The 61,490-nt window shown below is 51.7% G+C and overlaps 3 long non-coding RNA genes across 6 annotated transcripts in view; 1 reads left to right on the top strand and 2 right to left on the bottom strand.

The window, feature by feature from the left end:
- Positions 1-3,481: 3,481 nt before the first annotated feature.
- On the bottom strand, positions 3,482-13,987 carry LOC129634091 (uncharacterized). 3 transcript variants are annotated; one of them, XR_008705413.1, is made up of 3 exons: positions 13,848-13,987; positions 12,678-13,714; positions 3,482-5,477 (listed from the first exon to the last, which is right to left on the bottom strand). It is a non-coding gene; the product is annotated as an uncharacterized LOC129634091 (long non-coding RNA). The 3 variants fall into 3 exon arrangements; XR_008705414.1 differs by having other exon boundaries at positions 12,827-13,714; XR_008705415.1 differs by having other exon boundaries at positions 13,087-13,714.
- On the top strand, positions 13,870-36,463 carry LOC129634092 (uncharacterized). The gene is made up of 4 exons (XR_008705416.1): positions 13,870-14,008; positions 14,567-14,692; positions 15,030-17,865; positions 36,418-36,463. It is a non-coding gene; the product is annotated as an uncharacterized LOC129634092 (long non-coding RNA).
- A 23,268-nt stretch (positions 36,464-59,731) lies between these two features.
- The window catches only part of LOC129634127 (uncharacterized), a 2,717-nt gene continuing 958 nt past the window's right edge, over positions 59,732-61,490 (bottom strand). The window contains exons 1-3 of one of the 2 annotated variants that reach the window (XR_008705436.1): positions 61,311-61,365; positions 60,977-61,160; positions 59,732-60,416 (exon numbers count right to left, since the gene is read on the bottom strand). This is a non-coding gene — a long non-coding RNA (uncharacterized LOC129634127). Of the gene's footprint in view, positions 60,417-60,976; positions 61,161-61,310; positions 61,366-61,490 lie in introns of those variants that run through there. The other variant, XR_008705435.1, reaches the window with a different exon arrangement.

Below are 61,490 nucleotides of genomic sequence, written 5' to 3'. Positions count from 1 at the left end.
TGGTCTTGGGAGCTGAGAGGTCACCTTTGTGTGACTGTTGAGGCTGGGAAGTCAGGGACACCCGCAGGGCTGTGAAGCCTGCTGGCAAGTCCTGTTGCCCTCCCCTTGTCAGGAACATCCAGTCTGTGCCCTGGCACACCAGGGTTCTGGGGCATGACAGAGGCTTCCCATTTATACATACAGAATCTGACTAGGAGGTCTCAGAGACAGGGAGGTGCATTAGAGCTGTCCCATCAGCAGACACGTCCTTTGCTCTCTGGCTCTGTCATGGTGCTTAAGACTGATTAGTGTTAAACCCTTTATAGAATCCAACACCCATCCATGTATCCATCCATCCATCCATCTATCCATGCGTATATCATCATCTATCCGTCCATTCATCACCCATGCATGTATCTATCCATTCATCTTTCCTTCTGCCCACCCATCCCCCCACCTATTCATCCACCCGTCCATCACCCTGTCTATCAATCCATCCATTCATCCACCTATCCATTCATCATCTACTTATGGATCTACCATCCACCCATCTGCCTGACATTTACTGAAGGCTTGCCATGTGCTGGGCATGAGGTTAGTATTGGTTATACCAGGTGAACAGAGGCATAGCATCACCCTCGGGTAGGGTTGCCAGCTGAAGTAATGGGAAACACAGGAGGCTCAGTTCAATTTGAATTTCAGATAAACAACGAATACTTTACTGTAAGTACGCATGCAATGTTTATGCGCATACATGCATATTTGATGTAAACATGCAATGTCTGATATAAGTATGTCCCCAGTACTGCGTGGGATATACTGATACTTATTTGTTGCCTATCTGAAATTCAGACTTAACCGGGTGGTCTGTGTGTGATCTAGCAGTCCCAGCCTGAGGAGCTCTTTGAGCTGGTGAGATCAGTGTTCCTGGTGGGATGGCGACTCCTCCTGCCCCTGAGAGTTGGGGCAAAGCTCCTTGAGGGGACGAATGCTTCCCTCTGCACAGAAGCCGTCAGCCATCAGTCCCGCCGCCCCTTGGCTGCACCTCGGTGCCTCCTCCCAACGGCGTCTCTGCCGGCAGCTCTGAGGTAAGCTCGGGTCTCGCATTATGCCATCCATGCGCCAGAGCACGGGTCCAGGGCACCCATTTCCACACGGGAGTCTCTGGGGGTGTCGGTGACTTCCTCGGATGGGCCCTCCAGTGGGCCTGATCCCCCCACCTCTCTCTCAGGCCGGGAGAATTTGGGTCCAGGAATTCCTGACTTCCTGCACCGAGTGCTCCGTGCTCCAGGAGGCCTGTGCTGCCCCCTGCCTGCCCACCCCCACCCCACCCCACCCCGCCCCACCGCCCCATTCCTTCCTGGCCCTGCTTTCTCTGCCCTTCATACTGCTGGCCAGCCCGGGCAGCAGGTGTTTACTGGGCTGGGCTTGGGTGTTTGCCCTCACCTCTTGCTACTTGGATTATAATCTCCTTTTGGGAGGAGCTCAGTCTTTTTGTTACTTTATGACCTGTTCGTGCCCTGCAGCCAAGAGCTACAGCTACTGGGCAGGACAGGCCTCTCCTCTCTGAAAATTGTTACACTCAGTCCAGTCTGACTCTTTGTGACCCCATGGACTGTAGCCTGCCAGCCTGCCCTGTCTGTGGGATTTCCCAGGCAAGAATACTGGAGTAGGTTGCCATTTCCTTCTCTGGGGAATCTTCTTGACCCAGGGGTGGAACTCACGTCCTGCATTGGCATGTGTCTTTACCACTGAGTCACCGGGGAAGCCCTCCTCCTTTATGGGCACTTTGAAAAATGATCTAATGAAATCCTTAAAAAAAATCTATGAATGTGGTAATATCATGATCTACATTTTAAAGTTGTAAATACCAAGGCTCAGGGAGAATAAGAAACTTCCTCAGGGTGACTCAGCTGGGGACTTCCAGACCAGGAGCACAAAAGCACAAATCCATAATTTTCAAAAATGCTTGTTATTAAAATATAAACTAATGCAAAAACTACAGAAAAGAAAGTTTGTGAAAGTCACTTGAAACCGTGTCAGTTAGAGGTAGCCATCATGCCATTGCTTAGTCCTATCCCAGACACCTTGCTTCACAAATTTATTGAGAGGAAGGTTGGAGATAGCTGAAAACCAGCTTGGGCTAAAGCTTTAGTGCTCTAAAATAGAATGCTGAACTTCATTTGGATTTAAGTGGAAGGACTTGCTGGCTTTCAGATAAATATTTTGACAAAAGAGACTGGTTCCTAGAAGCGCTGCGTTTTCCATCGTCATTTTTTAAATGGGGGGGGGGGTCATTATTAAAGAGATCACTTAAGCTCCATGGTAACAATAAAGGTAGGGGGTATTTGCAGTGCGTGTGCAGCAAACCACAGAAGACTTATGTCCAGAATATATAAAGATATAAAGAACGTCTGCACGTCAACAAGAGAAGGGTAGACAACTCCACAGGAAAACGGGCAAAAAGACCTGAACGGGCGTCCGTGTGTTCATGTACCCGCATGACTGACAGCGATTCAGGCGTATGGAGCCCCTGGGAGCACGATGGGAGGCGCCCCCAGGCGCACCCCTCCTTCCCCTGCGCTATCGGTGATGCCTAGGAAATGGACGCACAGGAAAGTTCCCCGAAGTCAGCGGAGCTCCGCGCCTTTCCATACACCCCGGACTCACCCCATAACCGCATGCACAGCAGGGGACCATCCCAGTCCCGCTCGCGGCGCCAGCGCACTCCTCCCCTCAGCGCCCGCTCGGGAAACAGGCGTTACTGGCTTGGGTTGTTTACGCTGCGCTGGACCCAGCACCAGGTGTGGCAGTCATTCGCCCCGGCTTGACCACCTGCCCCCATAGTTTTCCTGCTGCTCGGCACTCCAGGGGCTCCAGCTTTTGCATCGGATGCTGCCTGCTCTCCACAGTCCAGTGCGTGCGTGGTTTCTGCCCGCACCCTTCTGTCGGGTAAAGCTCAGCCATGCGTCTGTGTAGGTGCTCGTTCCCTAAGGGCCCCCCGCCTCCCCGCCCCGCCCCAGCTTTTACCGCCGCCGGTGACCGCGGGTCCCGCTTACTGCAAAGAGTCTGCACAGGTGCTCGGTCGTGTCTGACTCTTTCGAGACCCTGTGGACTGTAACCTGTCGGGCTCCTTTGTCCATGGAATTCTCCAGGCAAGAATACTGGCGTAGGCTGCCATTCCCTCCTGCAGGGGACCTCACCGATCCAGGGATCAAACCTGCATCTCTCGCATCTCTTCCTGCCTTGGCAGGCGGATTCTCTACCACTGAGCCGCAGGGGAAGCCCCTTACTATACATCCTTGCTCGTAATTGGACGTTTTTATCTTTATCACGTTGACCGTTCCTTGGGATTGGGATGTTCCACTGTGCTTTTAAATTGCATTTCCATGATGATTCATGCGATTGGGTCACTTCTGATGTGTTTACTGATCTCTTGCCTGTTCTCTTCTGTGAAGTGTCTCTTCTGGTCTTTTTGCTCATTTTTCTATGGAGTCATCTATTCTTCGCTTGTTGATTTGTAGGTGTTCTTTATATATTTATATATTCTGGACGTAAGTCTTTGGCAATTTGCTGCGAATATCCCCCACCTTTATAGGTGTGGTCATTATGCATATAGCTTTATTTATATTTTTATCTTATTTTTCTGGCCATGCTGTGCAGCACATGTGACCTAGTTCCCTGACCAGGGATCAAACCCACACCCCCTGTAGTGGAAGCATGGAGTCTTAACCACTGGACCACCAGGGAAGTCCTTGACTTTATTTTTAAACTCTGTAAATGAGTGTTGTTTTGCAGTCTATATTCATTTCAATCTGCCTACACATGTCATCCTTTTTGGTATCATTCTTTCCACATTTTTGTGTTGACATCTGACACCATTTTCCTTCTGCCTAAATAAATTTCCTTTAATATTCATTTCAGTGAAGATCTGACAAAGACGGATTGTTTTAGTCTGTGTTTCTCCGAAGTCCTGATTTCATCTTCATCTCGGAAGGATGTTTTTGAAGGGTACAGAATTTTATTTTATTTATTTTGTGGCTGGGAGGCATGTGGGATCTTAGTTCCCCGACCAGGGATCAATTGAACCCTTGCCCCCTGCATTGGCAGTGTGGAGGCTCAACCTGGTGACTGCCAGGGAAGTCCCAGGGTACGGGATTTTAGATTGGCTATTTTCTTGGTTTTCAGTAACTTAGTGATATATTCCTTTGTCATCTGGCTTCCATCAATGCTTCTTCTGGAGTCTCAGAGGCACTTTGGTGCTTGTGTGCATGTATTGGTTTTATGTTCCCTCCCCACCCCGAAGGGTATGAATGATGCATTGCAGGGACTCTGGATTCTGTTGTGTTCTCTTTAAGATTATTAACTTTTGGTTTGTTTTCTCCTGGGGTTGAGCACTCAGACGGCCTGCTGCCTCCTCTGTGGGAGTTGGCGGGAAGCTCTGTCCTGTCGCTGAGCTCCTTGGAGCGGGTCCTGTGTAAGCTCAGCTTGCAGACCAGCTGGAGGCTTGAGACGAGTTTATTAGGGAGTGGCCCAGGCTCCCTGTCTGTGGCTCCCTCTCTTTTCTGGGATGTGTCCTCACTTTCTAGCTGCTGTGGGCACTCTGTCCTCTGGTTCTTCCCGGCAGTAAGCCCTCATGTGCAGCGTGGCTCCAGCCACCTTGCTGGGCCCGGACGGGGCTGCCCTCTGAACCCGGACCCCCAGCTGTTCCCTCTCCCCCGGGTCGGTCCCCTATGGCGTCCACCTGGTTCTGGCTGCTCTCTGGTGCTGCTGGACAGTTGTCTCTGTGTCCAGAAGTTGCAGCTGTTACCTGTGTGAGAGTTGGTCCGATCAGAGCCGCCTGGGAGCAAACGGTCTGGCAGTTATAGGGCTGGAGGAAGGCGGATCCTGCGGCTGGAGCGGCCGTGACCTGGGGCAGGAGGGGCCTCCCTGGGTGGGGACTGGCCTCTTCAGAGGTTCTCCTGAGAGCTTACAGGTCAGCCTCCTCCCAAATACAGCGGCTCGATTCTGCAGATGCTTTGGAGTGGGGCTGGTGGGAGGCCGGTGATGGGTTTGAGGCCCCTGAAGTCTCTCGTTTGGCCCTTATGCTCCCAGGACTGTGCAGAGTGTGGCTGATTCCTCTTCTCCTCAGCTGCTGGGGCAAGCCCAGGCCTCGGCCGGGCGCCCAGACTGACAGGTGTCCCCCGGGAACGAGACAGTTGTGAACTATCTGCCCACATGGACCATTCTCCCGTCTTCAGAATTGCAGCCCATTTAGTCCTCAGGGCGCCCACAGCTCCCTGGCTCTGCTGTAGGATTTCTGTAACGAGTGTGCTTCTCTCAGCGGCTGGCTTCAGGACTGATGGCCTTCTGCATGGGACCCACCCTTTCCCCCTCAGAAGCAAACATCCAGGAATTATCTTTACTTTTTGTTATTTGCTTTCTGGTCTGCAGCTGATCATTTAGCTTCAAATCCAAAGTGGGACGATGTTCCTGATGCTGCCTCTAGGCTCGGCCTCCTTTGGGTTGTAAAGATAAAATGAGAGATTAGACAAAAAAAAAACAAAGCAAAACCTGTCAAAATCTCTGCTTTCCAGCTGGTCTTTGAACAAGCGCAAGAAAGTTTTAAAATGCGAGTGACTTTTGCCCTAGCAATCCCAATCCTGGGACTATTATCTCAAGGCAGGAGTTTAGAATGTGCCCAGAGATCAAGCTGCCCTGGTGTTTATGGCAGTACTACTTAAAATGCTCCCTTTCACGGGTCACAGCCTTGTCCTGGCAAAGGGGCTTGCGTAACACGAGCCATGGACCATGTGGTGCACGCAGGGCCACCCGAGGCGGGCGGGACCGAGTGAAGACTTCTGACAGAATGCGGTCTTCCGCAAGACTGATCGCAAACCCCTCCAGTACTTTTACCTGAGGACCCCATGAATAGTACGAAAGGCAAGAAGATGACCCTGGAAGATGAACCCCCCCAGGTCGAAAGAGGCCCAATATGCGAATGGGAAAGTGTGTGTGTGTGTTAGCTGCTCACTTGTGTCTGACTCATTGTGACCCCACGGTCTGTAGCTCACCAGGCTCCTCTGTCCATGGAATTCTCCAGGCCAGAATACTGGAGTGGGTTGCCATTTCCTTCTCCAGGGGATCTTCCCAACCCAGGGGTCGAACCCAGGTCTGCTGCATTGCAGGCGGATTCTTTACTGTCCGAGCCACCAGGGAGGAGAGGAGGGCAATCACTAATAGCTCCAGTAAGAATGGAGCAGCGGGGCCAAAGTGAAAACTGAACTCAGTTGTGGATGTGTCTGGTGGTGAAAGTAAAAGCCAATACTGTGAAAATTAATATTGTATAGGAACCTGGAATGTTAGGTCCATGAATCAAGGTAAATTGGACAAGGTCAAGCAGGAAATGGCAAGCATGAACATTGACATCTTAGGAATCAGTGAACTAAAATGGATGGGAATGGGTGAATTTAATTCAGATGACCATTATATCTACTACTGTGGGCAAGAATCCCTTCCTTAGAAGAAATGGAGAAGCCCTCATAGTCAACAAAAGGGTCTGAAATGCATTATTTGGGTGCAATCTCAAAAATGACAGAATGATCTCAGTTCATTTCCAAGCAAACCATTCAATATCACAGTAATCCAAGTCTGTGCCCCAACCACTGAGGCTGAAGAAGGTGAAGTTGACCAGGTCTAGGAAGACCTACAAGACCTTCTAGAACTAGCACCAAAAAAGATGTCCTTTTCATCATAGGAGATTGGAATGCAAAAATACGAAGTCAAGAGATAGCTGGAGTAACAGACAACTTTGGCCTGGGAGTACAAAATGAAGCAGGGCAAATGCTAACGGAGTTTTGCTAAAAGAACACACTGATCATAGCAAACACCCTCTTCCAACAACACAAAAGGCCGCGCTACACACGGACGTCACCGAGTGGGCAACACCAAAATCAGCTTGATTATATTCTTTGCAGCCGAAAATGAAGAAATTCTATACAGTCAGCAAAAACAAGACTGGGAGCTACTGTGGCTCAGATCATGAGCTCCTTATTGCAAAATTCAGGCTTAAATTGAAGAAAGTAGACAAAAACACTAGGCCATTCAGGTATGACCAAAATCAAATCCCTTATGATTATACAGTGAAAGTAAAAGTGAAGTTGCTTAGTCATGTCCAGCTCTTTGCGACCCCATGGACTATAACCTATCAGGATCTTCCGACCATGGGATTTCCCAGGCAAGAATACTGGAGTGGGTTGCCATTTCCTTCTCCAGGGGATCTTCCCAACCCAGGGATTGAACTCAGGTCTCCTGTATTGCAGGCAGATGCTTTACCATCTGAGCCACCAGAGAACAGTAGAAGTGACAAATAGATCCAAGGGATTAGATTTGGTAGTTGAAGTGCCTGAAGAACTATGGATGGAGGTTCATAACACTGAAGGTTGTGACCAAAACCACCCCAAAGAAAAACAAATGCAAGAAGCAAAGTGGTGTCTGAGGAGGCCTTACAAATAGCTGAGAAAAGAAGAAAAGGCAAGGGAAAAAGGGAAAGATAAAGCCAACTGAATGCAGAGTTCCAGAGAATAGCAAAGAGAGATAAGAAAGTCTTCTTAAATGAACACTGTAAAGAAGCAGAGGAAAACAACAGAATGGGAAAGACCAGAGATCTCTTCAAGAAAATTAGAGATACCAAGGGAACATTTCATGCAAAGATGGACACAATAAAGAACAGACTATGTAAGGACCTAATAGAGGCAGAAGAGATTAAGGAGAGGTGGCAAAAATACACAGAAGAACTATACAAAAACGGTCTTAGTGACCCAGGTAATCACAATGGTGTGATCACTCACCTAGAGCCAGACATTCTGGAGTGTGAAGTCAAGTGGGCCTTAGCAAGCATCACTACAAATAAAGCTAGTGCAGGTGATAGAATTGCAGCTGAGCTCTTTCAAATCCTAGAAGATGATGCTATTAAAGTGCTGCATTCAATATGCCAGCAAATTTGGAAAACTCAGCAGTGGCCACAGGACTGCAAAAGGTCAGTTTTCATTCCAAATCCAAAGAAGGGCACTGCCAGAGAATGCTCAGACTACCGCACAGTTGCACCCATCTCACACGCTAGGAGGGTTATGCTCAAAATCCTTCAAGCCAGGCTTCAGCAGTATGTGAACTTAGAACTTCCAAGTGTATAAGCTGGATTTAGAAAAGTCAGGGGAACCAGAGATCAAGTTGCCAACATTCATTGGATCATGGAGAAAGCAATGGAGTTACTAGAAAAACATTTACTTCTGCTTCATTGACTACACTAAAGCCTTTGTGTGGATCACAACAAGCTGTAGAAAATTCTTCAAGAGATAGGAATACCAGACCACCTCACCTATCTCCTGAGACACTTATATGGAGGTCAAGAAGCATCAGTTAAAAGTTTACATGGGACAACTGACTGGTTCAAAATTGGGAAAGGAGTACGTTAAGGCTGTATATTGTCACCCTGCTTATTTAACTTCTATGCAGAGTACATCATGAGAAATGCCAGGCTGGATGAAGCACAAGCTGGAATCAAGATTGCTGGGAGAAATATCAATAACCTCAGATATGCAGATGACACCACCCTTATGGCAGAAAGCGAAGAGGACCTAAAGAGCCTCTTGGTGAAGGTGAAAGAGGAGAGTGAAAAAGCTGACTTGAACTTCAACATTGAAAAAATTAAATGGCATCTGACCCCATCACTTCATGGCAAATAGAAGGGAAAAAGTGGAGCAGCGACAGATTTTATTTTCTTGCCTCTAAAATCCTGTGGACCATGACTGCAGCCATGAAGTTAAAAGACAGTTGCTCCTTGAAAGAAATGCTATGACAAACCTAGACAGTGTATTGAAAATCAGAGAGATCACTTTGCCAACAAAAGTCCGTCTAGTCAAAGCTGTGGTTTTCCCAGTGGTCATGTATGGATGTGAGAGTTGGGCCATAAAGAAGGCTGAACACCAAAGAATTGATGCTTTTGAACTGTGGTGCTTGAGAGGACTCTTTAGAGTCCCTTGGACTGCAAGGAGATCAAACCAGTCAATCCTAAAGGAAATCAGTCCTGAATATTCATTGGAAGGACTGATGCTAAAGCGGAAGCTCCAATTCTTTGGCAATCTGATGTGAAGAGCCAACTCATTGGAAAAGACCCTGATGCTGGGGAAGATTGAAGGCAGGAGGAAAAGAGGCAACAGAGGATGAGCCGGTTGGATGGCATCGCTGACTCAATGGACATGAGTTTGAGCAAGTCTGGGAGATGGTGAAGGAAGGGGAGCCTGGTGTGCTGCAGTCCAGGGAATTGCAGAGTTGGACAGGACTTAGATACTGAACAGCAGCAACTGAGAGTGTTGAAAGAAAAGCCCCAGAACAGTAAGTAACTTGTTGAAAAAGATTTTGGTTTATGCACAGTATGAAATGTGTAGTTGTTAAAAAAAAATGGTGGCAGACATAGTAGAAACACACTCAGGCTTTACTGTTGATAGAAGTTTGCAGGCTTCAAGGCCCGTGTGTGGTCTGAGACCGTCATGTACGCGTCCCCGCTGGAGAGAGGAGTCTGGCCAGGCCAGTGTGCCTGCTCTCCCAGCCATGGGCTCAGACATTCACTATCTCCACAGGGTACAGACATTCGCTGTCTTCTGGTTGCCTGTATTTTCTAATTTTCTAAACAACTCTTTTTTGATTCTGTGCTTTTGAAGTATGCTTTACATACAGTAAAATGTGTTGACCCAATGTGTCCAGTTTGATGACTTTTGACAAATACATGGCCCTGTGTAACCCTCACCCAGATCAAGGCAAGTTTCCACCCCCAGAGTCCCCTGTGCCTCCTCCCGGCCTCGCGTGACTGTGGGTGAACAGTGATTGGAGAAGCCGTGTTTGCAGCTCAGGGAGGCGTGTCCACATTATCCTTGTCTCCTGGGCCTGCAGCAGGAGGGACCCGCCCTGCACCCCCTGCCCCGCCTGCCTGAGGCTGCCCGCCCTCCAGCTCCCATGTCAGCCTGGGGTCACCTGGCCGAGGGACAGAAGGCCTATTGTACCACGGGCGTCCTCTGCCCTGTAGAGGGGGCGGGAGGGGGCGGGAGGCCGCGTTCCTGGGGTGGGGCGGCACGTCCTCTGAGTCAGCCAGAGTCAGCCCTGCCGGGACCCAGCTGGGGCTGCAGGGGCCTCGGGCAGGTGAGGGCGGGCTGACTCAGGAGAGGAGTTCGGTCTGGGGGCAAAGTGTGGAGCCGCCCTGGGGGCTGCAGTGGCCTCAGGGATGTTGTTGCGGCCAAGATCCCACAACCTCGTGGCTTAAATCCCAGCTGCTTTTCTCTAGGAAGACCTCTCCCCTCGGGGGGCAGGCCCACGTCTTCTCAGTGTGCACACAGGGGAGGGACCTTGAGCTTGGTGTCTGTTCCTCTTCTTGTAAGGACACCAGCCCTGCCGAGTCGGGGCCGCCCTCCTGACTTCACAGCTCCGTCTCCAAATACAGTCTCATGGGGGCTGGAACTCCACTGATGAAGCTGGGGGACCTGGTTAAGCCCACGACACTTGGGCACTGGGCCGGGGCCTACGGGGCGTGCAGCCATGCTCTTCTGTCCTGGAGGGGAGTCCTGGTGGGGGGGTCCTGGGCTCCTTCTCCCCTCCCTCCCCAGGTGCCATCCCCGGCTCTGCCAGCCCAATCCTCCCACACCCGGGGCTGCTCTCTGCCCAGCCCAGCCCCCCAGTTGCAGCAGCGCTGGGCTTGGGGGGGCGCCTGGTCCTCGGGGAGGAAGGGGCACAGGCAGGGGGTTTCCACCTGCCGCTGGAGACCCTGAGTGCGTACACCCACAGCAGGACTGCAGCTCAGGACCGCAGTCACAGTGAGGAGGAGGATGGCACCTGCTAAGCTCTGGGCTCTGATTTGTTTATTGAGGGCCCTCCCTGCCCTGGATTCCCTTCCCGATCTCCCAGTTAATCCGGTTGTGGAAAATGCCCCACAGCAGGCGTGGGAGGAGGGCGTGAAATTTGCGTGTGTGTGCATGTGTGTGTGTTGGGAAGGGGTGGTCTCAGCCACGCTCCCGGTGCGTCAGGCCCCCTCAGCAGGCCCCCTTATCTATGCCCAGGCCCTGCTGCAGGATGGGGGCACTTCACCCTCGCGGTCCTGTCTGGGCAAGTGCCTGGAACTAGCCACAGGGGCCTGCTGTGCGGAGGCACAGACATTGTTAGCTGGCGAAGCTTCAGACGGCACAAGAGGGGCCACAGCCTTGCCCATGCAGGTACCCCCAGAGCCTGTCTTCTCCATCCTGTCTGGATTCATGGTTTAGGCGGGCTCCTCCCCAGTCAACCCCAGGAAACCACAGAAAGCAGGAAGGATGGACGTAGGGGAAAGTAAACAAGCAAGACCCCAGGGAAGCCCCTGAGAAGGAGGTCAGCTCCATGGGGGTGGGGGCAGCGGGCGGCGGGAGCAAGGCCTTTGCGGGCACGTCCTTCAGGGGGACGCGTGGCCAGGCTGCGAGGGCGGGGAACTGTTATCACGTGGTTGGTTCTCCTGACACCACGCTTCCGAAGTCAACTCATTCAGACGACAGACAACAACTTGATCAGCCTCTTAGGAAATGTGGAGGGTTTTGGAAGGTCTGCGCCAGAAAGGGGACGAAGCCTGAACGTGTATATGTTTCTATCAGAAGTCACAACATCGCGGGTGGGCGCATCACTGCCCTCCCTGGGCTCTGGGGCCGGCGAGCAGCGGGGGCAGCCCTATGGAGCCAGGACACGACCTCAGGAAGCGGTGCCAGCTTCCCACAACGCCCCCGGAGTCAGGTACTATGGGCCAAGAGTGTGAAATGCGCCTAAGATTAAACTGGATCTAGTGGGGTTAGGTGGAGAAGGCAATGGCACCCCACTCCAGTGTTCTTGCCTGGAGAATCCCAGGGACGGGGGAGCCTGGTGGGCTGCAGTCTATGGGGTCGCACAGAGTCGGACACGACTGAAGCGACTTAGCAGCAGCAGCAGCAGCAGTGGGGTTAGGAGGAGAGTGTCAATAAGAAGCAAGCACAAAATCATGAGAGAAAGGCCGGAGCGGAGATGTTAGGTGTGACGGCTGAATCAGACCACAGAGAGGACAGAGAGCAGGATGGATGCGGCCGAGCCCACGGGCAGGTTGCAGGGCTGGGAAAGCATCAGAGAGGCAGAAACTGGTGAGCTGAGATCAGGAAATACACATGGAGGGCAGAGGGGAGATGCCGGCCCCGGGACCCAGGAGTCCAGGTGGGGTGGGGAGCATCTGAAAACGCAGGAGACGTTTTCGGGATCCGAGCTGGAAGGATTCAAGGGCTCAGATGCTGATGGGGGAGGTAAGGGAGTCCAGGCACGTTTCTGTTTCCAAATATTGGAGACAAAAAGAAAATTCTAGCAGTTTCCCCCAAAGAGAAGAAGGCTTCTAACCAAAGAGCACAAGTCAGGTTGATATCCGCGTCCTGACAGCAACTATGAGGCGCGGAGTGGAGCCGAGTCTGCAGAAGAAAAGCGCTGTGGGCCCAGGAACGCGCGTGAGGGCAGGACAGCGAACCCAGCCACAAAACGGAAGGAAGCTTGCTCCATGACTCGCCCCCCACCCCCGCCCCTGCCCCGGGAAACCTGTTTGCAGGGATCGGTCAGTGGGGATGGAAAGGAATCAGGGACGGTGTCCCCCCCACCCCTCAAGGCACCGAGAAGGAGGGACCCCACCCCGGGCTCACATGACCATCGTCTGAGAACACTTTGGGCTGGAGGAAGAGGAGCCGGCTGGTCACAGCCCTCAGGTGCAAACTGTTACCAACTTCCTGAGCTGGACCGCGTTGAGGATGGAATTCTGGGTGTCCGTGAACTTGGATGGGAAACGTCCCACCTTTTATTTTCGCAGTGTGTGCTCAGTCGCTCAGCCATGTCTGACTCTTTGCGTCCCCATGGGCTTTAGCCCTCCAGGCTCCTCTGTCCACGGGATTCTTCAGGCAAGAACACTGGAGTGGGTTGCCATTTTCTTCTCCAGGGGATCTTCCCGACCCAGGGATCAAATCTGGGTCTCTTACGTCTCCCACACTGGCAGGTGGGTTCTTCACCGGCAGCGCCACCTGGGAAGCCCCTCCCTTGCCTAAACTGAGTGCTCACCTGTGCTGGCAGGAAGAACCCCCTCCCCACCTGGAATCCAGGTCCAGGGTCTCAGAAGCACTGGTTGATGTTTCAGCACTGGTGGTCATGAGACCCGTCTTTGGGTCTCCATTAATACACCAGCGAGAAGCCTCATCCATCATTGCATAAGCAGCTACACCTGCTGCTGTTTTGGCAGCTGCATTTCAGTGTAAGTGGTTTGCTCTGCAGCATGAAGCCTTTTATTTTACGCGTTTACAAATCGTGTGCTGGGAAGGGACTCCGCAGGTTTCCCCAAAGGGGTGGAGGAGAAGGCTCACCCCACCCCCCACACCCCAGGGGTTGGTCGACTGCCCTGCAGGGCGCGGCTCTGTGCCTCAGTTTCCCCATCTGTAAAACGGGGGGAATGGAGGGCAGGTGAGTCGGCACTTCTCAAGTTCCGCACGCAACAGCACTCCTGGCCGCTTCGGGACCGCCGGGTGGGGAGGAAATCAGACGCTCTTAGGATTAAATGGTGTTCACAGCACGCCCCAGGATCCGTAGGACCCAGCTGCACGGTCCTTAGAGAGAAGCTGATGAAACACAATAGGCTCCAGATTAGCGGAGGCCTGTGCGCAGGGCCGCCATTGCAGACGATGAATCTGAAGACCTGGAGGGGGAGCGGGCAGACGTGAGACACATGAAGGACTAAGACTGGCCCGAGAGGAAAGAGGGAGCTTGAGTACAAACCAGCGCTAGGAAGCGGAGATGGCGGTCAGACTGCCAGCCCGCCGAAGACCTACCCGGCCCAGCCGGCTCTACAGGGGACTCGACCAAACTTTACAGGATCAGTTGATTCCTTTTCTGGATAAATTGTTTCAGAAAAGAGAAAGATGAAAGAAGCACAAGCAAGGTTGCCCAGCTCCTGTCACGAGGCCAGGATGAACCTTGACTCTAAAACCAGGTAAACGTATGAAACGATGCCCCGCGCAGCTCCCTGTGAGTGTAGGCTGAAAGCCCCGGTACTGCTGCTGCTGCTAAGTCACTTCAGTCGTGTCCAACTCTTGCTAGTAGCTCACTAGTAGGGCTGGGCTCCTGGCTGCCTCGTCCTGCCCACTGCAGCCTCTGGCCTTGGTCTTGGCCTGGGATCCTGGCCGGAAAGCCCCTCAGTGGACTTCAGACTCTGCAACTTCTCACGAGCTGAGTCAGGGGGGGCCCTGGTTGAAGCTGGGGTTGGGGAACAGGAGGGAGGGGGCTGGCTCCCCACTCCTTTCTTCTTCCAGATCTTGTAGGGGATGGGTCTCAATGATGCCGTAGTAAATGCGCTTAAAAAAAAAATGGCCTGTTTATTTTAGAATAGTTTTAAGAGTTACAGAAAAGGTGCAAAAATAGCACAGAATTCCTGTCTACCCTGTGCCGAATGTTCCCCTAATGTTAACATCTCACCTTAAAGAGACATTTGTCATGACCAGGGAACCAGTATCGATACCTCACTGTTAACTGAAGTCTCTGCTTTGTTCAGGCTTCCGAGGTTTATACGGCAGAGGACTCTGCCGTCCATGCGGACCCCACACTGCCCTGGCCACTCTGTGGGGAGACCGCTCTCACGCTTGCCCTGACCTGGACGCCCTTGAGGAAGACTTGGCAGGTATTTTGTAGAATGGCCCTCAAGTGGGGTTAGTCTGATGTCTTCCTCATGGTTACCCTGTGGTCACCGGCCTGGGGAGGAAGCGTATAGAGGGAACGAGCCATTTCCACCACTTCTCTTCATGGGGACTCAGTGTCACTGTGACGTGTGACCTGGGACGTTGGTCCCGATTATCAGGCTGAGGTGTGCTTCTCAGAGGTCTCCTTGGTTGAGTGCCTCTCTCCCCACTTCGAACACTGTCCTCTGGAAGGAGGCCACGCTGCAGCCACCCAAGGGCTGGGGGGTCACCTTCTGCCTCCTTGAGCTTCTACATAAACCATGTGGAATTCTTCTGCAGGTGTGACCCAGCTCAGGTTCAGCTGCTTGTCACTCAAGAATTCCAAACTGAGAGACAAGGGATTCTTGTCTCTCAAATTCCAAACTGGGGAAGAGGAAAGACAGCCGTGCTGGGGAAGCCGGCCAACACGGGGAGAAGGTGGACTCACAGCCCAGTGAACCAGCGACCCCTTTCCCAGCTTTGCTCGGAGATCACCCCGGGGAAAAGAGGCAGGGGCCGGTCTTCTAGCTTCGGAGACACTCGTGTCTCTCACCCAGCTGTACACAGCTGGCACTTGGCCTTGTGACTGGGATGTTGGCTGAGCCTTGCATCTCCGGTCAGCTGGTCCTTCTGGTTCCCATCGGCCTGAGGTCCACGTGCTTGTGGGCGGCACGCAGTTAACTGCTCCCACCTGGTAGGGTTTCAGCGTCTGCCAAACAGCTCAAAAGACACGGCTAAGGCAGTCATGCATCGTCCTTGAAGAACCAAAGGCCCTAGACTTTCTTTAGCGACTAAACTATTACTATTATTTTGTCTTGTTTGTCTTCCTTTCTTTTTGTATTTTCTCACGTCTCTGATTAAATTTAGCCTTTGGAACTCGGGGAAGGCCTAGGAGGCAACAGGAAGCACGCAGAGGACGTGGGGGGGACGCAGTTTCTGTCCCGGGAAGGCCACTTGCTTGCACAGGGCGATCTGTATCTTCTCTTCTATTGTTTATTTGATCATGGGTTCATATGGCTGTGTACTTTGGGTGTTTATTTTATGCTTCGGATCAGAACCCTGCACTATTTATTCTATTGCTCAAATTGTTCCAGTCTTGGTTACTGGGAGCCCTTCGGCTGTCTCTTGTGTCTGGGACGTGCTTGGAGCTTGCTGACGCTTTCCTGGCATGACAGGGAGCTGCAGGTTCTCTGGGATGTTCTCTGCCCCAGCCCTAGAATCAGCCATTTCTCTAGGGAGCCCTGGTTCCTCCTGCTGGAGAATCCTGTTAGAAACTGAGATCTGAGCCCTGGTGAGGGGCTGCTTGCTGCTGGGATGTTGCTGCGTCTCAGCCCTCTTGGCTGACACAGCAGGGAAAACACATGTGTGCTCACCGGTGTACACGCACACATATGTGCATGTGTCCACATGCGCCCGCCTGCATCTCTGATGACTACACTCATGTTCCTGTTGCTGCGTCTCCACCTCACGTCCACCAGCGCACAGCTGTTCTCAACGCCGCCTCCTACTCCTCTGAAAACCCCACCCAGATCCACCAGTGCACGGCTGTTCTCAACGCCGCCTCATGCTCGTCTGAAAATCCCCACCCAGATCCATCAGCGCACGGCTGTTCTCAACGCCGCCTCCTGCTCATCTGAAAACCCCACCCAGCAGTGGACACCGGCCCCCACCCACCTCCCACTCACGTCCTCATCACACTCCAGCACACGGAGACTCGCTTCCTCATCAGACTCCAGCACACGGGGACTCACCTCCTCATCAGACTCCAGCACACGGGGACTCACCTCCTCATCACACTCCAGCACATGGAGACGCACTTCCAGCTCACACTCCAGCACACGGAGACTCACTGCCTCATCACAGGCCAGCACATGGAGAGTGGCTTCAGGACTGAACCCTGTGGGAAACAACTATGCTCAGGCGCTGTCTTATCTTTACTTTGTCTTAGTTTTTGTTTTCGTTCAGTCGCTCAGTCGTGTCCAACTCTTTTGTGACCTCATGGACTGCAGCATGCCAGGCCTCCCTGTCCATCACCAATTCCCAGAGCTTGCTCAACTCATGTCCATCGAGTCGGTGATGCCATCCAACTGTCTCATCCTCTGTCGTCCCCTTCTCTTCCTGCCTTCAATCTTTCCCAGCATCAGGGTCTTTTCCAAGGAGTCAGTTCTTCACATCAGGTGACCAGAGTATTGGAACTTCAGCTTCAGCATCAGTCCTTTCAATTCTGGCTTGATTTCCTTTAGAATTGGTTTGATCTCCTTGCACTCCAAGGAAGTCTCAAGAGTTTTCTCTGACACCACAATTTGAAAGCATCAATTTTTGCCTGCTTTATGTTCCAGCTTTCACATCCATGCATGACTACTGGAAAAACCGTAGCTTTGGCTATATGGACCTTTGTTGACAAAATAATGTCTCTTTTTTAATATGCTATCTAGGTTTGTTGCAGTTTTTCTTCAAGGAGCAAGCGTCTTTTAATTTCATGGCTGCAGTCACCATCCACAGTGAATTTAAAGTTTCTATCTTTATCTTTTGTCTGTCCCCACCCTCAGAATAGGCCGTGAAACATGCTCTGTGCTTTGCCTGATCAACCTCCCTCTTGCTAAGCCACCACTCTGTTTACCTAAATATACCTTTGTGGTGGGCTTTCAGTGAATTTATCAAGTCAGGAATATTTCCTTTGGCTTTATTCCTAATTTGCTGAGAGATTTTTGAAAAAAGTCACAACTAAGTATTAAATCTTTATTTAAATCTTAAATGTCATAAATAGGTGTTAAGTCAGTGTTCTCTCTGCATAACCTGAGAGAATTATATGCTTTCTGTCCTGTAATCTAATCTTATGGGATTTGCATTAATCTGTTTCTGATATTGGACCTTCCTCAAAATCCCCAGAGACCTTAGATCTCTCAGGGTCCCAGAGGAAAGAGGTTTGCATTTAGATTAAGTACACTGCAGGAGAGCATAGTTGAGGGACAGTCTATAAAGGTGTGGCAGGGTGGGGACTCCCAAGGGCAAATGCTCCTACAGGTCGGCCAGGCCAGCGTGGTGGGGAGAGAGGATTCTGGAACCCGAGAGGAAAGTGTCGTCAAGAGAGGGACACCTGGAGAGGAGCCCGGAGCCTCCTGAAGTGCTGTCTTAGGTGGGGAGGCAGGTGGGGCTGCAGAATTCCCTGGGGTGGCAAGGGTGGGGTGGGGTGTGCGTCAACAGGCTCGCTGGGGTCCCTCGAAGGGGGATCTATAACCTCAGGGCAGTTCACGAGGTCCCAGTTTTCTGACTTACTGTGGGGTACCTGGGGAGGAAGCCCCTGCCTCCAGGAGGAGGCCTGATGGTCTGGGTGCCCTGCAGCTGTGGGCCTCTGGGTGCCCTATGGGTGGGTGGGGCCCCAGTTGGGAGCTGCAGAGGGCGGGGCTTGGGGCAGGGGAAGGACCATGCCTGCACAGGCCTGGACAGCCTGTCTCACTTTGCAGCCTGTGATCTGGTTGAGACATGGGTGCTACCCAGGACTGGACCACCCAGGGCTCCCACCAGAACCCGGGACCCACATGTGCTGGGTGCCTGAGGTGCTGGGCTGCCTTGCCACATTGCTGAGACCCTCCGGGGGAGCCCCAACACTGCTCCACATGCAGGGAAGATGGAGCCCCCATCCAGCCCTCCAAGAAGCCCCCTCCTTTCCTGGACTCAGCTCACCCCTCCCTGAAGGACCTTCGATTAAGCACAAACCAGAAAAGAAGATTCCAGAAACCAAATTATGATGTAATGGGACATTTTTCACATTTGGTTCTTCATACACCCTTCAAAGAACAGGACGGGAGCTTGCCCAGCCCTGCCCAATCACAAGGTCCTGATCCCCTCCCAGGAAGGAGCCACCTCGGTGGGCTCTCTGGTTTTGCATGGACATGATGACCTCACAGCTCACCCTCCAAGCCAGGACACTTTTGAGAGAGAAACAGAGCACCCCAGTGATGACTCAGGACACAGGGATGACCTGGGATCTCTGGTCGCCCTCTGCAGAGTAACCGGGTTCTGCTCTGGGCTAGTGGTAAAGAACCCGCCTGCCAATGCAGGAGACTCAAGTGACTGGGGTTCGAGTCCTGGGTCGGGAAGATCCCCTGGAGGAGGAGATGGCAACTCACCCCGGTGTTCTTGCCTGGAGAATCCATGGACAGATGTGCCTGGCAGGCTACTGTCCATGGGGTTGCAAAGAGTCGGACACAACTGAAGCAACTTAGCACAGCTCTGGGCTGACTGGCCACGGGCAGAGTGTCCCGAAGCTTCCATGGCAGTGATCGGGTATCTGGCTCAAGGTCTGCCGTGCAGGCAGGGCTGGGCAGGGAGGGTCACTCCACGTCAGTCCATGTGGCTTCGGCCTGGGCTGCTCGGCAGGCGGCTATAGGATCTGCTTCCGGTGGTTCACTCGCTGGTGAGCCAGGGCCTCTCTTCTGCCTTCCACTCGGGCTTCCGGGCAGCAGGGTGGCTGGACCAGGAGTGGGTGAGCCTGGGGGTTGCGGGGAGGGGCTTCCAGTCCTGGAGCATCACTTCTGCCATCACCAGGCCTGCCCAGGTCAGGGGAAGGCACAGATACTCTCCCTCCGGACAAGGTGCTGGGAGGACGGGGCAGGGAGGGGGGCACTCTGTGCAGCCACTTTTGGAAGACACAGTCACCCAGGATGGTGGGGGCTGGCCCAGCGCCTCACAGAAGTCACTGGGTCCCTGCGGGGCGGCTCCTCTCTGCTGTGTCCACAAGAGCTGGGAAGACCTTCCTCCCTAAAGATGGGCTTGAGGCTGCCTCCTGTGAGGCCGTTCCTTGAGGAACCATTCGGGGGTTTCTGCAGGGTGTCCACTGGGGCCCTCTCCCCGCTTTGGGTGCTGGCCCTGTGTGGTCGTGGTTCCCTTCGGTCTCAGCCTGCTGGGCCTGCCACAGATACCCGAGACTGGGGTGTAAACAGCAGAAGCGAACTTCTCACAGTCCCAGAGGCTGGAAGCCCAAGGTCAAAGTGCCGGCAAGGGGGGTTTCTCCTCCACCCGTCCCTCCACGTCCTCACATGGCCTCCCCTCCGAGCACGCGCCCCTGTTGTCCTCCCCTTCCTGTGAGGTCCCTGTCCTGTTGGGTTAGGGCCCAACCCCATGACTGCATTTAACCTTGATGACCTCCTGAAGACCTCGTCTCCAGGTCAGGTCCCCATGGGGTGAGGGCTCCCACGTGTGGATTCTGGGGACGCAGTTCCATCTAGGACGCCCACTTCTTCCCTCACCTCAGTCCCTCTGCTGGCTCCTAAGCTTCCGAGGGCCCAGGGCGTGGACCCTGGTGGCTTCTCTTTTCTCTGTCCATCTACACACCCTCCCTGGGTGGCCCCATCCCGCCTGTCTGTGAAGACTGCCTGCTGCTGACTACCCCCTCCTGGGTCCCTCTCCTGAGCTCAGCCAGGCCTCCAGCCTCCCATCTGCTCTCCCCATGCAAGTCAGAGGCCAGAAGAGAGCCTGCCACCCTCCTCTCCACCCAGTCCCCCACCCCTGCCGGCTTTCCCATCCCAGTAAATCACCCCAACACTCTGCTGCAGCCCCAGCCTCAGCCGTACTCTGGACTCTGCCCCTCTGTTGCCCCCCACACTCAGAGGGGCCTGTCCGCTCCCTGAATCTCTCTTACATCCAGACTCTTTCCTGCCGCCCCCTGCCCCCCACCCCACTCCGTGGTCCAGCGTGCTCCCTCTAGTTGGGCTCCTGCAGGTTCACCGTGAGGGTTTCTTTCTCTTACTCGAGATTTTTGCTGAAACCGAGGTTTCAACAGTCTATCACCTCTAGAAAATCCCCAGCCTGTTACCTCTCCCTAGCGTGGGTGTGTGTGCCTTCGGGGGCAGAAATCATACGTTGCTGTCTGGCCTGTCTGATGGATCCTAGGGGACCTTCTCAGACCACCCTCTGGGTCACTGTTCCCTCTTCATTTGCATTAGATTTGTTGTGAAGCCAATCAACCAAGTTTCAGATTTCAATGGCTATATATATGCTGCTGCTAAGTCGCTTCAGTCGTGTCCAACTCTGTGCGACCCCATAGACGGCAGCCCACCAGGCTCCCCTGTCCCTGGGATTCTCTAGGCAAGAGTACTGGAGTGGGTTGCCATTTCCTTCTCCAATGCATGAAAGTGAAAAGTGAAAGTGAAGTCACTCAGTCATGTCTGACTCTTAGCGACCCCATGGACTGCAGCCCACCAGGCTCCTTCGTCCATGGGATTTTCCAGGCAAGAGTACTGGAGTGGGGTGCCATTGCTTTCTCCGGGATATATATATTTAAAAATCTGTCTGAAAATTTTTGGTAGTCTCATGTACCTTGAGGAGAAGGCAATGGCAACCCACTCCAGTACTCTTGCCTGGAGAACCCCAGGGACGGGGGAACCTGGTTTGCAGCCCCATGGATGGGCTGCATCCATGGGGCTGCAAAGAGTCGGACATGAGACTGGAGCGACTTAACACGCACACACAGATCCAAGAATCAACGGGGTTCTACACAGCTGTTTTTCTTAGGTTTTAGCTTCTACCAATTTTATACATACACATAGTGTAAGAGGTCAACATGGTTTATAAGCATTTTATCTCCTTAATATTCCCCCCTCCCCAAATAACAGTCCATCACCACCGCAGCCTGGACTCCTGGCTCCCAGGTCCTGGGTACAATGCCATGCTCCTTGTTCTAAGGTCCTGAAACTCTCTAATGCCCTGTCTGGGGGAAGGATGTGTTAGAAGTGGCACAGGACTGGGCTCTCCCCAAATGCCGTAACCCGCCACGTCCACCAGGGCAGCGGAACCAGAGCGCACGGGCACCGTCCGCAGGGAGCCAGGCGTAAGGGCGGCCCTCTGCTGGTGGCAGGGAGGCCGCGCCGGCAGCTCGGGGACCGGCGCCCTCGGAGCGGGAGGAAGGGGGGAAGCAGGGGGTGTCCGGCGGGCCTGAGAACACCGAGCGCCGGGAGGACTTCCGCAGACGCTCAGGAGCAGCGCGCTCAGCAAGCGCCCAGCCGCGATCGCCGCCCAGAGGCCCTGAGCCGGCAGTGCGCGGGGTTCGGGCGCAGACAGTGGAATCCGCCGGCGCGCGAGCTCTCTGCGGAGCGAGGGCTGGGACCGCCCCAGACTGGGAAGCCGGGAGCCGGAGCCGGAAGTTAAGTCCGGAGGAGGAGCAGTCCCGGTATCAGCGCCCGGGCGGCTCGGGGGTCGTGAGCGGTACGTCTACGCCGCTGCGGGTTCCGAGCACCCGGCACCCGTTGTATGCCGAAGTGAGCGAAAGGAAGGACTTGTGGTCAGATCCTGACCCCGCGGAACAGTGGGCCAGCTGGAGCGTTGCAGCCCCGCGGACACGGACGGGCAGCCTGCCGCCCCCCAGACGGTGGACGCGACAGCACCCGGCCACGTCTGCCGCGCGCTCTGTGGGCTGGCGCTTGGCGATCATCCGGGAAGCTTGGGCTCCGGGACCCCGCGTGGTCCATGCTTGTTTGGGTCACTGACTTTCAAAGGCCGGACTGGGGCTCAGGAACTCCTCCCAGGTGGCCGACTCCCTCGGAAGCAAGCCGGGTCCACAGTGGGGACCTCGCCACGGTTCGGTCGATTGTCCCGGCAGCAAGACGGCTGTCCTCCCCGGGGTAAGCGCACCGAGAAACCAAGGGGTTTTCTTGGCAGACGGAGCAGACGCGCAGCCCAGCCTGCCGCAGTCGCTTTGTGACTTGTGACCCGGAGTCAACGCTTCACGGCCCCCCACGTTTATGATCACAGGAGTCCGCCTGATCTTACCCTGATCAAATACGCTGTATCGATGGAACGGAGTAACAGAAATATTACTGAGCTACAGAAAAGGGTGACCTCCTGACACGTGCTACAACATGACGAACCTTGCAAAGCACCCTGAGCGGAGGAGGTCCCTTACAGGAGGCACAGACTGTAGGGCTCCGCTTGTGCGGAAGGTCAGGACAGGCAGACCGGTAGAGACAGAGGGCGTATGTCCAGAGGCTGGACCTGCGGAAAGGCGTGCAGTTTCTTCCGGGCTGATGAAAATGTCCTAAGATTAGATTATGGTGATGGTTTGGTCGCACAACTTGGCAAATACACTAACCACCCCCCTCCCCCGAATTGTACGTTTTGATTGACTGAATTTTATGACATGTAAATTATATCTCAATCAAAGTATTTAGGAAAGAAAGAACAGGAGCTAACATACATATAAAGGAATTCCTGGAAAAACAAAACATCAAAAGCATCGGAAGAGAGCAGGTGTTAAAAATTAAAATCCAGCACGACTCACCTAGCATGAAAAGGTCTGAAACTTAAGTATTGAAAGGATTTCCATCCACAGGGAGACTGACCCAGCATGAGATGTATTTTTGTATCAAGAAAAAAATCCTGCAGACCGTGAGGCAAAATGCCTGAGGTCTATCAGGGGAAGAAAAATCAGATTGTCTGAGACTTTTCAAAAGCAATGGTATGCGGAGGAAGAAACTGCAGCGATCTGTTTCGGACAGTAAAGGGGGACAGCTGGGCTGTCACGTTTGTCCAAGTAACTTGCACACACAATGGCTGTTGACAGACCGCCTTCAACATGCAAGCATTTAGATATTGTCCCCAGGCCTCCTCGTTAGAACCCACGGAGGGACGTGTCAGATGATGGAACAGCCAGGAGACACAGACGTTTCCCAGGGGGACGGAGCCTGGAGTAGGGACTGTGTTAACTCTGTTCAGGGATACTTCCCAAAGACAGAGAAACGTTCCAAACTCACCCAGACGTTTCCATCACACTTGTGCAGGTGTTGAGGGCATTTCCACAAGCTTTAGACACAAACAACCCGGCATCTGCTAGTGAAGGAGCTGGCAGAGCCGCCAGAGGAGGCTGACCCAGAACAGAGGCGCCTGTGAGTGGGTCAGGGACACGGAGCGGCCAGGCGGCCCCTGGGACGGGACTCCTCTGCTCATGGCGGGGAGTGGATCGCCTGCAGGTGGGAGGTGCGGACCGGGGGCCGTCGGCATTCCCTGTGCCCAGCCTGTGGTCCTTAAACCGCCTCCCTCTGGAGCAGCCAGGGCCTCTCAGCGGGAGGAGGGGTGGACTCCAGCTCTGAAAATGCGGGAATCAGAGGCTGCAAGGAGCCATGTGGTCACCGCCCTGCTTCTGCCACTCAAGCAGGAGGGGCCCCTGTGCCCAGTTCACTGCTTCCCTGTGGCTTTTAGTTATTTCCAGGGTAACTGGGCTCAGTCAGCAGGGTCCACAGTGGGGGCACCATGAGCTTCCGGGGGTGCATCCTTTGTCCTGGATCCCCCGCTCTCTGGTCCACAAGCTGCTGTTCCTGACAGCCCTGTGGTCTCTCTCAGCTGGCCAGGCACCGGGCCGTCCGACTGTCTGTCCACCTCTGGGTCACCCTCCCCCAGGCAAAGGCTGGAATGTCCTGCCAGGGTCGCCCCAGTCTGAGGTCACAGGCCCCCCACCCCTAAGCTGTCAGTATTTCCCGTCTGTAGGATCCAAGCGTCTGCAAACCGCCCACGTGGTACTTTCCGTGTGGAGGATCTGGGGCTCCAAGGCCTTAAAATATCTAAGGAAATCCTGGAAGATGCCCATCCTGGCGATGGAGCTGCAGGCTGTGTGGGCAGATGGCGCCCCCAAGGCTGCTGGGCTGTGCAGGCGGATCAGATGTGGTGCAAGCGGCTGTGTGCCCTGCACAGCACAGGGCAACACGGCACAGGGCAACACAACACTTCAGCACAGGGCCGGGCAACACAACATAATACAACGCAACTCAGCACAGGGCCAGGCAACACAATACAATACAACGCAACTCAGCACAGGGCAACACAACACAGCGCAACACAACACAACACAGGGCAACTCAGCACAGGGCAACACAACACAGCGCAACACAACACAACACAGGGCAACTCAGCACAGGGCAACACAACACAGCACAACACAACACAACACAACACAACACAACACAACTCAGGGCAACACAGCATGTCAGCACAGGGCCGGGCAGCACAGCGTGGCACAGGGCAGCGTGGCACAGGCCCATTGTGCACAGAACCAGCTCAGGGGCCCGGGGGGGCCTAGGATGAGCCCCAGCCCCTTGCTCCCGGGGCCGGGGCTCGTGCTGCAGGGAGCTTCAGGCAGGGGCCGGGTGTGGGGCCTCTTTGGTCAGGGGTGGCCCACAGCCCCTGGGGGCGGGGTCGAGGAGGGAGGTGCCCCAAGCGCTGGGTGCCTTCCTGGCTGGGGCCCAGGCTGGGGGATGCTGGGCGCCTTCCTGGCTGGGCCCAGGCTGGGGGAGCCGAGGGCAGGAGAAACACCGCGTCCTGAGCTCCTGCCTGCTGCAGGCAGCAGAGGTCACTTCAGCCCCCAACCTGTGAGCCTCCCGAGCAGAAGCCGTAAACAGCCCACTCTGCAGAAGGGAGACTGCGGCCCGGGAGGCGATGAGGGCCCAGGCGGGGCTGGGCTGTGATGGAGGTGGTGGCGGGCCAGGGCTCTGGGCCGGACTGGCTGCACCTTGGGGAGGCCGGTCCTCGGGTCCTCTGGGTCGGGGGCACCGCACCCTGAACTGAGGGTCCGTGGGGCTCCAGACCCCCACCAGGCCCTCTCTTGCTGGGCATCGTGGCTGAGGTTCATCTGGCAGCCTAGGGTTGGGGGGTGGGCAGAAGGGACTCGGAACAGGCCCTGGGGGAGACTGGGATGGCGGGATGCTGGCTGGAGGGCCTGGGGCCATGCTGAGCCCCGCACTGAGCTGCTGTTTCCGCAGGCAGACGTGAGGCCACAGGGCAGAGGCTCGGCAGGACCACAGCGGGATCACTCAGGGTGCCTAGCTGGCCATGCCAGGGCTCCGTCCATCACTCTGGGAAGCCTGCTATTCCCTGAAGGGGCACGGGACCCCTCCCTGGAGCTTGGGGGCAGGAGCTCTGCAGAGAGAAGACCCAGTTCAGGACCTTATATAGTCCCTGCTCCAGCAGGGGATCTTGGGGCCTTTGTGGAGGTGCGGTCCACCCAGCTCTGGGGACTCCCCACACCCGGCCAGAGCTTCAGAAGTACGGCCACTGAGAGCAGGGTGCTGGCCAGGCCTCCAGCCAGGAGGTGGGGAGGCCACGGGCTGAGGCAGGACCACCGCAGCCCCGAGCAGATACACGGGAGGCAGGAGCACTGAGCTCTCTGATGCTGGCCCCTGCCCTCCCCAACCCCGGGCGGGTGCGAGGACCCCCCAAACCTGCCGCAAGCCCCTCCCCAGGCAGGGGCGCGGCTGCCCTCCTGTCCATTTGGGGCCCGGCGCGCCCTCTGGTGGCGAGATGGGGCATCACCGTCCCTGTCTTCTTTGGCAGGTGGTTCCAGATTGGGGGGCGGGGGTCCCCGAATCTGAGTTTGTCTATATGAGCGACACCAGCCCCGGGTGGCACATGGCTCTGCGAATCAGCTGACCACAACAGTAATTTTTTTCTTTTTGGCCGTGCCATGACGCTTGTAGGATCTTAGTTCCCTGACCAAGGATTGAACCCATACACCCTGCAGTGAGACCTCAGAGTCCTAACCACTGGACCACCAGGGAATTCCCAGGAATTTTTGATATTGTATCTTATGTGATTTTTGGAATTGCTGTAACAAAACTCGTACATACATATATATGAAAGTGAAAGTCGCTCAGTCGTGTCCAACTCTTTGAGAACCCATGGACTATACAGTCCATGGAATTCTCCAGGCCAGAATACTGGAGTGGGTAGCCTTTCCCTTCTCCAGGGGATGTTCCCAACCCAGGGATTGAACCCAGGTCTCCTGCATTGCAGGTAGATTCTTTATATCTACATATGGGGAAAAAAGTTGCTTATTGCTAACATGCTAAATATAAGTTAAATAAGCAGGGTGACAATATACAGCAGAGTACATCATGAGAAACGCTGGGCTGGAAGAAGCACAAGCTGGAATCAGGATTGCCGGGAGAAATATCAATAACCTCAGATATGCAGATGACACCACCCTTATGGCAGAAAGTGAAGAGGAACGAAAAAGCCTCTTGATTAAAGTGAAAGAGGAGAGTGAAAAAACTGGCTTAAAGCTCAACATTCAGAAAACTAAGATCATGGCATCTGGTCCCATCACTTCATAGAAAATAGATGGGGAAATAGTGGAAACAGTGTCAGACTTTATTTTTTGGGCTCCAAAATCACTGCAGATGGTGATTGCAGCCATGAAATTAAAAGACACTTCCTCCTTGGAAGGAAAGTTATGACCAACCTAGACAGCATATTGAAAAGCAGAGACATTACTTTGCAAACAAAGGTCTGTCTAGTCAAGGCTATGGTTTTTCCAGTGGTCATGTATGGATGTGAGAGTTGGACTGTGAAGAAAGCTGAGCGCCAAAGAAATAATACTTTTGAACTGTGGTGTTGGAGAAGACTCTTGAGAGTCCCTTGGACTGCAAGGAGATCCAACCAGTCCATTCTAAAGGAGATCAGTCCTGGGTGTTCTTTGGAAGGAATGATGCTAAAGCTGAAACTCCAATACTTTGGCCACCTCATGAGAAGAGTTGACTCGTTGGAAAAGACCCTGATGCTGGGAGGGATTGGGGGCAGGAGGAGAAGGGGACAACAGAGGATGAGATGGCTGGATGGCATCACTGACTCGATGGACGTGAGTCTGAGTGAACTCCGGGAGTTGGTGATGGACAGGGAGGCCTGGCGTGCTGCAATTCATGGGGTCGCAAAGAGTCGGACACGACTGAGCGACTGAACTGAACATGCTAAAAACCTAAAAAGTGGGAGTAAATTTGATGCTGTGCACTGTACCTTTTTAACAATAAGTAATAACCAGTCGTGGAAACAAGAATTAAGTGGGAAAAAGCCCCATTGGTTGCATCAAAAGATGCAGTTCCAACAAAAATTTACTTTCTCTGTCAGCTTTCTATTGAAATGTGTAATTTAAATTATTTACACCCAAATTTGTGCTTTTGATTGTGAGTTGATAACTGTAAAAATAGCCTAATTCAAACATAAAGATAATTAAGAGTCTTATGAAGTATAGAAAATGACATTTCAGTTTATGTACCTATTTTAGTGGGTGGCCCCTGTGGGACTTGCTGGTTTCAGGTCCATCCCTTCCTTATTTTTCACAAAGATGTGCACAAAATACGTTACATTAAGATAAAATTCTAAGAGCAAAGAGGAATGAAAATACAGGTAAATTAGAAAGAAATCGTGCCTATTAAAGATTTGTCTTTTATCATTGATTATGGAGGGTTTCAAGTCACAAGGCTTTGTGGAACATGTTGAAAAGGCTGAGCCAGCACATTTCTGAAATGTCAATGCACTGATATGTGTAACATCATGAACGAACCTCAGAAACGCGCTGAATAAACGAAGCTTTACCCATGAGCGATTCTCACAGGAGAGCACACTCTCCTTCTCTCTCGTCTTCTGTCAGAATTCCTGAGGGCTACCCACTGTCCTCAGGGAGCTGCTTTGGCTGCGTTCATGCTTTCTGGTAGGTAATGCCCTCATTACCCGCTCCAGTGTTCTTGCCTGGAGAATCCCAGGGCCGGGGGAGCCTGGTGGGCTGCAGTCCATGGGGTCGCGCAGAGTCGGACACGACTGAGCGACTTAGCAGCAGCAGTGCCTTCGTTATCAGATGTATCAAGAGTCGGTGACGGGAAGTTTCGTTTTCTCTCTAACTCAGGGGGCTGTGTGCATCCCGCCTGACACCAGCGACGCTGGCTGGCGTTACCCGAGTGCTCTCTGGGCACCTATGCTCAGCGCTGCACTGCACGCTGTCCTCAGGACGCAGAGGTGTGCAGCTGGTGCCACGGCCATCCTTCTGCAGGTGAGGACGTGGGCCTGCCCGGCCTGCAAGTGGCAGGACGGGTGGAGTGGACTCTGCTCTGTCAAGAAGTCGGAACTTTAAAAGCATCACCTGCTATTAATTCTGTGTTTATTGCATATGTTCAGGGGGCACTGTCCGTGTGATTTCTGACCTTAGGAACCGATTGAGATTTTCAGGGAGCTCTCACACGTGCTCTGTTTGGTGGCATTTGAAAGGAATGCACTTTCTTTCACTGTGGATGTGAAGTCCCGTGCATCTGTTAATTTATGGTGGTTAACCGCTGTATTGATGCTCCCTTCCCTCTACTCATGTTTTCCATCTCCCAGTTGCCTCTCGAGGTGTGTTGGTCTCCAACTGTGACTGTCATTTAGGCAAATTCTCCCTGGGTTTCCAGCAGCTTTTCTCCACACGTTTTGGAGCAAAAGGTTAATAACTGTGATGTGGTCTCCTGGATGTGTCAGTCTGGCCCAGTTGGAGGCTCTGCTGTGGTCTCTGCCAAGCCTGGCATCTCATTTCTAAATTTAATTTCCTACAAGACTGTGTGTGATTCTTGCTCCTTAAGGATTTTAGAAAACAAAAACAAGCATCCCCGCTTCTTTTCCCAGTAAAATAGCTCCGAGGACAGGGAGGCAGTGAGGCGCTGAGCGCTGCCTGCGCTGGGTTTGGGGGGAGGTTCTCTTGCTCCCAGACCCGCTGTCCTCCGGCCCTCCCGGGAGCTACTCGGCTGGTGGAGACAGGGCTCATGAAGAATTGGCTGGGACTCCTCTCATGGGAGCTGGGGCTTCTGATTTGATGACTTCGGTGCTCACTGCTGCCAAGCTCAGGCGGTGTGGCCCCAGGGCAGGGCGGCCGTGGGGAGTCCCTGGGAGGGCCTGCTGTGGGCTGGGCTCGGGAGCCTCACGGACGGGGCCGTGTTTGCCACCCGCGGCTCTGACATCACAGCGGGGAAAGAAATCAGCTGTGGCCGTGGTGGACAGCCTCATCTCCTCATCATTCAGGGGCCATGAGCACAGGCTCGAGATGCCAGGAACTCAGAAGTGACGTGCTGACCCCAATTGTGTCTGGGGATGGATGGTTCGTTTTAGTGTCAGCTTGACTGGGCCACAGAGGGCACAGCCATCGGGTCTAACAGCGCTCTGAGTGTGTCTCTGAGGGCATTTCTGGAGGGGATTAACATTTGAATCACTGAACTGAGTAAAGCAGATTGAACTCCCGAGTGGGGGAGGGCCTCACCCAGTTGGTTGAAGCCTGATTAGTGAAAATGGTCAAGTAAGAGGGAACTTCTCCAGCCTGACTGTCTCCCAGCTGGGACATTGGTCTCCTGCCTTTTGACTCGGCTGAAGCATACACCACCGGCTTCCCCGAGTCTCCAGATTGCCGGCAGCAGAGCGGGGGCCTTGTCAGACGTCATAATCGAAAAAGCCAGCTCCTATAATAAACCTCTCTCCCTCTCTGCATATAGATATACGGATACAGGTGTTGTTGTTCAGTTGTGACCCCATGGACTTCAGCACGCCAGACTCCTCTGTCCTCCACTATCTCCCAGAATTTGCTCAAATTCATGTCCATTGAGTCAGTGATTCCATCCAACCATCTCAGCCTGTCACCCACTTCTCCTCCTGCCCTCAATCTTTCCCAGCATCAGGGTCTTTTCCAAGGAGTCGGCTCTTTGTATCATGTGCCCAAAGTATTGGAGCTTCAGCTTCAGCATCAGTCCTTCCAATGAATATTCAGGGCTGATTTCCTTTAGGATTAACTGGTTGGATCTCCTTGCAGTCCAAGGGACTCTCAAGAGTCTTCTCCAACACCACAGTTCAAAAGCATCAATTCTTCAGCACTCAGCCTTCTTTATGGTCCAACTCTCACATCCATACATGACTACTGGAAAAAACATAGCTTTGAGTAGATGGACTTTTGCTGGCAAAGCGATGTCTCTGCTTTTCAATAGATTGTCTAGGTTTGAAATGGCTTATCTTCCAAGGATCAAGCGTCTTTTAATTTCTTGGCTGCAGTTACCATCTGCAGTGATTTTAGAGCCCAAGAAAATAAAATCTCACTGCTTCCACTTTTCCCCCTTCTATTTGCCATGAAATGATGGGGCTGGATGCCGTGATCTTAGTTTTTTGAATGTTGAGTTCATATAAGTCATCTTTTATAAGTCATAAATCATAGTTCATATAAGTCATCAATCATATAAGTCAGCTTTTTCACTCTCCTCTTTCACCTTCATCAAGAGGCTCTTCAGTTCCTCTTTGCTTTCTGACATTAGAGTGGTTGTTGTTGTTCAGTTGCTCAGTCGTGTCTGACTCTTTGCGACCCCATGGACTGCAGCAGCCCAGCCCTCCCTGCCCTTCACCATCTCCTGGAGTTTGCTCAAACGCATGTTCATTGAGTCGGTGATGCCATCCAACCATCTCATCCTCTGTCGCCTCCTTCTCCTCCTGCCTTCAATATTTCCCAGCACCAGGATCTTTTCCAATGAGTTGGCTCTTCACATCAGGTGGCCAGAGTATTGGAGCTTCAGCTTCAGCATTAGTCCTTCCAATGAACATTCAGGCTTGCTTTCCTTTAGGATTGACTTGTTTGATCTCCTTGCAACCCAAGAGACTCTCAAGAGTCTTCTCCAACATCACAGTTCGAAAGCATCAATTCTTCTTTATGGTCCAATTCTTGCATCCATGCCTGACTACTGGAAAAACCATAGCTTTGACTATATGGACCTTTGTCAGCAAATTAATGTCTCTGCTTTTTAATAAGCTGACTAGGTTTGTCATAGCTTTTCTTCCAAGGAGCAAGCGTCTTTTAATTTCATGGCTGCAGTCACCGTCTGCATATTTGAGGTTGTTGATATTTCTCTCGGCAATCTTGATGCCAGCTTATGGTTCATCCAGCTTGGCATTTCACATGACGTACTCTGCATATAAGTTAAATAAGCAGGTTGACAAACACAGCCTTGCCTTACTCCTTTCCAAATTTTGAACCAGTTGGTTTTCCCATGTCTGGTTCTAACTATTGCTTCTTGATCCCCAGATAGGTTTCTCAGGAGACAGGTAAGGTGGTCTGGTATTCTCATCTCTTTAAGAACTTTCCAGTTTGTTGTGATCCACAGAGTCAAAGGCTTTAGCGTAGTCAATGAAGCATAAGTAGATGTTTTTCTGAAATTCCCTTGCTTTTCTCTATGACCCAACGAATGTTGGCAATTTGGTTTGTGGTTCCTCTGCCTTTTCCAAACCTAGTTTGCGTATCTGGAAGTTCTCGGTTCATGTGCTGTGGAAGCCCAGCTTGAAGGACTTTGAGCACAACCTTACTAGCACGTGAGATGAGCGCGATTGTATGGTAGCTTGTCATTCTTTGGCATTTCCTCTCGTTGGGACTGGAATGAAAACTGATCTTTTCCAGTCCCATGGCCACTGCTGAGTTTTCCAAATATGCTGGCATATTGAATGCAGCACTTTCGCAGCATTATCTTTTAGGATTTTAAATAGCTCAACTGGAATTCCATCACCTCCACTAGCTTTGTTTGTAGTAATGCTGTCTTTTAGGTTGAGTTTGTTACTCCCAGGCTCAGAGGAATGAGGTCACTTCGCAAGGTCACAGAGCAGTGAGCAGTAGGGTTGGAATAGACACCAGACCTCTTAGAAGTTTTACATTTCATTTGTATTTTATTAGTGGTCAACCTTAAATTTTTTATTTTTTGACCACCCTGCATGGCATGTGGAGTCTTAGTTCCTCCACCAGTGATTGAACCTGGGCCCCCGGCAGTGGACGCACAGTCATGGCCATTGGATCAGAGATGTCCTTTAAGTCTTTAAAACAAAAACATCAAAGTGTGTTTTCCACTCACATTGCATTTTAATCACGTCTATTTCCTCCCTTGAACAGGACATGACACTTGGCACCCACTTAGTCCTTTCTTTTTTCATCCTCATCTCTTTCGTTTGGCTGACTGTCTTCCAGAATTTTAGTTTTCAGCTGTTATTAATGCCTTTTACTTTAATTATCTACTATTTTAGGAATCTTTTCTTAATAATCACGTTAAACGTTATGACTGCATTGCTGATAATTTTCAAGAATAATTCTGTGTTTTACTGTTTCTTTGTTCCTCATCATTCCTTCGTTTCAGTTTTTCCGTTTCTTGAATTTACTTTTTCATTTTGCCACTGTTGGTATATGAGTGCTTTTGTTCTTCCATCGAGGCTCTGAGCAGTTTATTAGTCTTTCCATATCTGACAGTATGATTTCCCCTTACACTTGAATCACAATTGGCCTGGGCATTGTGGAAACAAATGTTTTCCTTCCATAGATGTTTTCCTTCGGAGGACGGTTCTGCATTGTCTCCTGGTCTTTTTGGGTTGCGAAGGAGCCGTCTGCTCACCGCTCACCGGGTGATCTGTTTATTCACAGAGACAGCTTTTCTTTTTCATCCCTGGAGTTCAGAATATTCATCTGCGTGTACTGGGTGTGTGTCCTTTAGAGAAAAAATGATTCCATAAGTCAGACAAAGAGAATTATCATAGGATATCGCTTATACGTGGAATCTAAAAAAAATAAGATACAAATGAACTTATCTACACAATAGAAACAGAGTCACAGACTCAGAGAATGAATGTATGGTCACCGGGAGGAAGAGTGGGCGAGGAGGATAGACCGGGGGGTTGGGATGATGCACACTGCCGTATTTAAAACAGAAAACCAACGAGGACCTGCTGTATAGCACAGGGAGCTCTGCTGAGACTCTGTAATAACCTAAACAGGAAATGGACTTGAAAAAGAGTGAATATATGTGTGTATATAACTGAATCACTTTGCTGTCAAATGGCAAACATAACGTTGTTAAACAACTGTACTCCAATATAAAATAGAAACCTTTTAAATTAAAAAAAGTTATTCCTGCCTGATAGGTAGCTGACCATTGCTACCAGACAGTTAATGGACAAAGTCTTTGTCAAGATCAGGAAAAGTTTCTTTATTTAAAAAAGTCTAAAAAATGTTTTATTTAAAAATTTATTTTTAAAATAGGAATTTTGTATCTTGAACATTTAAGGCGTAAGGCATGATGGTTTGATGTACATGCACACAGTGAAATGAGCACTGTGGTCAAGCTGACTGACATCGCCTCCTCACTGAGTTACGACGGCAACGTGTGAAATCTACATGACCAGGGCTCGGCACAGCCAACTGGAGTCACCAGGCTGTATACGCTAGTCAGCCTACAAGGAATATTTTCTCTAAAAATATTTCTCTCTGCTTCTTCTTCTTTTCGTCTTCCCCACTGTATCTGCCTGGGGCATCTATTAACCCTAGGATCTTCTGGATCCCATCCAATGCGTCTGGATCTTCTCTCACGTCTCTCATCCTTTCCTAGAAAGGTCTACTCAGCTGCAAGTGACAAGCCCCAAGGGTGAGTGGTCTAAACCCTGTGGACGTACGCTATAGTGCCTGGTGAACACTGACCACTCATTTATCAAGAAGGTGAAGGACAGAGGTCCAGGGCGGGTGCAGTGGCTCTGAAGTCTGCAATGCCCGAGGCTTTTCATTCTCCTTCTGTTCTGCCATCTTCAGCGTGTAGCTTTGTTGCCTCAGATAGAGGGCCTGATGAACTATGGACTGAGGTTCGTGACATTGTACGGGAGACAGGGATCAAGACTATTCCCATGGAAAAGAAATGCAAAAAAGCAAAACGGCTGTCTGGGGAGGCCTTACAAACAGCTGTTAAAAGAAGAGAAGCGAAAAGCAAAGGAGAAAAGGAAAGATATAAGCATCTGAATTCAGAGTTCCAAAGAATAGCAAGAAGAGATAAGAAAGCCTTCTTCAGTGATCAATGCAAAGAAATAGAGGAAAACAACAGAATGGGAAAGACTAGAGATCTCTTCAAGAAAATCAGAGATACCAAAGGAACATTTCATGCAAAGATGGGCTCCATAAAGGACAGAAATGGTATGGACCTAACAGAAGCAGAAGGTATTAAGAAGAGGTGGCAAAAATACACAGAAGAACTGTACAAAAAAGATCTTCATGACCCAGATAATCACGATGGTGTGATCACTCACCTAGAGCCAGACATCCTGGAATGTGAAGTCAAGTGGGCCTTAGAAAGCATCACTACGAACAAAGCTAGTGGAGGTGATGGAATTCCAGTTGAGCTATTTCAAATCCTGAAAGATGATGCTGTGAAAGTGCTGCACTCAATATGCCAGCAAATTTGGAAAACTCAGCAGTGGCCACAGGACTGGAAAAGGGCAGTTTTCATTCCAATCCCAAAGAAAGGCAATGCCAAAGAATGCTCAAACTACTGCACAATTGCATTCATCTCACACACTAGTAAAGTAATGCTCAAAATTCTCCAAGCCAGGCTTCAGCAATATGTGAACCGTGAACTTCCTGATGTTCAAGCTGGTTTTAGAAAAGGCAGAGGAACCAGAGATCAAATTGCCAACATCCGTTGGATCATGGAAAAAGCAAGAGAGTTCCAGAAAAGTATCTATGTCTGCTTTATTGACTATGCCAAAGCCTTTGACTGTGTGGATCACAATAAACTGTGGAAAATTCTGAAGGAGATGGGAATACCAGACCACATGACCTGCCTCTTGAGAAATGTGTATGCAGGTCAGGAGGCAACAGTTAGAACTGGACATGGAACAACAGACTGGTTCCAAATAGGAAAAGGAGTTCGTCAAGGCTGTATATTGTCATCCTGTTTATTTAACTTATATGCAGAGTACATCATGAGAAACGCTGGATTGGAAGAAACACAAGCTGGAATCAAGATTGCTGGGAGAAATATCAATAACCTCAGATATGCAGATGACACCACCCTTATGGCAGAAAGTGAAGAGGAACTAAAAAGTCTTTTGATGAAAGTGAAAGTGGAGAGTGAAAAAGTTGGCTTAAAGCTCAACATTCAGAAAACGAAGATCATGGCATCCAGTCCCATCACTTCATGGGAAATAGATGGGGAAACAGTGGAAACAGTGTCAGACTTTATTTTTTTGGGCTCCAAAATCACTGCAGATGGTGACTGCAGCCATGAAATTAAAAGACGCTTACTCCTTGGAAGGAAAGTTATGACCAACCTAGACAGCATATTGAAAAGCAGAGACATTACTTTGCAAACAAAGGTTCGTCTAGTCAAGGCTATGGTTTTTCCTGTGGTCGTGTATGGATGTGAGAGTTGGACTGTAAAGAAGGCTGAGCACCCAAGAATTGATGCTTTTGAACTGTGGTGTTGGAGAAGACTCTTGAGAGTCCCTTGGACTGCAAGGAGATCCAACCAGTCCATTCTGAAGGAGATCAACCCTGGGATTTCTTTGGAAGGAATGATGCTAAAGCTGAAACTCCAGTACTTTGGCCACCTCATGCGAAGAGTTGACTCATTGGAAAAGACTCTGATGCTGGGAGGGATTGGGGGCAGCAGGAGAAGGGGACGACAGAGGATGAGATGGCTGGATGGCATCACGGACTCGATGGACGTGAGTCTGAGTGAACTCCGGGAGTTGGTGATGGACAGGGAGGCCTGGCGTGCTGCGATTCATGGGGTCACAAAGAGTCGGACAGGACTGAGTGACTGATCTGATCTGATTTGATCTGTGACATTTGGCTGCCAGAGCTCCAGCCATCAGGTTCACAAGTGTTTAAAGGCAGGAAGGAGGGGAGGCCTGGTTGGCATGTCTCTCCATGAGCCTTTCTTCTTTTGTATGACAGAAGGTTCTTGCCCAGAAACCCCTCAGCAGACTCCCAGCTGCGCGTTTATGACAATGCTTGCCCCGGGGGCACTGGAAGGATGAAATGCTGACTTTTTTCAGACCACAGGGTGGGAGCTGGGCAAGGGGGAAAAAGCCGGTGGCTGTAACAAACAGCTAACGCCCCTTCTTGTTTCTGTCTCAGGTCCGGATAGACTTTTGTGACCACATTTCCTGGGTTCCTCCCTCAGTGCTCAGCCCAGTCTGAGCTGCTGGCCTTTCTGTGAACTTCACCCATGGACTTCATGCCAGGAGCTCTGATGCTCTTCCCTGGTGGCCCGTTTTGTCCTCTGGAATCTCGTGATCTCTCTGAACTTTCCCCTGTTTCCTACGACAACTCTATCTCCTCACGAGTTGATGTTTATAATTTTAGGGCTTCCCTTGCCCTTTGTTTGTGCTCAGTCGCTCAGTCGTGTCTGACCCTTTGCGACGCCATGGAGCCCGCCAGGCTCCTCTGTCCACGGGATTCTCCAGGCAAGAATACTGGAGAGGGGTGCCATCTCCTATTCCAGGGGATCTCCCCACCCAGGGACTGAACCTATGTCTCCTGCATCTCCTCCACTGGCCGGTGGGTTCTTTACCATTGAGTCACCAGGGAGGCCTGCACTTTGTTGCTTTCCCTCAGTTCTCTGGGGTTTCTTAGTTTTATGTTTGCATTTGTAAATAAAAGACCAGGCTGATTACAAAGTATCGTGAATGGTACAGCTGACATGTCACGAGTCTGGCTGTTTTTAAGGGGGTCTTCTCTGTCTCCCCAGAGCCGTGACCTTGGTGGACACCTGCCGTGTTGGCCGCTGGGTCCCTGTTTGTACAGCCTGGGGGCCTGTGGGCCTGGGGTATGACCTTGCTCACCTGGGCATGGCTCTGCCTCCCCGCGGCCTCCTTCAGCCAAGTCTCCAGGTCTCACTGGGCTCAGCCAGTGAACACGTTGGGAGGAAAGGGGGCTCCGGTCCCACCTGGCACCTCAGGGGAGGAAGCGAGTCAGACCTAAACCCAAGCAGCGGAGACACAAGCCGGGGGAGGGAAGCTGCTCCAGACTGGGTGCTCTGAGGCGAGAGAAGCGCTTGCTTGCGGGAGCTGCCGGGTTGGGCAGGGCCTGGCGGGCGCAGCGTGGTGGGCCCTGGTCTCTCTCCAGAGAGCCAGAGATGGTCTCTAAGCAGGGTGGTGCTGGACACACTGGTATCTAAGGACAGCAGGAGGGGCAGGCATCCAGGGGAGAGAGGATGGTGGATGCCAGGCTGGGGGGAGGGTGAGCGGGGCCCAGGGATGGTGCTGACCCTGGGGAGAGCAGGGAGAGGGGGCTTGCGGGGTCTGTCGCCCTCACCCCCCAAACCTCAGGAAGGAGGTCTCCCTCCTCCTCCTCCTCCTCTTCCTCCTCCTCGCAGGTTGGGCAGATGAGGGAAGGGGGCGCTGGGGATCCCCCTGCCTTCCGCAGAAATCCACCGGCCACCTGCCCTGGGGATGCGGAGGTGGCGGGGCACGAGGACCAGGCCACAGGGACCCAGCCTTGGTGAGAGCCACTTAGGAGAGGCTGGCACCCCAAGGATGGAAGTGGGTCCCCCAGCACAGAGGTGACCCCAGAGTGTTTCTGGGTGGGGAGGAGGAAGGCCAGAATGCCAGGCCCCCGAGGTGGGGCGGGATGGGGGGCAGAGGTTCTGGGCTCCTCCCCGGGTCCCTGCGGATAGTCGCCGGCGCCGGACCAGGGTGTGGGAGGAAGCCCGGGGGGCTGCCGCAGGTCACGCGGTCAGCGCTGGGTCGCAGGAGTGGGCGGCCCGGCCGCTCGTGGGTGTCCGGCTGCCGCCCAGCCCAGGGCCCCGTTCCCGCCGCGTCCCCGCTGGAGTCTTGTCGGCACTGGCCACGCGAGGGGGCCCGAGCTCCACCCACGGCCCTGGCTCCCGAGACGGGGGCGGTGGGCGCGGCCTCCGGGACCACCCGGCTTCCAATAGGAAAACGCGGCCCTCTCCCGGCGCCCGAGCGGGGCTGGGAGCAGCCCTCCGGGGAGGGGGTCGTTGGGCTTGGTGCCCCAGCCCGCAGAAGAGGGCGGGGAGGAGGGAGGAGGCGGACTCTGCCCCAGGGGCGGGCGCTTCCTGGGGGAGGTGGCACCTTTGGCCGCAGCCCCGGTGGGGAGGAGAGAGGGGCTCGGGGTCGGAGCGCGCCCGCCTGAGGAGAGGTGTCCCTCTCATGGACTCAGCAGCCCGGGAGGTCGCGCCACGGCCCCTTCCCCCTCCACGAGAAAGTTCCCCTCCCCACAAGCCCCCGGAGCTGGGGGGCAGATCCACCCCGCCTGCTGGGGCTGGAACTGAGGTTCTGGGTGAATAATGGACGCTGCACAAACAGGTATTAACGCTGCTCCTGCGGCGGGGGAGACGCATCCTTATTAATATTTATTAAACCCGCGGCCTGTCATTCAAGAGCCTCATAAATATTAATTCCCAATTAAACATTTATATGAAGGAGATTGTTTCTCCTCCCCCTCAAAGACCTGTTTGAAGCTGGGGTTGCTGGTGGCCGTAGGGGACGTGGGGTCTCCAGGGAGGGGCGCAGGGGGTGGGGCTGGCAGTGGGGCGATCCCCTCTGTGCCTGGGCCCTGACCAGCTCCTCCTGCCCCCCCCACCTCATGCCGAGTCCCGCAGAGGTTCCGCTGCTGACCGGTCAGGACACCTGCCGTGGTCCCGGCTCCTGTGTCGCTGCCCAGCTGGTCTCAAGTGAGTTATCAGTGAGGTCAACTGCACAGGGCAGTGAGGTTTAGGGGGCAGGGCTGTGGGTGAGGGTCTGGCAGAAGGGGGAAGGGCTGCCCCTCAGACAGACTGGCGAGGCCCCGGAGTCCCCTGCAGACTCCAGGCCACAGTGGCGGGGTCTCCTGCCCCGTGGGCCTCGGGTATTGACGTGGAGGGCTGGTAACCGGTGGTCCTTAGCCCCTGCCCAGAGCTCCCGCTCTGAGTGTGTGTGACAGAGCAGGGTGGGCTCTGACTAGGTCGGGACACTTGCAGTATGCGGGGCGGTCGGGGGCCGTCTCTGCAGCCCTCGGCTGCGGCTCCGACCCCAGACACCACTTACCAGGGTGGCGTCCTGCAGCGCCCGCCTTTGAGGAATCTCGGGGTGAGGACCCTCCTGTCTGCCCTGCGCGGCAGGCTTTCTGCAGTTGTGATGCATGCGACCGCCTCCCCGCGTCCTGGCCCACCCCGGGCAGCTTTCTGAATGCCAGCCTGGTCGGCGGGAGCCATGGCCCTGCGGTCTCCAAGCGTGTGGCTCAGTTGCCCGGCACACCCTGGGGCTCCCCTGGGGTGCCCGTGGGCAGTTGTCCCCGGGCGGCCCGTGCCCACAGTTCTCTCACACTGGCCTTCACGGTCCGACCTGCGGCCCATCTGGAGCCAGCTTTGTATAAAGACCAGCCTTCTCTCCCCATGATGAGCCGCGTCCCCAGCGCCGTGTCTCCCTGGCCAGGTGTGGGTCACCGGCGCCCTCTGAAGCCCACATGACCCCAGGGGGGACCCCGTGGGGTCATCTGTGTTTTCAGGGAGCCAGCGCTGTCTTCCTGCTCTTTTCCGGTCTGTGTCCCCATTCCTGGGCCTTCAGTCTCTGTGGGCAGATTTAGGAGGAGTTTCCTAAAAAAGCCTGCTCAGGCTCGGATTTGCAGGACACTGGTCTGGACACTCACCTGGGGACAGTCGGCCCAGCCATGCTGACTGCGTCTCTTTCTCGCTTCGGTCGACGTCAGCATCCTTCCTTGGAGTCCTAGGACATGCACGCGCAGTCCGCTCTGCGGGACTTAATTCCCGGCTTGGCTGCTGTTTGGACTGCGAGCCATGGCTCACCTCCTGCGTGTTACCAGCAGTGTGGAGTCTTACCACGATTGCTGGAGGTTTATCTTGTGGCCCGTTAGTGCCAGAGGCTCTCATGTTGAATTGCTTACATTTTCTACGAAGACAGTCGCATTATCCACGCATCGTGAGGGTCTTCTCCAACCCTCCCTCCTCTGACTTCATTTTTTCTGTCCCACACGTTTCCTGGGTCTTTCAACATTATGTTCAGCAGAGTGGTGGCGGGGGACAGTCTTGATTTACCTCTGATCTTGAGGAGTCTTAGATTTGTCCTTTAAGTCTGCTGTCTCCTGAGGGGTGTTTGAAGATAGAGTTTATCAAGTAAAAATGTTCTCTTGCATTCGAAGCCTGCCAGGAGTTCTTAGAGATTAATAGGTGTTGAACTTTGTGCAGACCTTTGCTGTGTCTGCTGAGATCACTCATGTGGCTTTTTTCCTCCTTTGCTCTTTTCAGGAGACTCCGCTCATCTAAGGGCGAGCTATCCGGACCCTCTGGACTGGGGAGTTGGTGTTATTTTGAAGCAGGGCTTGTGGACTGGCATGGATCACGAGGAGCACCATTACTTTATGAACCTCTCGGAAAGAAAAAGTGCTGCCTGTGAACCCAGGAGCCGGTGCCTGCGGGTACAGCCCGAGCTTACATTCACCAGGCGCTCTCCGGACCTCTCTGACGCGGGTGTGCACAGCGGGTGCTTGTGCAAGCGGAAAAAGAGAGGAGACGGAGACGGTCGGGCTCAGGAGGCCCTGGGGTCCTCGTGCCAGGAAGGGCGCTCCCAACCACTTCCCACCCTGAGCCTTCAGGCCCCTGTTTTCCACACGGAATGGTCCCGGGTCCCCGGGAGGGTGGGCAACGCCGTGCTCTGGAGAAGATTCACCCCTGCTGTGCCCAGCTTGACGCTGGTGCTTCTAGAAAGGCAGCAGACGTCCGGGACAGCGGTCAGACGGCGGCCGGGACTTGAGCTCCTTCCTCAGATGGCCGTCCTGAGCTTAGTCCCCCGACAGCCAGGCTTTGCCACGCTGCCTCCCTGATGGAATGGGACGCTCCCCGGGGACCCCAGCTGTCCCGTGTCCCGCCCTGCCCCCCTTCCTTGGACACACACTGAGGTGGTTCTGCGTGGACCCCTGCAGGTGGCACAGCCTCGTGGTGAAGGGGTGTCCCCACCAACACCGCCCTGTGAGCGGCCTCTGACCCTCTGGCCACACCCGTGTTCCTGGGGCTCCTCAGGGTTCCTGAGTCACTCGCCCGACTCACAGAGCCCGGAATGCTCTCTGCTCAGTGACGGTTTTCTAATAAAGGACGCAGACCAGGACCAGCCGAACGAGATGCCTGGGTGAGCCCCGAGCTGCTAGGCTGGCCCCTCGTGGCTCAAGACGGCCCCCTCCTGGCCCAGCCCTGCATCCTGCCCGGAAGCCCACCGGAGCGATTATCACGTGGCCTGACGGCCAGATCTGGGCCACGCAGCTGAGTTAGGCTCCAGCCCCCTCCCTCCCCTCCACGCTTGATCTGTCTGGTGTCGAGCCCCCCACCCCCTCCAAAGCCACTCATCAACATGAGCTCAGGTGCGGCTCTGGGTCTGGGGTCTGGGGAGTACAGACCACCACCCCCAGGGCTCCAGGAAGGAGCTCTTTGATTCCCCGTCCCCCTAGCCTGGCCCCAGGGAGGCATGTGACACCCTGCAGCTTGGGCGGAGGGAGGAGGGGCGGGAAGGTGCAGGAGGCGCTGGATCCCGAAGACTTCTGTTCGTCATCCCCTATTTTGTTCAGAGGCACGTGAGTGAATGGTGGTCTTTCCTGTTCTTTGATTGCGGACAGGCTTGTCCCAGCCTCTCACAGGGCGTGTGGAGAGCCTGGTCTCCAGGGGTACTGGGTACTGGGTACTGGTTACTGGGGGCATGATCCTGGGGCAGCCATGAGGATGAGGTGCCCCAGGGGAGAGGAGTGCTGCCCAGGGCCCCCAGGGAAGGCTGCCCTGGTTAGTGCTTCCTGCCCCTCGGCCGGGTCGCCCCACTGCCTGCCTGCGGGTTCACACATGTGGCCCCGTGCAGGGCGGATAAGTCGGGTGGGAGGTGGGGGTGCAGGTTGGTGTGGCTGGGCTGTCAGGCTGCGCCCATGAGGCTGGGCACCCAGGGATGCTGCACAGGGTGTGGTGGGAGGTCTGAGGGGCTTCAGCAGAGCCCGCACCTCCCCCTTGTCCTTTCCGGAGCGGGTGTCTCTGCAGGGGCGACGGGACCTGTGTCTGCCGTGTGGAGCTGGCTCTCACGGGGAGGCAGTGGGTGATGCCTCAGCCTGGTGCTCAGGGACACACACTGTCTGTGTCCCCCAGGTTCAGAGTGCCGTGCAGTTCAAAGCACCGAGTGGAATGTCTGTGTCCACAGCTTGGGTGGGGAGGGTGTGGGCAGGGCTCAGGGCTCGGGGCTCAGGGCTGTGGGGGTGCGGGTGGGGAGGGCATGGGCAGGGCTCAGGGCTGGGGGGCTGGGGGGATGGGGTGGGGTAGCGGGGTGGGGTAGCGAGGTGGGGTGGGTGGGCCCCAGCCAGGGCACGAAACTCGCGTGTGGCTGCAGCTGTCCTCCCCCCAGCCCACATGGACCAGGAGCCCACTGTTCCGGCCGCCCGTGCCCCCTGCATGGCCCCCCCCATCCCGTGCTGCTCCTGCCTGCCCTCCTGGCTGATCTCGGGGAGGGTCCGGGCAGCTGTGGACTGTGCGTTGGGCTCACTTGGGATTGCGAGCTGCCCCTCACTCAGCAGGGTGTGCCCTGTCCTGCTTCCCCACCATGTGCCACCTCCGGGGCCAGATGGCACCACTCAGGGGTGCTGGGGGACAGGCTGCTGGACTGAACTCAGTTTCCTCCCTTGCCAAGTTCCTGTTTGAAGCTTAGCCTCCAATGTGGCTGTGTTTGGAGAGAGAAGGTAACTAAAATTAAGTGAGGTCAGGAGAAGGCTGCTTCGGTCCACTCTCTGCAGGGCTGAGGCCCGCAGCTCGGGTGAGGCCCACGGTGGGGCTGCAGAAACCGGGGCTGGGGCCAGGGGCGACCTAGGGTTTTGGGTCTCGGACAGCAGGTGGGCAGCCAGGTCTTCAGCCACCCTGCTGCCCACAGAGCCCGAGGGTCAACCCATGGAGGTGATTTTCCATGGCACACAGATGTTCTGATACAAGCATTTAATCAATGCTGCTGGGAGTGAGAATGGATTGGCTTGAAAGTGTCCAAAACCAGGCAGAGGACTTCAGAGTCTGGTGAGTGGCAGCAGGTGCAGGCCGGCCACGCCGATGGGGTGACGGCCAAGGCCGGGCCCTGGTGAAGCTGGTGTCAGCACCCAGCAGGAGGCCGCGTGCAGCGATAGAAGGCGCCCGAGACCCTCGTGGCCCCTGGACCGCATCCTCGGCCCGCTCTTCAGCTATGTGTCTTTTTCCTTTCCAGGTCGTTTTTTTGTCAGAGTTGTTTTTATGTTCTGGATTCTAACAATTCACTAGTCACACGCACTGCAATGCTTTTACCCGAGTCTCTGTTTGCTTTTCGCTCTGTTTGTGGGCAGCTTCTGGCGCTCAGAGCGTCATGTTCAAGCTGGACGGCTTATCAACGCGCTGCTTACTGTCTGTCCGTCCTGTGCCTCTGTGAGAAGCCCTTCGCGTCACCGGCATCACACGCAGGCTCTGTTTCCTGTAAAAGGCTCACAGAAAAGCCTGAATGAACTTTTGGGCCAACCCAGTGGTTTGGTTTCTCACGTTTCACAAAACGTAAGAGACTATAAGGCGATTTTCATCGCCCTGCAGCTCCGTGCGCCTGTGGCAGAGGCCGGCACGGAACCGAACCCTCCTCCCGTGGAAAGGCGGTGTCCTTGCGGCGCTTGTGAGACAAGCTGCTTTCACGCCTACGCCGTACGGTGTGGCAGCCCAGAGCCACACGTGCCATCCACACGTAAGCAAACTGACATGAAACAAAATTTAAAACTTGGTTTCTCAGACCCCGTTGCTGGTGTTTCAAATGCTCAGTGGTCACACGAGTGGATACTTATAAAAATGAATACAGGTAGGAAAGGTGTAGAAACACGATTCCGTGATTGCGTGAACGCACGTGGACATCAGCACTAATTAAGGTCATCCTGAAGGATGGAAGATTTAGAAAAACTGGCCACATTTCAGAAATACCAACCTGTGGGGCCTGCAAGATGCATTCTCTGCTGAAAGAGTAGTCAACTTAGAAATCAGTAGTAAATGATATTAGCAAACCCCACAGTTTCAGAATGAAAAAAAAAAAACGCTTCTAAATAGTCCAGCTTCAAAGAGGCGCTCATACGGAAATGAGAAAATAGATCTGAACAGTAACTGCTTACCAAAACTAGTGGATGAAGCGGGGAGGAGCCCGTCTGTTTTATGCATTTTTGTGTAAATCCAGTATTTTGGGATCTTAGTTTCCTGACCAAGGATAGAATCCACACCCCCTGCAGTGGAAGCACAGAGTCTTAGCCACCGGACTGCCAGGGAAGCCCCCATACCTGAGACACTTTGGTCTGGGACTTCCAGCCTCCAGGACTATGAGAAAATAAATTTCTTAAAAATAATTTTTTGAGCCTCCTACTTTGAGATATTTCTTTATGGCAGCCCTAGCAAACTAAGACATATGCTTTTCTCTCTTTGCTTTTAATATATTTTCTTTATCATGAAGTTCTGCAGTTACACTGTGGTATAATTAGGTATGTGATTGATTTTAAAATTCTGCATGGAGCTTATGAGTCATGGATCTGAGATTCTACCTTTCATCAATTCTGGAAACTTCTCAGCCCCTGTCTTGCAGAAGAGAGCTCGCAGAGAGGGGCTGAGACTGCTGTCCTTAGAAAGTTCTGCTTGAAAGGGTGACCTGTGGCTGACCTCTGGGGACGTGGGTTTCTGGAGAGTTCCCGCCACCTCTAGAACTTGCTGTGGCTAAAGTGTTTGTGCAGACAGTGTGGATTATTGAACCTCTGATAGATAGAGCCTGCTGGCATGAGCTGCTCCCGATAAAAACCCCGGGCCCTGGGGTCTGTGTGCTGAACCACAGCAAGTAAAAAGGCTGCTTTTACTCTGTGCTTCTGATCTAGTTCTCTCCCCACTAACAACCAAAGAGGAACCATACTTTGAGGCAGAAAGTCATTGTAACACTCCAAAATATCGGGTCTGATTTTAAAATGCTGAAACTCACTACTGTGATTCTGCACTAGGCCAGTCTGTAGACACACAGTCTCTGCACTTCACACACTCCGAGCCCCTGCCCTAAATCCTTCGACCATCCCCGTCCTCCAACAATGGAGCACAGAATGGAATTAAGCATGCAAATGCTAAGCTAGGATTTCGAGGGTGGGGGAGAGAGGAAAGGATGTGGGTATTTGGGTTAGTTCTGGCATTTTGCAGCTACGAAAGAGGCTGCAGCGAACAGCCTTGTGCCGTGGTATTTCCAGGGCGCGTTCTAGACCGTCTGGGTCATAAGGGAAGGACGTGTGTAGTTTCTTGTGCCGTGGTATTTCCAGGGCGCGTCCTAGACCGTCTGGGTCATAAGGGAAGGACGTGTGTAGTTTCTTGTGCCGTGGTATTTCCAGGGCGCGTCCTAGACTGTCTGGGTCATAAGGGAAGGACGTGTGTAGTTTCTTGTGCCGTGATATTTCCAGGGCGCGTCCTAGACCGTCTGGGTCATAAGGGAAGAACGTGTGTAGTTTCGTAAGACACGGCCCAGCTCCTGTCCCAGGAGTTTGTTCGTTTGGCTTCTCCCAGCTTGTGTCAGGGCGCCTCTTCCCCCACAGCCTCAGGGGCAGAATGAGTTGTCGCTCCTGGTTTCATCAATATGAAGTTGTATCTGAGTGTAGGGTTTTGTTTTTTGGTGTGTGTGTGTGTGGTAGAATAACACCTGCAATTGTAGCCATTAAAAAGAAACCTTGTGAGTTTTTGCTTCTGTGTTTTGGCTGCGCCGGATCTTGGTTGCTGGTGGGCTCTCCCCTAGTTGCCCTGCGGGCTTCTCATTGCAGCGGCTTCTCGTCTCGGGCACAGGCTCTAGGGCGTGCCCGTTCCATACTTGTGGCACACGGGCTTCGTTGCCCCTCAGCATGTGGGGTCTTCCTGGACCAGGGATCGAGCCTGTGTCCCCTGCGTTGGCAGGCGGGCTCTTTACCGCTGGACCACTGGGGAAGCGCCTTGCCCACTTTTACGTGAACAGCTCTGTGGCGCTGAGCACGCTGGCACTGCTGTGGAGCCAGCCCCGCCGTCACCTCCAGGACTCTCCTGGAGATGACTCTCCTGAACAGGCGCCCTGTCCCTCCAAACACTGGCCTCTCGCCCTTCCTCCCCAGCCCGGCCCCGCCATCTGCTCTCGGCCCCTGAATCTGACGCTCTAGGGCCCTCCTGGGAGGAGGAGCTCTCTCCTCTGGTGACTGGCTTAGTTCAGCGAGTATGATACCCTCAGGGTTTGTGCGAGTCGAAGCCTGTGTCAGGATTTTATTCATTTTTGAGGCTGAATACCTTGCTGTGGTTTTAACTTGCATTCTTCAGTCGTGTGTGAGGTTGGACACTATTTTGTGTGTTTAAGGGCACTTTTACATCTTCGGGGCGGATTTTCTGTTCATGTTTTTCCTCCATTTGTTTCCAGTGGGTTTTTGTTCCCCCGTCTTCAATATTTAAGAACTTTTGATGTTGTTGTTGTTTAGTCACTAAGTCGTGTCTGACTCTTTTGCGACCCTGTGGACTGTAGCCCATCAGTCTCCTCCATCCACGGGCTTCTCCAGGCCAGAACACTGGAGTGGGTTGCCGTTCCTCCCCCAGTGGATCTTCCCAACCCAGGAATCAAACCCACATCTCCTGCATCCGCAGGTGGATTCTCTAACACTGAGCCACCAGGGAAGCCTGAATTAGGACTATTTCTCTTTTATCTCGACTTCTTTGGTGGCTCAGCTGGTAAAGAATCCGCCTGCAATGCGGGAGACCTGGGTTCGATCCCTGGGTTGGGAAAAGCCCCTGGAGAAGGGAAAGGCTACCCACTCCAGTGTTCTGGCCTGGAGAAATCCATGGACTGTACAGTCCATGAGATGATACGTGCTATACATACTTTTTCTTAGTTTCTCAGTTAGTTATCTTTTGACTTTGCTTACAGTGCCTTTTTCTCTGCAAAATTTTAGCTTTTGTTCAGTCAGGTTTATAATCCTCTTCTCTTATTGCCTCTGGATATTGAATCATAGTTAGAAATTCTTTCCCTGTGTCAAAGTTAATGGCATTCACTCCTAGTTCCTTCGGCACTGATCTGGTTGGAGTTTACTGTTGGGTGTGGTGTGAGGCGTGGATCTAACTCATGTTTTTCCAAATGGCTTCTGAGTTGTCCCAGCACCACTTGTAAAATGTGCATCTTTTAAAAGAAGCCACTAAGCTGCCAGCGCGGCTGTGCTGTTTTACACCCACCAGCAATGTCTGGATGAGCGAGCCAGTCTTGCTGTAGGATCAGCAGCATTTGCTGTTATGAATTTATTTTTGGCCATTTTGATATGTGTGGTTTTAATTTTTATTTTCATCTTTTTGTGTGCTTGTTTGCCATCTGTGTATCTTCTTTGGTGAGATGTCCACTTACGTCTTTTTCTCTTTTCCTTTTTTCTCAAACTTATTTATTTGGCTGCACTGGGTCTTGGTTACTGCATGCAGGCTTTCTCTAGTTTCGGCGAGCAGGCGCCACTCTCTAGGCTGTGGTGTGCAGGCTTCTCATTGCGGTGGCTTCTCTTGTTGCAGAGCACAGGCTCTAGGTGCTTGGCTCAGTAGCTGTGGCCTGGGGGCTTCGGTGACCCAAGGCATGTGGAATCTGCAGCATGTGGAATTTCCCTGGACCAGGGATGGAACCCATGTCCCCTGTATTGGAAGTCAGAGTCCTAGCCACTGGACCACCAGGGATGTCCTGCCTGTTTTCTAATTGGATTACTATTTTCTTCCTGTTTAGTTGGAGAGTTCTTTGTATATTCTAGATACAAGCCCTTAGTCAAATATGTGGATTGCCAATATTTACTTCCGGTCTGTAATTTTTCTTATTCTCTTAACAGGGTTTTGCCCAGATAAAGATTTAAATTTTGATGAGGTCTAAAGTGGATAAAATGAGGTCCATTTTATCCACTTTGGGGACCGTTTCTTTTCAAACTAGAAATGTACTCATGACCCAACAATTGTTACTCTTTGGCATTTATATCAGAGAAATATACACTTAAGTTCATGCAAAAACCTGTCTGTGAATACTCACAACAACTCTATTGATAATGTCCCCAAATTAGGAACAGCTCCAGGGTCCTTCAGTGGGCAAATGTTTAAATAACCCGACGAGCACACAGTGGCAAGAGAAAGGGGCAGACTACCGATGCGCTGGGCGGGGCCCTGTGAAAGGGCCAGTGTCTGCGGCCGCCGCGGTGCGGCTCTGCTTAGGCTCTTACAGGGTGATGCCATCAGGTGGAGGGCAGATGAGTGGTCGTCAGGAGTTCGGGTTTGGGGCAGGGAGGCTGGGGGCTGTAGAAAGGCAGTCGAGGCCGCCCTGTGCAGCCCTCTGCAGTGTGCTTGTGGTGGTGGGTGGACAGGGCATGGGATGCATTAGGAAGTGCATGGAACATGTCAGGAGGTGCATAGAGCTCTCTCTCTCTCACACACACACATCACACATGTGTAACTGGGGCAGTCTAAATGGCCTCACGGATTGTACCAATGCCAGTTTCATAGTGTGGACACAGTGCAGTTATGTAGATGCCAACCTTGGCAGAGATGGGGTGTGGCTACTTGGGGCCTCCCTGGACATTTCTTTCCAAATTCTTGTGTCTATAATTATTTCAAAATAACATATTTAAAAACACATGTAACATATAGACAGAGTCCATCTTTGCCCCTATGATTTGAGATGCTGTCTTTACCATATACTAAATTTTCCTAGATGCATATGCTTATTTCTGGACTTTCTATTCCATTCCCCAAGTCTGTTCATCTACTGTTGCTCCAGTATCTGGTTACAGCAGCTTTATAGTATGTTTTAAGAGAGTGCTGCCTTTATCCCTCTCAAATGTTTTCCTGGATCTATTTGTATATGTTCTTTTTTTTCCCATGCAAACTTTAACTTGTCTAGCTCCGAAAAAGCCTTGTTGGCATTTTATTGAGATACCATTAAATTTACATTATAAATTCATTGAGAGGGAACTTAAATCTTTATGTTACACATTTTATTCAAGAACAGGGGATGTCTGGGACTTCCGTGGTGGAGCAGTGGCCATGACTCTGGTCCTTCTAATGGGGAGTGCGGATCAGATCCCTGGCTGGGGAACTCAGATCATGCATGCGGTACAGTGTGGCCAAAAACTGAAAAAGAAAACAAAAAACAGGGAAGCCTTTCAACTAGCTTAAGTCTTTCAGCTTTAAAGAAAACATTTTAAAGTTTTCTTCAAAAAGGTTTTGCACTTTTTGTTGATTTTTTCCCCCAAGAATTAATACTTAATCTTCGCTGCTACTGTAACTGGTGTTTTCTGTACCATCACATCCTCTAACTACGCTCCCCTGGTGGCTCAGAGGATGAAGAATCTGCCTGCAACGTGGGAGACGCAGGTTTCATCTGGTTAGTGTTTCAGGTTTCAGTTCAGTTCAGTCGCTCAGTCGTGTCCAACTCTTTGTGACCTAATGGACTGCAGCACGCCAGGCTTCCTTGTCCACCACCAATTCCTGGAGCTTGCTCAAACTCGTGTCCATCGAGTTGGTGATGCCATCCAACCATCTCATCCTCTGTCGTCCCCTTTTTCTGCCTTCAATCTTTCCCAGCATCAGGGTCTTTTCCAATGAGTCAGTTTTAGCATCAGGTGGCCAAAGTATTGGAGTCTCAGCTTCAGCATCAGTTCTTCCAATGAATATTCAGGACTGATTTCTTCTAGGATTGACTGGTTTGATCTCCTTGCAGTCCAAGGGACTCTTAAGAGTCTTCTCCAACACCACAGCTCAAAAACACCAGTTCTTTGGCGCTCAGCTTTCTTTATGGTCAAACTCTCACATCCATACATGACTACTGGAAAACCATAGCTTTGACTACACAGACCTTTGCTGGCAAAGTAATGTCTCTGCTTTTTAATATGCTGTCTAGGTTTGTCATAGCTTTTCTTTCAAAGAGCAAGCATCTTTTAATTTCATGTCTGCAGTCACCATCTGCAGTGATTTTGGAGCCCAAGAAAATAAAGTCTGTCAGTGTTTCCATTGTTTCCCCATCTATTTGCCATGAAGTGATGGGACTGGATGCCATTATCTTAGTTTTTGAATGTTGAGTTTTAAGCCGGCCTTTTCACTCTCCTCTTTTGCTTCATCAAGAGGCTCTTTAGTTCCTTTTTGCTTTCTGCCATAAGGGTGGTGTCATCTGCATATCTGAGGTCATTGATATTTTTCCAAGCAATCTTGATTCCAGCTTGTGCTTCATCCAGCCTGGCATTTTGCAAGATGTACTCTGCACAGAACTTAAATAAGCAGGGCGCCAATACACAGTCTTGAGGTACTCCTTTCCCAGTTTGGAACCAGTCTGTTGTTCCATGTTTTGTTCTAACTGTTGCTTCTTGACCTGCATATAGATTTCTCAGGAGGCAGCTAAGGTGATCTGGTATTCCCATCTCTTTAAGAATTTTCTGCAGTTTGTTGTGATCCATACAATCAAAGGCTATGAAGGCTATTGGTTTCCATATGTTAATTCTACATTCTGCTACCTTGCTGAAATATTTAATTATTTGAGTTAGTTTTATCACTGGTTCCTAATGAGTGTTCTAGAAATATGAGCCTATCATTTATAAATATAGTTTAAATTCTTTTCTCTCGGATGTTAAAGAATCTGCCTGCAATGCGGGAGACCTGGGTGCAATCCTTGGATTAGGAAGATTCCCCTGGAGCAGGGAACGCTACTGACTCCAGTGTTCTTGCCCAGAGCGTCCATGGCAGGGGAGCCTGGCGGGCTGCAGCCCATGGGTCTGCAGAGTCGGACGTGACTGAGTGACTGACGCTTTCACATGCTTCTATTTAACTTCTCTTGTCTAATTGTATTGGCTAATACCGCTAGAACAACATTTAATAGTGGCAGAGATACTAGACATCCTTGCTTTATTCCTAATCTTAGAGGAAAGTCTTCGTAATGTTGAACCAACTCTGTATTCCTGAAATAAATTTCGCTCAGTCATGGAACATTATTTTCTTTATGTTGGATTCTGTTTGCTTCAGCTTTGTCTAGTGCTTTTGCATCACTATTTATAAGTGATACTGGTTTGTCATTTTCTTTTTTATACTGTATTTATAAGATTTAAATGTATCACTAAAGGGATTTATATGTCTGCCTTCTTTTTCAATGATCTGAAAAATTTATGAAACATTAAAACTATTTGGTCTTTGGAAATTTGGTAGAAATTCCCTGTGAAACCATCTGGGCCTGATGGTTTTTTTTAGTGGGAAGTTCCTTGACAACTTTCTCAGTTTCGTCTCTGGAAATTATTCTGTTTATGTTTTCTATCTCTGGTTAGGTAAATTTTGGTAACAGGCAATTCTTTAGGTGAATGCATGCGTGCTGTGTGCTTTTTTTAGATGGGGGCACAATTTAACCTGAAACATAGGGGTTTTAAATTTTATTTGCATGGATGTCTACAAAGTGGTCCCATGATTTTAAACATTTCTTATGCTCCAGTGGTTAGTTTCTTTTGCTCCAATGGTTAATTTCTTCTTGTCATTTCTTATTTTGTATTTGATCTTTTCCCTTTTTTATGTTCAAATTAGTTAGTAGTTGCCTATTTTGTTAATTTTAAAAAATCAGGGTTTTGATTTATTAATCTGCCAGTGTTTTTCTGTTCTCTAACTCATTAATTTGAACTTTTATCTTCATTATTTCATTCCTTGAGCTTTTTTTGGTTTAGTGTGTGGTTCTTTTTTCTAGATATTTGAGCTGGGAATTTTGTGCCTTCTTTCTTTCATGTTTATTAATAAAAGTGTTTGGAGCTATGAATTTTCCCCTTGATCACCACTTTAAATATATCCCTGGGAACCCTATATGGGACATTTTCCCTATTGTTATTTTTAAAATAAAGTACACAATCTCAATGTGTATTTCTGCTTTCATTTAAGAACTGTTTGGTTCCAAAGACAAAATGTCCCAGAGGAAGGGCCTTTCCCCCTATGTTGTTGTTAGATTCCAGTTTCATATTATAAGCTGATTTTTTATTGCAATGCCTCTACTTTATGGAGCTTACTGATGTTTTATGACCCCATCTAGGACCAGTTTCTGTGACTGTTCCATGAGTGCCTGAGAAGGTTCTCCCTAGGCCTATGGTAGGTGTGTGTGTGTATCTGTGTGTGTACGTGTGTGCATGTATGTGTATGTGTGTGCATGTATATGTGTATGTATGTGTATACGCATGTATGTGTGTCCATATATGGCATGTGTTTATGTGTGTCTGTGTGTGCGTGTGTCTGTATGTCTGTGTCTGTATGTGTGTGCGTGTGCATGTGTATATGTGTGTGTGCATGTGTGTGCATGTGAGTGTGAGTGAGTGTGTGTCTGTATATGTGCATGTGTGTTTATGTGTGTGTCTATGTGTATGTATGTGTGCACAGGTGTGTGTCTGCCTGTGTGTACGTGTCTGCATGTGTATGTGTGTGCATGTGTGCATGTGTGTGTCTGTGTCTGCGTGTGTCTCTGTGTGTTCATGTGTGCATGTGTCTGTGTGTGTGAATGTGAGACCTGTCCACAAGCCCTGCCCTGTGGGGCGGATGTGAAGCCGTCTGTTTCCTGTGATTGTGTGTGTCTGTGTGTATGTGTCTGCACGTGTCTGCATGTGTGCATGTGTGTGTATGTGTGTGCATGTGTGTGTCTGTGTGTATGTGTGTGTGTGTGTGTGTGTGTGGATGTGAGACCTGTCCACAAGCCCTGCCCTGTGGGGCGGATGTGAAGCCGTCTGTTTCCTGTGGAGGAGTGTGTGCATGTGTGTGTCTCTGTGTGCCTGGGTGTGTCTCCTGGTTAGAATCACGTGTTCTTCTTTCCTTGTCCTCGTGTCCCTCTGGTCCTGCAAGGATGCGGTGAGGTTGAGTTCTCCTTGTGTCTGCACGACTCCTTGAATTCCTGAGTCTTTCCTGCAGTCAGCTGGCTGCGGTGTTACTTCCTGCATGACTGTCCTGGTTTGTTTGGAGCTGCGTCTTCTTGCGTTAGAGGCCTTCGTCACGTGTAATGCTTTCTGCTCTGACGCTCACTTTGTCCACCTTTTTGCTCACAGTGTCCGTGTGTCCATTACACCTTTTTAGGTGGGTCCCTCCTGTAGCGTGTTGAGCAGGCTCGTGAGCCAAATTGAGTATTTTTCTTTTAACGGATGCACCGAACCCGTTAACGCTTATTACCGTGACTTGCGAGTTTGGTGTTGGCTGTCACCGTTTGTAACTGTGTGCGTATTGTCATGTTTGCCATTTGTTGTGGGTTCTTTGCTCTTTTTGTTGTTGTTTTGCGTGGCTTTGTGTTTTTGTTGTCGTGATGACCTCTGTGCTCGTTCTTGCTAAGTGCCTGTAGTTTCCTGTTTTCTTATTTATGCCCTCACTGTTGGCTTGTCAGTTTCTGGTGATAACTCCCTCCCCGTGCTGTCTGTGCAGCGCAGACGAACACATTCTCTTTTTCTTTCTCTCCTACGAAGGCCTGCTTCTAAGCGTGGCCTTATTCCTACCATGACACACACATAGTATTACTGAATTAATGTTCCACCCTCCTCCCCTCCACCACATTGGTCCAGCTGAAGTCTTCTGAGTCATCCTTTGGGTTGGATGAAGTTAATCATCTGGAAGTTTCCTCAAAAAGGGCTCCTGGTTCAGCATTTCCTAAGTTCTAATATGTTTGAAACCGTTTCCTATGGCCTTGATACTTGAAGGATACCTTGACCGGATATGGATACACTTTTGTATCTAAACTTATTTATCTCATGCTGAGCGTAAGTAGGCATGGGATCCTGAAGGGCTAAGCTTGAGATCTCTGGGTTAGAGGAAGGCCTTGGGTTTGCTTGCAGAATATCTCCGCATCTGCTCCCAGTGACGGGTCCCCACCCAGGGCAGCAGACGAGAGTAACATGGACCCTGTCATGCAGAAGGAGATTTGCCCTCTGGAGACGGACCCAAAATTATGAATCCTGCGGCTCATATATGAACCACTATACAGATTACTCGCTCCCCAGCCCGGCGCTCACCTCCCCAGGAGCCCGGGAGAAGAAGCTTCTCTTTCTAATGCAGAGAACAGAAGGGACCGGCCCTTGTTTACCACCTTGGGGATGTAATGGGATAGCTCTCAGTTTTATCCCATTTTGAAATCTAAAGACGTGGCAAAGGGAGAGAGACCTAGATCCTCTCCCCCGGGTATGTCACCGTCTGAACCTTCAAGGCTGTTCTGCCCCCCTGGCAGCCTGTAACCCAAGTCACCCACACTTCCGGCTCAGAAATCCACAGCATTGCAGAAACAGGAAGTGTTTTCTCTACAGACGCAGACTCCTTGGTTCAGACTTTGGTGTTTTGGGAAGATTGCCCCACTGCTGCCTTGCTGTTATTTCTGATGCCAGGAGAGCTCTTTCGCTGTTCTGAGTCATCTTGGGTTGTTCCTGAAAGTGTGGATGTTTCTCCAGGAAGTGTCTCAGAGTCGATCATTGCAGGTCAATCCTCCCCGGTATCCTGGGGGGTGGGCTTTCACCATATGACTCTGGGCTCTACTTCTGGACCCTTTTCCTGGGCTGTGGTTGTGAATACTGTTCCTGCCCGTCTCCGTCCTTAGAGGCTGCACTCACACCTTGGAATCCCTTCTTTGCTGGTGTTTCTCACCCCCTCTTTCTCCCTGGCCCCCTCCCGCTTCTTACGTGATCTAGTTTTCAGGCTCCTGGTTGCCTGCCCCCTTTCCCTGATGCCTTTATTCAGTCTGCTCTTTCTTGAGTGTCTTGACTTTGATCTTTACTTCATGGATGATTTTCCCTGTTCCTTCTTTTTCTCTTCTGATCTCCACCAACCTTTTCACTTCTTTCCACTTTTGTCTATCTGTGTTTTTAGAGTTTGAATTTCTGACTCAAGATGGTTTCCATATCCCTCAACGCTTTTTTGAGTATGAAGTTCCTGACATTGTACAGGAGACAGGGATCAAGACCATCCCCATGGAAAAGAAATGCAAAAAAGCAAAATGGCTGTCTGGGGAGGCCTTGCAAATAGCTGTGAAAAGAAGAGAAGTGAAAAGCAAAGGAGAAAAGGAATGCAGAGTTCCAAAGAATAGCAAGAAGAGATAAGAAAGCCTTCCTCAGTGATCAATGCAAAGAAATAGAGGAAAACAACAGAATGGGAAAGACTAGAGATCTCTTCAAGAAAATTAGAGATACCAAGGGAACATTTCATGCAAAGATGGGCTCGATAAAAGACAGAAATGGTATGGACCTAACAGAAGCAGAAGACATTAAGAAGAGATGGCAAGAATACACAGAAGAACTGTACAAAAAAGATCTTCACGACCCAGATAATCACGATGGTGTGATCACTGACCTAGAGCCAGACATCCTGGAATGTGAAGTCAAGTGGGCCTTAAAAAGCATCACTACGAACAAAACTAGTGGAGGTGATGGAATTCCAGTTGAGCTATTCCAAATCCTGAAAGATGATGCTGTGAAAGTGCTGCACTCAATATGCCAGCAAATTTGGAAAACTCAGCAGTGGCCACAGGACTGGAAAAGGGCAGTTTTCATTCCAATCCCAAAGAAAGGCAATGCCAAAGAATGCTCGAACTACCACACAATTGCACTCATCTCACATGCTAGTAAAGTAATGCTCAAAATTCTCCAAGCCAGGCTTCAGCAATATGTGAACTGTGAACTTCCTGATGTTCAAGCTGGTTTTAGAAAAGGCAGAGGAACCAGAGATCAAATTGCCAACATCCGCTGGATCATGGAAAAAGCAAGAGAGTTCCAGAAAAACATCTATTTCTGCTTTATTGACTATGCCAAAGCCTTTGACTGTGTGGATCACAATAAACTGTGGAAAATTCTGAAAGACATGAATATACCAGACCACCTGACCTGCCTCTTGAGAAATCTGTATGCAGGTCAGGAAGCAACAGTTAGAACTGGACAGGGAACAACAGACTGGTTCCAAATAGGAAAAGGATTACGTCAAGGCTGTATATTGTCACCTTGCTTATTTAACTTATATGCAGAGTACATCATGAAAAACGCTGGACTGGAAGAAGCACAAGCTGGAATCAAGATTGCTGGGAGAATATCAATAACCTCAGATATGCAGATGACACCACCCTTATGGCAGAAAGCGAAGAGGAACTCAAAAGCCTCTTGATGAAAGTGAAAGTGGAGAGTGAAAAAGTTGGCTTAAAGCTCAACATTCAGAAAACAAAGATCATGGCATCCGGTCCCATCACTTCATGGGAAATAGATGGGGAAACAGTGGAAACAGTGTCAGACTTTATTTTTCTGGGCTCCAAAATCACTACAGATGGTGACTGCAGCCATGAAATTAAAAACATGCTTATTCCTTGGAAGGAAAGTTATGACCAACCTAGATAGCATATTCAAAAGCAGAGACATCACTTTGCCAACAAAGGTTCGTCTAGTCAAGGCTATGGTTTTTCCTGTGGTCATGTATGGATGTGAGAGTTGGACTGTAAAGAAGGCTGAGCACCCAAGAATTGATGCTTTTGAACTGTGGTGTTGGAGAAGACTCTTGAGAGTCCCTTGGACTGCAAGGAGATCCAACCAGTCCATTCTGAAGGAGATCAACCCTGGGATTTCTTTGGAAGGAATGATGCTAAAGCTGAAACTCCAGTACTTTGGCCACCTCATGCGAAGAGTTGGCTCATTGGAAAAGACTCTGATGCTGGGAGGGATTGGGGGCAGGAGGAGAAGGGGACGACAGAGGATGAGATGGCTGGATGGCATCACTGACTTGATGGACGTGAATCTGAGTGAACTCTGGGAGTTGGTGATGGACAGGGAGGCCTGGCGTGCTGCGATTCATGGGGTCACAAAGAGCCAGACACAACTGAGCGACTGAACTGAACTGAACTGAGGAGTGAAAAACCTGCCTGCCAATACAGGAGAAGCAAGAGACTGGAGCTTGCTCTCTGAGTTGGGAAGATCCCCTGGAGGAGGAAGTAGCAACCCACTCCAGTATTCTTGCCTGGAGAATCCCCATGGATGGAGGAGCCTGGCAGGCTACAGTCCATGGGGTTGCAGAGAGTTGGACACGACTGAGCAACTCAGCATGCATGTGATTCAGTTTGGAGTATTGCCTCACAGTATTTTAATGCTTCATGTTTTTTCCCAGGAAGTTTTTTTTGTTTTAATCAGCCAAATTGTGTCAATGTTCATGGTATGATTTTTGTAATAAGGTGGCTCAGATGGTAAAGAATCTGCCTGCAACACAGGAGATCTGTGTTCGATCCCTGGGTCTGGAAGATCTGCTGGAGAAGGAAATGGCTACCCACTTCAGTATTCTTGACTGGAGAATTCCAGGGACAGAGGAGCCTGGCGGGCTACAGTCCATGGGGTCACAAAGAGTCGGACATGACTGATCGACTAACACTTTCACTTTCACTTTCACTTCAGAATAGAGGTAATTTTGATCTGTTCACTTTGTGGATTTGGAGGGGGGTGTTGACAAGATTGCTGGTTCAGTGGCCCCTCTTGCATCTGTGCAGCAAAGTGCAAAGTCCGGGTTCCTGAACAGATTTATTTCAGGTGGTGGTGGGAGGGGGACTTCAGCCTTTCCAAGGGGACCTGGAACCTCCGTGTTGTACTCCTTTCTGCCTTTGCCACGTGACTCCTACAGGGCAGGTCTTCCTTCTGTTTTGCTTCTCCTGACGCGTTGCTTCTCAAAGATCCCACTTTACACGGGCGTCTCCACAGTCGGTGCCCTGATGTGTGGCATGTGCGTTGTTGTGCAGGCACGTGGGGCCGCCCGCTGCCCTGTTGCCGGGGGTTCTGTTCCGCGCCAGCTGCTCGGCCAGCCCTCGTCTGCACCCGCCTCCCCCGTCGTCCTGGACTGCTCTCACTGCTGCAGAGCAGGGGCAGCCTGCCTGCTGGCGTCTCTTGTCCTCTCTCCTTTCTTTTGCACTTACAGTTGTTTTGAAGTCGAGGCAGTCTCGTCTTCCAGTCGTGCCGAGGGCGCGGTTTCTGTACGGTCGTGTTTGTTCTTGTTCTTCATTATCTCTGGCAGCTCTGCAGGGGATGCAGACCCAGGCTGCTTCCATCCTCTATGGTTCCCCAAGTCTTATTCCGGGAGCTTTAGAGCACATTTCTTATGTGAGTGATTTAAAGATCCCATTCATGTGCTTAAGACTCAGTGGGTTTTATTTTCTAATGTTTTGTCTTGTTTGAAACTTTCTTTCTGCTGGCTTGTGGGCCTTCTCTTACTGGTTTTCAGAAGGTCTTTATGTATTCGAAGCAGTGTGACATGTCTGCATGACTTCCCCCAGGTTCTTAGGTTTCCTGTTGATTTTGCTGATGGAGAGATGTTGGCAGCGCTGAGTGCAGGGCGAGCTGTTAGGCCTTGACTTTCACTTGGGGATAGGAGGTTTGAGAGCAGGACCTGCATGTATGGAGGAAGGAGGCAGGATTCAGGGAGGAGGATCCCGGGGCAGAGTGCTGAGGAGGAAGGGGAAGGAGGCGGCAGAGAGGGGCCCGCGGACTGCGGAGGAAGAAGACAGGAGCGAGTGTGGTGGGGGTCCGGCTGGGGTGGTGACAGATGCGGATCTGAGGGCATTATCTGCACAGCCTTGCAGAGTGGGAGGCTATTTGCATAAATAGTGTTTGCAAAAAGCAATTAACGGTTCATTTACATGCAGCGAACCAGCAATTTGCACTTTTTTTTCCAGGACCAATTTCTTTGCCTCTGTGCACAAATTCGATGCATTGCAATTGGCCTTTGATTGTGGGGCATGGCAGTTTTTTATGTTTGGTTCTTCTCTTGGTTTCCTGGGCTATAAACATTTTCTTTTTAAAAAGGAAGTGCCAAATAAAGGGCGGAAGTTCTCCAAACTTGTGCTCCCTGCACTGTTCCCTTTACCCTCTCCTGCACCCTGTCTCATACCCCCAACCCCCGGATGTTCTCCAACTGGAGACTGTTTCCACATTCTCTCTGTGGCTGCAGCCTTTTCACAACAGTGAGTGGGGACATCTGCTCTGTGGGTGGCAGACAAAGCCGTCCCTGGGTGTGGGACAACCTAGAAATCAGACATGTTTTTGCTCAGGGCACGGAAAGGGCCCTCAGTTCCATAAGGGCTTGCCCCCACCCTATGCAAGCCGTTTCCTTGATGTCTTATGAAGGGGATGCTTGTGTGTAAATGAAGCTTTCTCACCTGGGCACTGATTGGCTGCACTTGCCCCCTGCCCCGCCCCCCCAACTTGGGGTCAACCTCAGTGATCAAGGGTCTGTCTAAACTAGGATCAGGGACTGTGGGATCTTGGTTTTAAAAGGCAGGGCATGTCCGGGTGTCTGGTGGCTCTGGGAGGGTATGGAGCACTTACGCCCGGTCTGGACCCAATAACCTCCACCAGGCATGACCTGCCTTTCCACGCTTACTGGAGATTGAAGACTTAGCCTTTAGCCTTCCTTTTGTAAAAGAGAAAAAAAATAACCTGGACAAGGAAGACTTTATTCAAGACTATTGCAATAGGAGAGAGAGACTGGGCTCAACTCTGAAAACACAGGGACAGGTGGGCAGGGTGAGGGAACGGATGGAAGATTAGAGGGATGCCAGACGTATCCCAGCTGGGAGAGGTGGAGCTCCGCTGGGTATCAGGAGTTGGGGATTCTTTTTATTTGTTTACTTGGCTGTTGTTGTTTGGTCACCATGTTGTGTCCCACTCTTTGCAACACCATGGACTGTAGCATGCCAGGCTTCCCTGTCCTTCACCATCTCCTGGAGTGTGTTCCGATTCACACCCATTGGGTTTGGCTGTGCTGGGTCTTAGTTCTGGCATGCGGGGTCTAGTTCCCTGACCAGGCGTGGGACCTGGGCCCTCTGCATTGGGAGCGCAAAGTCTTAGCCACTGGGCCACCAGGGAAGTCCTGGGGGAGGTGGATTCTTGATGAGCTGGGCTCAGCCGGCCAAGGATAGGCTGATTTGTGAAGAGTGTGCAGAGGTGACTGAGGTTCGGTTGCGAGAGGCCGAGTCGCCCCCAAGGGCGTGGCAGGTGACACAGCAGGGGCCTCATGGGAGAAGCCGCGTCTGAGGTGAGCTCACCGTCACACATTGCCCAGTTTCCAAGGGATGTGAGCCTCCACGAGAACAAAAGGCAGTGCAGCCAGCGGAGAGGGTCTGAAACGCAGCACTGGAGTCCTGGAAAGTGAGACGGAGGGTGTGTCGGAGAAACTGAGAGGCCTGGGATTTAAATAGTCATTAGGAACAAACCAAACGTGTCTGTGGCTGGGCTGCGTGAAGACTGGAGATGCCGTGGGGCAGCCAGTGGGCTGGGGCGGGAGCTGAAGTTTCTACTAAAATGGAGGCGAAGGGACAGAGCACCCAGGACGAGCTGAGACGGGGCCTGCAGATCTGAGAGCCCCGGCACCCATCTTCTGGGGTTCCGAGAGACAATCGGGGGTAAACTAACCCCCAGGAGAGGCCACCAGGTGCTGAGCAGGATCAATGCAGACAACTCCCCCACCCCACACACACCAAATCTGCAGTGCAAAATGATGATACAGAGAAGATCCTAAAGTCTTCCAAGTTGGGTGAGGAGGAGGCAGGGGATGTTACTGAAAAAGAGCAGGGATCAGACTGACACCTGGCTTCTCCGTGTTGGAAGTGACAAGACAGAAAAGTCTTCCCTGTTTTGAGAGGAAATGCCTGGATAGTCCATTATTTATGTGTAAGAAAGACATTTGGCTCCCATCACCCACCTTTCTGAAAGAACTGCTGGGAGATGTGTTTCAGCAGGAAGAAAGGAAACGCGGGTACTGCTGGCGATGGTTGTTGTTGTTGTTGGAATTCTGCCAAGTGCTGCACACAGATGGCCTGATTTGAGCCTCGGGGCGAGGCTGCGGGCCACGCGCTGCTGTGCACACTTCACAGGTGAGGATGAAGCTGCAGTAAAAAAAGGTAGTACATTGTGAAGCAGGCTGCGGGCCACGCGCTGCTGTGCACACTTCACAGGTGAGGATGAAGCTGCAGGTGAGGATGAAGCTGCAGTAAAAAAAGGTAGTACGTTGTGAAGCTCAAATAAATAGGTATCACCTGTAAGTGAAGTGAAGTCGCTCAGTCGTGTCCGACTCTTCTCGACCCCATGGACTGTAGCCCACCAGGCTCCTCCGTCCATGGGATTTTTCAGGCAAGAGTACTGGAGTGGGGTGCCATGTTAACAATCTGAAGCTAAAATTTCGTATGGGGTCAGCAGGGGAGGCTTGGGGGAGATGT

The sequence above is a fragment of the Bubalus kerabau genome, chromosome 19, assembly GCF_029407905.1.
Source record: "Bubalus kerabau isolate K-KA32 ecotype Philippines breed swamp buffalo chromosome 19, PCC_UOA_SB_1v2, whole genome shotgun sequence".
Classification (NCBI taxonomy): domain Eukaryota; kingdom Metazoa; phylum Chordata; class Mammalia; order Artiodactyla; family Bovidae; genus Bubalus; species Bubalus kerabau.
The sequence above is the reverse complement of the archived record's forward strand: the minus strand, read 5'-3'. Positions and strand labels throughout refer to the sequence as shown.